Source organism: Ostrinia furnacalis, unplaced genomic scaffold (genome assembly GCF_004193835.3).
Source record: "Ostrinia furnacalis isolate ACB-3 unplaced genomic scaffold, ASM419383v2 OfSCF0639, whole genome shotgun sequence".
NCBI lineage: Eukaryota > Metazoa > Arthropoda > Insecta > Lepidoptera > Crambidae > Ostrinia > Ostrinia furnacalis.
The window spans coordinates 1,832-72,345 of NW_021130878.1; the positions used below are offsets into that span (position 1 = coordinate 1,832).

Below are 70,514 nucleotides of genomic sequence, written 5' to 3' on the forward strand. Positions count from 1 at the left end.
AGGGCGCTACTATCAATACTGGGTTATTAATTTTTGCCATTTAACGTTTCAGAATCGATCAACTATATCCTGATTTCAATATAGTGTTGTCAACGACAAAACTGTAATATCAATTTAATTTTTCGTATACATTTTCCAACACAATCGATATGAAATCCATTACACAGTCATTTATGATGAAGAACTTTTAGGTGTAATCAATGAAACAAAGTTGTATTTTTTCTACATTTATGTAAACATCTATTACCTATAATAACAAAGCACGTGTAGTTCATGCAACATTCGTCAATTGAACCGGATTAACAACGATACACTTAACACCAATATTTGATAGAAATTAGTTTGTTGCATATTTTAGACATAAAATTGACAGTAGAATTTGTAAGGACTGTCGAGTGTACAGTCAAAAGCACATCAACCTACCACAAGATTTTGGATTTATTAAATAAATTATATACTTATCTAAATAATAAGTTTGAAACAGTTAAAGAGAGATAGGTTGATACTTTTACACTCTGATTTGTAAAAGATATTATAAAAGTTAAACAATCACCATCATGTATACAACGTGTCCCAAAATTCAAGGATAAGCCGGCGCCGCAGGATGGACATAGTCATGACTACTTTAGGAAAAATAAGAAAAAAATCTATCTCAATTATTTTTTAAGTTACACAATAAATTATGAAATTCGTCGGAAATTGACACCCCTTATGATATTTTACATTACCACGACCACAATTTTTCAAATACTTCTGTTTTTTTGTATGTATCGGCAACTTAAGTAGTGCTGCTATCCTCTCCAATTCTTAAAACCATCAGAATCCTTGCAGTTTTTACACAAAAGTTAATCAAAATATGATATTTCCTTAAAATTTTGAACGATTTTTACTTTCACTCCACTTTGACTCGTCGTTTTGTAATAAAACAGTATAAACACTACTGCGGCAAGTTTTGTATAAAGTNTATGTCTGAAGATTCATGACGCATTTGAATTCCAATTATCATAATTTATTTACACAAATTATAGTTTAGTTGTGTTTAGGTACGATTTGTGCAATTTCTTATCTTAATTAGAATTCTAATGTCTTAAACAAATAAAATCAAGTGTTCTATTTTTTCTAAATACCTACTACATAGAACTTTTCTTTTATGGAATCTTTTAAGACTTTCTATTGCAGAATTAATCAACCAGTTATTATATTCGTGGTCTTGAAACAATTAAAAGACTTGATCAAGGCTCAAATTAATTTCTTAGTTTTCCTTATTTTACAATATGGAATTTAGCTACTTTCCTTTTCACTGGCAAATTCAACAAATCTTACTACTATTCTTCATCATAATGTAGACTAACTTCAGAATTTGTAAAGCATCAGGAACATAGACAAATTGCTAATTCATGTTTTTTAATTATTGCCCTCTTAGGCATTTTGTACCTTAAATAATTTAGCAAATTAACTACTGGATTGGATGGCAGATTGAAATATAACTAATATTTATTCATAAGCTAGTGTTACATAAGGACGTACTAGTAAGCCAAATTGTAATGATGATAAGCTCATTGGCACTTTGTTCTTTGATTGATGATATTCTGCCGTCACAATGCAAAAAGGTACAAAAAGCATTTTGTAAACTTCTAAAATATATTTTTTGATCTATAAAGTTCTTAAATATTCACTGAAGCACACAATAAAACTTGAGCAGATTGAGAGCCTTTTGTCAGATTCCCAAATTGTATAAACTTCATTTGAGAAAAAAATAGTTGTACCCTTTTTCATTGAGGCGGCCAGTATTTTGTAAAGCCTTGTAAAAACTGAAATTGACACAGTTCAAAAATCCATTTTATAGTTTATTGATTGGCAAACATCAAAAGCCCTTTAAAAATACATTGACGATGAAACTATAGTCATTTTCATGACTAAAATATCCGACAAAAACATTAAATTCATACACAGATATACATCCAGTTCCACAGAAACGATCTTTTAGACCCACAATTGACATTTATTATACATATACGAGGTAACATTATAGTATAATGCTTACTATATTTTCAAGTTTCCATAATTATTGTCATTATGTACTATAATTGAATAACATTCGTTAAAACAAGGACACGAACATGACATAATTATACAGTATACACCCTTAGAATACATCTGCATGAAATGATCGATTAATTAAATATTTCACGATTGACTATCACAATACAAGGACATCATTTAGTAATACTTAAAAAATAATAAATAAGGTCATGAATAACATATTATTTAAGTAAAAAAATCAATTCCATTGTTATAATAGGACTTACAATCGATTTTATATGAAAGCACTCACCCTTGGCAGTTGGTAGAATAAATGCAAACCAGGCTAGGAAGACATGCAATACACAGTAAATACACTTCATTATTATACATAATTTATGTGAACTAATAATAATAATAAATAAATAAATATCCTTGGACATTTTACACTACGCTTCTAGTCCCAAACTAAGCAAAGCTTGTACTATGGGTACTAGACAACGGATATAAACATACTTAAATACTTTTTTTTTGTAAATACATACATATTATACATGTAACACCCAGACCCGTCACAGAAATTAAAATTCATAATTTCAATTTCTGCCCGACCGAGAATCGAACTCGGGACCTCTCGGCATAGTAGTCCGTTACCGAACCACTACACCAAACGGCCGACTAATATCATGAGAAAGTAAATATATCGTATAGCTATGAAAATTCGAAAGCTATCTAAATTAATATACCTAGCTTCTTTATTTATACACAAATGGCAACAACAAAATTTTGCAACAAATATGGTTTACATAATAATAATATCACTTAAACTCTCACTTGAAAAATGACTAACAGAATATAAAAATAATTGAGCTATGCAATAGCGGACCATTTTATGGCATTGGAAATGTGAAATGTCTTAATTACAACTCATGTTTATTATCAATTATAAATGAACTAATAAAAAAATAATTGTCATTTTGTTATAAACAAATAAATCAAAATTCACCCCAATATGAAAATGGTCTAGCATCAAAAAAGGCATTCGTTTTCTGCGAAGTTTTGCTACGGCAAAGGTCGTGCTGGTTTTGAGTGGCTGCTCGTCACTTTTTATGTCGCGACACTCGCAGCAGTGTAGCACCGCCCTAATGCGACATGGTACTAAGGTCGCATCCTTACGTGGGCGTACCAAAAGGGGAAGGGGAGGACAGGAGTCTCGCTGGAAAAAAACCCCTACATATCAACTTTAACTTTCATTCTCAAGTGTCTAAGAGCGGTGGGAACTTCCATAAAAAACCTGATTAACCCCTTCCTTTGGATCAGACTGCCCCCTCCCTACCCCTCCCTTTTTACGCCCCCTCATAAATATAAATGAAACGATAATTTTGGGCAATCGCCAGAGCCTCGTCCGTTGGTCAGCAGAGTGCACCGCGCGCCGGTGAGGATGGCTCAGCCCTCCTGGCTGGCGTTGAGGACTTTTACACCCCTTTTTAAGCGGAACCTAATGGGAATATTGCAGTATTTGAAAGTTTTCGGGCCCTAAAAATGATATCGCAACGCGGTTTGTTACATTTGGAACTATTTGTCAATGTTACTTATGGTAACTTTTTGATATGAGTGAGAGAGATAGATGAATTTTAAAAATATGGGTAACGTCTTGAATGATGCCCCATTCAATATTCAATACGGAATGGTATGGTTGGGCCCGTACAATTTATACTATGTAGTGTGAATTATATGCTGTACTAACTGTACTATTTCATTCTGAGTACTAAAGCTTTACAATTTTTTTGTCTTTTCATATTTCGATAGGTCATATCATTGAACAAAACTTTAACTTAAACAATTAAATGTTTCTTCATTTATACGAGTATTTATACTGAACCAGATTTTTAACAGGGTTTTGATACATTTTGTAACTTATTAAAATCATATTGCCTTTTTGATGCCAGTATTTTAGTATTAGTAAATATATTATGTCACTGGCTGATCATTACTCCTTGCATGCCGCAAGGAATAAGATTATTATTTTTCACTGGTAACACTGATGAGCACAGCATGTTGTGAGTTAGCGTCGGTTAACACAGTTATCAAATAAAATTGCCTACTTAACAAATTATAAATTAGCTTCTAATCTGTTAAAATAAATTATTGTCACAAAGTAAAAGTAATGCACTTTAAAAAATAGACGTAGAAAACAATTAAAAATATCAGGTTTATTTGTTCTAAGTGGCCAGCACTTGACTGCAAGATGTCAAGAATGTATATCTGTATGTTTCTATTAAAATTTTATTTTACTGATAGTATAGTATACTATGTAGGTTTACATAAGCGCCGCAAATACACATTGTCATATGACGCGTTTTCAACAATACAGACAGACATTTTTCACATCACTTTAATATGAGCGTTACACACTTCATCGATCAAGCTCATTCTTTGGATATTTATTCGAGAATCTGATTAGTTAGTTAGCAAAATCAAACAAAGACAAAACAGTGATTTATGGAGCAAAAACTCAAGAATGTAGATACGAGTTTTCTGATAGCCAAATCGATGAAACATGTACAACGCGTTTAGAAGCGTGTTGATACTCGAGATATTGATATGAATTCGCACGTTGAAGGATTTTTTTAGAGATAACTTGATACTATGATAGTGTATGTAGCCTATTCCAGATAGGATACTGTGTGGTCAAATATGTAAGACAAGACATAATAATATGGGAGAATCGTTATGTTCAATACGTGAACAGACGTAGAAGTTTCCATAGTGGGGTGAGCGCAATTCAACCATTTGAATGTTTCCAACATTTGAAGCAAAAGTTTGAGAAGCTAAGATCCAGGTTTAACGAATAGCAATTATCGAACAAAACGTTTTTTCCTCGTGAATTGAAATTCAACAGTTTTTAAAAGTTACGTAGTATGTATTTCCATAAACTATGTAACTAACTGCTGATAAAATATTTTTAGATTGTAAATAACTATTGAAGCTATCAGTTTAAGCACTTCACACCCACGAAACTCGGGTCTGATTAACTGTAAGATAATGCGATCCCAAATCAGATTTCAAACTATTTCAAACTCATAATCGAATCGATTGGCATATCGATAACAATATCTCGAGATATCAAACACCCGTACCTGTTTATCGGATACCCAGCAACCTCTCGGCGATGCCGACGTAGTAAATGGCTTGAGCGATACCGAAGAGCGGCGCGATGACGATCATTCGGCAAGCGCCGCCTTTGAAGAACGCCGTCGGACCTTCGTGCTTCAGCATTTGTCTGTAGAAAAAACAAAAAAATTTAAAAACATTCCAGGGGACGTAGTGTGAGTTTACGTCAAACGCATTCGATATCGACTGCGTCAAAAAAATACATGAAAATTTTAGTTCTTGAAAGTTTCCGCTAGGGGCGCTGTACAATCCGTCATACATTTTATGTCACTATTTCAAACGCAGTCGATACCGAATGCATTTGGCGTAAACTGACACTACACCCTCAGAAAAATATTTTTTTCTTTTAAAAGAGAGCAGCAAGTTGCCAAGTATCCTGGCAAGAGACTAGCAAGCTATGAGATTAATTTCACGTTATAATCAAAGAAATGATTCTTCACAATACTATGACAAGTCGGTGTTAGTTAATGTTAGTGGACCGATGAAGAAGGATGAAGGGCCTTTTAAATTTACGTGTAATACTTTTATCTTGTACTGTGCCGCTATCGAAAATCAAGATTACAGATGAGATAATTTACGATATTTTTGACAATTGTATAAATAAGACTGGATTAAGTTGAGGCTGTCTTCTGATAGTACTTTATCGTGTTAGCTTCAATGCATAACTAAAATTACACAAAGTGATGTCATTTTTTTACAGAATCAAAATACGTAATTAAACTGTTTATGATTTGTAAACAACGATGATAAATCACCGAAATTAATACTTATTTCACGGTATCAGCTGGTGGTGACTTTAATTGATACTCGATGTAGACATAATACGTTATTTAGTGTCGATTTTGATAATAATAATCGCCAAAAAAGATAGTAGCGCGAGACTGTAGGTGGAATTTGAATCGCTCCAGCTGTTTATAAAAATTGATCAAACCGTTGGAAATATGTACTTCGTGACATTCAACAGCATACATATGAATCCAAAAAAGTTCAATAATACTTTACTGCTTTAAAAGTCAACCCAAAAAAGTGCGATAGTGCTACTTTTACGGATATAAAATGAACTCAAAATAAATGCTATTAGAGTCACTTTACTGCTTAAAGGTGAAGCCAAAAAAGTGCGAATGGAGTCACTATACATTGTCCCTTATTACAAAAAGTTCTATAGTTGAACTCTATAGAAATAGCATGGACATTTCATTTCAAACCAGTGACCATCCCGGGTTTAGCTTTTTGTAATAAGGGGCACAGACCATTGATTTTTAGTTGGCCGATAGTTTAGTCGGGCAGTTAATCAGTATGGGCATGTATGGAAATGCGCACATTACACCGATTTGGTATCGGCCATGTTTCATACTGTACGGTGCGTCACCGTACAATTGCAAACATCAGCAATATATTGCTATGCGCGGCTGACCCAATTTTATATTTTATGTTTTACATTATTTTAAGTTTAGTGTTCGATTTAGCAGCCTAACAAGTGGCCGCGACTCTCGTTAATCAATTATTGTACCTTTATACGTAATCAAGTAATAAATATCTACATTCAACAAGGAGTTTGAATCATTCTCTTCATAATCAACATAATCAAGAAAGGTGTATGGCTAGCAATAGACCATACAGCTTTATTCGAGCCGGATTTATCTACAATCAAGAAAACTCAGTGCTTTGTGAATCTCGCGTACGGAGCGAATCGGTCCATTTGGCCTCCCGGAAGAGGGTCTCACCAACTGGATTGAGAAGGCGCATAATCTGTACAGAGTTCGCAAAGACATTGGGGACTAGTACCTAAACAAGAAATCAAGAATCAAGCAAATACATCAAACAAGAAATCAAGAAACAAGTAAGCATTCATCAAACAAGCAAGCAATCAAGAAACAAGTAAGAAATCAAGAAACAAGTAAGCATTCATCAAACAAGTAAGAAATCAAGAAACAAGCAAGCATTCATCAAACACTCGAACACTCATCAAAAAAGCAAGTAAATCAGGTACAAATACAATTTATAGCAAGCAATTTCAAACAATTTCAAGCAATAATCAAGCATGTCTTCAATGGAAGATATTTTAGCAAACCAAGAGCAACTCATAGATGCAATTTACAAAAAGCGTCTTAAAACTTTCGAAACCCAGGACTGGCTTATGTGGAGCTGACGTGCGACAGCCCTCTGGCTGAGCCCTTCTTGCAATAGTGCAACGATTTGTGCTGCTTCTGAAGGTGTAGAATCCCAGGTAAAGTGTCAAAAGAAGCGGAGATGTGTATGGATCAACGTGTGAAAGCAAAAATCCGAAAACACTTGCTTTTATGGGGGGTAAATAGGCCGCAACTCGCGACGTATCAAACAGTTGATACATGTCTTTTTCCTTACTTCTTCACATTAGGCGGGATATCTTTTTAAATACTAGTGTGATTTAAATGAATTTGGTATCAATTTAAAGTTAAAAGTTGAATCTTTAAAATGGTGCTACTTTTTTTGTTACTAACAAATTGGTTAGTACACAAGATAGCATGGAAACAACTTCATGTAAGTGATTCCATACTTTTGCTCGCGAGTGTAGATGCGATTCCGCCGTTTCGTTTAGAAGTGCCTATGGCCACCTCCAGACTCCATCCAGCTCAATGATACCACAATATTGCAATGTCATCGTACTTAAATAAGTATACCAAATTTCAGCTCAATTGGTCGAGGAGAACTGGTTTTAAATTTAATTGCATGATTTATCCCATACTAACTAACAAGCGAAGTGCTTGCAAAAATGGTACGCATATCTTTTTTGCGACTAGTTTTCTTAGAGTATTATACCATTTTGGAATATTGGATAGTTGCGTCAACTTTATAAAAAACTTGCCGTAGTAGTGTTCATACTGTTTTTGTACAAAACGACGAGTCAAAGTGGAGTGAAAGTAAAAATCGTTCAAAATTTTNTCAAGGCCAGAATGTGCGAAGATTACCTACTGTTTGAGATAAAAGTACCTTTAGTCGGCAGAGATTCCTTCGAAATATTTCATCTCATTCCCGTACCAACTGCAACAAATCATAGCAAGATGATAGACACGATCCCAATATCAGAATTCTTGGCCATCAACTTAGCTAAAGATGCTTATATCACGATGATAAAAGAAGACATCTCCTCATGTCATCAGCAAGAGCAGACTTATTTATGTCAACTCAAGAAACCTGTATATCACCTCAAGCAAGAAGAAAGTCTTTGTGAATTAGACATCAATAAGAAACAATGCAAAACAGTTGTTCACCCCTGCATCAATAAGTGGGTCGAATTAAACACAATAAACAAGTACTTGTACTTTTGTTGTGAGAAGTGTCAGTTACGAGTGATATGCGCGGATCAGGTGACCGCGCCACAGCTGGAGCAAGCCGGCCTCGTCAGCATTTCACACGGGTGCATTGTCAAGTCCGACCTATTTACAGTGCACGCTCGTAACCTTGATCGCAACGTTATCAAAACAAACGCCGATATCCAGACACAAGACATCAGTCCGATCAACAATATCATCAACGCATCGATCCCGATAACATCTATCGTAGACGACACAATTAACGAACGTCAGAGACAACTTTCGGACATCGAGAAAGGTCTGAAAGATTTGAAAGAGCAAGCAGTATTGAACACAGATGTATCATACCACGATGTACATCAATACGCTCTAATATACATCATCATCGGCGCCGCAGTCATCACGGCAGCGTGGCTGGCGTGGCGGCGAGTGCGACGCGCGGCGACTGTCGCGCCCCCGGAGGAGCGCACTACCGTGCGCCTCTCATCCATTCGAAGCAACTCAAGTGAAGACGAAGACCACAAGAACAAGACTAACAAGATACATAGTGTTAATACGATACATAATGTTAATAAGTCTACGTCGCCCATAGCAACTAGTAGTGCATCCCTATTTTCATAAACTTTACTTTCATCCCGCCTCCATCTCTGGTGGCCCGGAACATGTACGGTGCGTCACCGTACAATTGCAAACATCAGCAATATATTGCTATGCGCGGCTGACCCAATTTTATATTTTATGTTTTACATTATTTTAAGTTTAGTGTTCGATTTAGCAGCCTAACAAGTGGCCGCGACTCTCGTTAATCAATTATTGTACCTTTATACGTAATCAAGTAATAAATATCTACATTCAACAAGGAGTTTGAATCATTCTCTTCATAATCAACATAATCAAGAAAGGTGTATGGCTAGCAATAGACCATACACATACAAAATAGAATCGGGCCCAACTATCGGCCAACTAAGCCTAGGCTTAGGGGGAGTCGCTCCTAGCAAACGTTTAAAGAAAAAAGAACTAAATAGTTTGACTCACGTGATACAATCCAAGATGGAGGTATACTGGCGCTCGCCGCTGCCCTTGGTCAGCGTCTGCATGCGAGTCTTGACTACGTCCATAGGGTTCACCATCAGGGCTGCCGTCGAGCCGGACGCGCAGCCAGACACGAATGACCACCTGGGGGCAGAAGGAAAATTGTTTTAGTTAATATTATTGTACGTTTTGGTTAATTTTCGACTTTAAGATAAGACGGTAAGGTTTGAATTAAGACGGCAGAGGTTTGGTGGACGTGCCACCTGAGCCACTGCCTAAAATGTGTCTCGGTTATGTCACGCTCCTCGTGGAGTTCCGAGCGTGACGAACAGCAGTATATCACGCTGAATGACACGTCCCGTCTTGATCGCCGTCACTTCCATAAACAGCCAGGAAATTATGTAAGAGATGTACTTATAAAGGAGCTTACCAGAAAGGTATAGTACCAGCAGGGTCTCTCGGACCCAGGTCGTTAAGCGTGGCGAACAGCGGGAAGTAAATCACGCTGAATGACACGTCACGCCCCGCGGTTGCCGTCACTCCCTTAGCCCTTAGTTACAGCTAGAAGACAAATGTAAGAGATGTATAAAGGAACTTACCAGAAAGGTATAATACCAGCAGGGTCTCTCGGACCCAGGTCGTTAAGCGTGGCAAACAGCGGGAAGTAGATCACGCTGAATGACACGTCACGCCTCGCGGTGCCCCCCGTCACTCTTTTATACAGCCAGGAGATAATGAAAAAGATGTACTTATAAAGGAACTTACCAGAAAGGTATAGTACCAGCAGGGTCTCTCGGACCCAGGTCGTTAAGCGTGGCGAACAGCGGGAAGTAGATCACGCTGAATGACACGTCACGCCCCGCGGTGGCCGTCACTTCCTTTATACAGCCAGGAGATAATGTAAGAGATGTACTTATAAAGGAGCTTACCAGAAAGGTATAGTGCCAGAAGGGTCTCTCGGGCCCAGGTCATTGAGCGTGGCAAACAGGGGGAAGTAGATCACGCTGAATGACACGTCACGTCCCGATCGCCGTCACTTCCTTAGCCCTTAGTTACAGCTCGAAGACAAATATAAGAGATGTATAAAGGAACTTACCAGAAAGGTATAGTACCAGCAGGGTCTCTCGGGCCCAGGTCGTTAAGCGTGGCGAACAGCGGGAAGTAGATCACGCTGAATGACACGTCACGCCCCGCGGTGGCCGTCACTCCCTTGTACAGCCCGAAGATTCCGCGCTCTCTGATCAGCTTCTTTGTAAGCTCCATCGCCGTGATGCGCTGGAATGTTTTGCCCTCTGAAACAAGGATATTATTTTTACGTGTTTGTATACGGAAATTAAGCCATACTGCGGCTGGCCGGAGTGCCGAAATGCTGTTTCTAGAGACAGAAAAATAAGAGCTTATTACGAAAGCAATAAGCCTGCTAAAAGTTTCAATCGCTGCCTTGATAGAATTCGGTAATTTTGGTAAGGTGGTAATTTTTCTTTCTTATCTGCATCTACCTTTACTTATTACATCAATAATAGTCACTATTACTTATCATTATCAACTTCAACATATCAGATATCTTGGACTTTTTTGACGGGTCGGTACAGTGTGAGAAAGCACATCCCCTAGGCTGTAAGACGAAGTGACTTAGAAATAATAAAAACTGAAAAGAAAAACACATCGCCTCTTTTGCGTCGCGCAGTCGAGTATAAATAAAAAGGTAGAACCAACTCGTTTAATGACAGTTGGAGCACAGTGGAAGCTGTAATAACATACCAGCTTTAGCCTGAGCGGCTACTCGGCCCGCGTCCTGCATCTGGATCTTGAGCAGCTCCATGGGAGTCGTGATGACGATTTGGCACGCGCCCGCCAGACCACCCGCCATCATTTGACGGGGAATTGGCAGCGAACTGGCGAAAAACGATTGAATATGGAGAAAATGTACAAAATAAACCTTCACGTAAGACAAGATACAGTTTAACTTGGTAATTCTGATGATGATGGCCTTAAACTTGACCTAGTTATTGGTTGGGTTTATAGTGGCAGGCAAGCTGCAGATTCTAGCTACTCACGAGTTGCAGTGGTGGGAACGAGGGATGGGAATACCTAACAGTGATTTAGTTTCTGATCGATTCAGGAGATACTGAGATTTGAGGTCGCTTCAAAGACGAGCGCACAATTATAGCTCTCACGTTTTCTAGAGCAGGACTAGGTAGTGTCTGCTTAATGATTTTATTTACGTTTTGATGAACTATTAAAGGCTAAAATAAATCTTAGCATATTTTTATTGGAATAGGAAGTAATTGAGGTTGTATGAATAAGAAATTGTACAACCTTAGCAACTTGTCAAGTACGTACGACTAAAATGAATTGCATTGACAAGTATAGTTGTTGCAATTCACGAAGGCGAGTGAGCTTTACATTTGTGGTGGCTCGCTATTGTTCGTTTTTCAAAAGTTTTGATAGACATTACTATATCGTTATGTGCAAATGCACAAAAAGTTTTGATAGACATTACTATATCGTTATGTGCAAATGCACGAAATCGTTATGTGCAAATGCACATAACGATTTCGTGAGTTGCAAGAACTATAACTCTTACCCGTCAGGCAGGGTGAGATAGTGTCGGAACATATCGTTGGCGGCCAGCTTGATCGCCTTCTCCGGCGTGATGAGGATGATGTTCACGGCGGACCCGCGGTACATGCCGAAGTAGCCCTCGGCTGCGTACGTCTTCTTGAAGCAGTCCAACCTGCATGGGATTAATCCTTACTTATACAGGGTGTGACAAAAATGTCATGAGGTTTCATAGAAGACTTATGCCCGTTTTCACCATCAAACCCTAATTTTAAGTGACTCTTTAGAATACAAAATTCCTGTTATGCGTTACCATAGGAACACTTAAAAAGTACGGATTGATGGTGAAAATGGGCATTAGATCCGTATTCGTGCGGCTCAAAACTCGTTTCAGTATATCTATAGATTACTTCATATGATTGGTCTAAATATTAAAATACTAATATGAATCAATTGAATGGCAATTGAAGCGAGTTTTGAACTTTGTTCTGTATTTTCTATTCTGTTACATTCTGTAGTTTTGTTTTGAGTTTTTTCTTCTATTCCGTTCTGTAGTTTCGCCTAATAGGTATTTCTTTTAATTATAGTATTGAAATACCGGTTCTTAATAGGCGAACCTACTTGAGTGAGTTGTTGTAGCTTATTAATTAAATAAACATATTGACACAAAACCGGATAGACTAGCTGGATCAGTTATCTAACGTAATATTAAGACTCAATAAACACTGGAATTCTGCAATATCATTCCACTCAGAATTCACAACAAGTTGTTTTTTGTTTTCGAGACAACAGGTAAACAAATCAAAACTACAAAACGTCATAAAACATACGATCGTCATTGGTCATACTATTCGTAGTTTTCGTTTCAGCCAAATGACGTCCACAGCTGGACAAAGGCATCCCCCAAGCATATTTTCCACAAAGACCGGTCCTGCGCCGCCCGCATCCAGCGACCTTCACCAGATCGTCGGTCCACCTAGTGGGGGGCCCATACTACGTCTTCTGGCCCGTGGTCGCCATTCGAGAACTATTTTGCCCCAGCGGCCATCAACTCTCCAGTTCGCTCGCTCCTCAGTTAGAAACATGTTAAAAACACGTGTAATGCAAATTGAACTCTATTACTTTACTTACATGTTCTTATATTGCTTCTCCCCATTTGGCCCAATGGTTTGGTTCTGCAGGCGGGTCTTCACAAGGTCAAGGGGAAACACCACGGAGACTCCCACAATGCCGGCAATGCCGCCGTTTATGATCTTGGGTAGCAATCTGCGAATAAATCGGTACAATACGACAATTGATATGGCATGCCGGTGAGTACAGATAGCATGTGAAGTTAAACATTGCAGCGTCTTATGTGAGTTGCAATAAGAGCTGTTTTCCAATAAAAATGTATAGCCTGTTGAGTATGTGCTACAATAACGCCTATCATTGTGAAAATTGCTCTGTAATCAATATGGCACACTCCATAATCATTTTAAGATTGATTACAATATTGTAGTGTACTGTAGTTCTATCGGTACCTATAGCATTTTAATTTATGTTAATAAAAATAAGTTAGGCTTATTATTGAAGCATGAGAATACTAATTGTAATCATATAGGAATTCGTACACGATTTTGAATAAAAAAAAAATATCGGTTTCCCTATCAATAAATTGATTGAAGGTTCAAATAATGTGACCCAATTTATGATCTATGTGACTGAAATAAGAAGTTTATGTTTTTAGACCTACTGTTAAATATTTCTCTCATGACAATTATAATAATTACAACATAAAACAATATGATTACTTACTTAGGATTTAACATTATATTGTGTTTATTCAGGCAATAAAGTTGACAATAATATATACAGTAAAAAGATTAACTGGTTTGCAAATAAGATAAATGAAAAAATAGTTTAAATAAACATTATTACAAATTCCTTTTATTAGAAAGAGTTTAATCTATTGTTAATGAAGTAAAGTTTTCATGAAGACTATTTATATTTTTTATTTAACCAAACCAAACTAACATTTCTACTAAAATAAAAAGACAGCATAAAAAGAGTCATTCTAGCTTTGCTTAAAAAAATTAACATAATGCAGTCAATGACAAATACTCCTCAAACAAATACACAGTAATGGTCCTAACAATACTCAATCTTCATACAAATAGGTTGAAATTATAATGAAACTGTGCAACATTGAGCCAAGGCCACTGAAAAAATGTGTAAAACTATGTGACACCAGTGTTTATGCCAACTGAAACTGACTCTACATAAATTGTTGTAATTGACCCTACAATATGATATTCATTTAGCAGCAATTGTGTATGTAGGGCATGGCATGTGCCAACAATAGTTTTAATGAAGCCACTAGCTAAAATTAAAATTTTAATACTGTAGGTACAATGGCTCTGAAAAGTAGAATATTTCTGTTCAAAGAAGAGTACTGTAATGTATAATCCCACCAAAAACATTCTGTAAAAAACTAGCCAAGTCTCGATGGAGCTGCTTGTTTATCTCTAAAAAGTAATGAAATCTAGACAAAGTCGTGCCAAGTCTATGGTTCCTTACTGCGATTTCTTTATTATTATAGTTAATGTTGTGTGACTTGGCCGTTGAAGGGTGACAAAACCAGGTGCTCCATGACACCATTGCACCAATCNAGTGCTAGCGCCATCTAGCGGTGAGCGATACAGGCGAATACCACGCTGCCGGAGTAGTATTGATTATGAATGTGGTTACTCCAGATCTTCGATTTTCCTAGTTTTTATAGTTTTCCCTTTATGTGGCCATTAAACCCTAACTCTGTACCAAATTTCAGCCCTCTGAGTTAATGGGAAGTACTAGTTCTATTTTGATGATCATCAGTGAGTGAGTGTCGTAAATGTGAAACTTTGCTTTCGCTTAACTTCGGAACTAAATGACCTACAGACTTGAAATTTTGGATTTAAAGTATGTGATTATAGCTTACTAGATGACGAAAATTTCTGCGTTCTGGTCTTATCCAGAGGTTCTCAAATAGGGGCCTAAAAATGCGGCGAAATGGTTCCAGTAAAGGATGGTACGGCAGTGTTTGCTTCGCGCTCGACTTGGCGGGGGCACTGCCGTGCCCCCAGAAACAAGAAGGGAAATGTTACCTAGTATAGTATTTTACTAATAATGATTCAAATTCTCTATAGGGGTTTTTACTAGTCAAAAGTTCTAAAATGTGATAGGTAGCATTAAATTCTTCAATCTAAGAAAAATTAGGTATAGTGATATAAAAAGCTCAAAAATTAAATTAAATACATACGAGAATTGTTGTGGTGGTGGCGGTGGTAGTTGTTTTGAACCCATGTTTGTTCTGTTTGGATCTGTGAAGAATAAAATTAGAATGAACTTTAAAATATACAGTAAAATTCAATGAAAAGATACACATAAATATTTAAAATAGTCTACTAGTTATGGAACGTTTTTTGTATCTTTAAAAAAATGTGAGACTTAGCTATTACTTGAACTCACTGTGATGAAATATTAAACAAAAATTATTAAATACATTTAAAATAAATATTCCACACAAAAATATAAAAAATTAAATAAAAATGTTTACATTGAATATTTTTCTACACTTTATGCAATAAATATTAATGAATATTTTATTTAAAATAAATTTTAATTTTATCAAAATGCGGCACGTTCTATCCCAATATTTTACGTAATCAAAATGGCATAAAACTAAAACTTACTTTGTGTTACACAGAAGCTTCTTAATTTTTGTGGCCAAATTAATGAAAACACATACTGGATTTAATTCTATAGAGGGGAAATGAAGTTGAAAACTATTGAAGAAAATTGAATCGATAAAATCCCGGAGATGACAGTTTGATTGATTTTTTGATGTTTGACACAACACCGCGTATCTGTTTGACGTTTGAAGACAGCTGATGGTCGATAAGGATGGAGCACACCAATGAAAAATACCGTTATCACTAAATAACGTTATTAATACCTTATCTTTCTTTTTTTTATCTTGTTTGCTGTTTTTGTGATGGATTGTGTAATCCAATATTCTAATGCTTAACGCTGTGTGATACACAGCGTGTTTTAAGCAAATAAATGTATTCTTATTCTTCTTAAAAAGCATCCAAAAGCTCACTTGTACGAATTTGTAACTATAATAAATAACGTAGTTACTATAATAAGTAGGGCTAGCTTAGAGAATTAAAAATCCTCTAAGAGGACTAGGATTCAGAATCCTATCATCTACTTATTATGACAAATTTATATAAGTCGGTATCCCACATGTTTACGCAACATAGAGTTAGATAGTTGTCCCTTAAAACTTCCTAATTGTTTTACGATGCAAGAAAGGTAGAAGAGATTGTTCGTCTAATCTCCTCGACGCGGCGACGCACAATGATAAGGTAGATATGGATAATATCATAGCAACAAGTTTCATAACTTTATTATTAAGCCCAAAACTTATAAAATCAAATAGTCGCAGTAAATGGCACACATGGCCACATTAATGCGCTAGAACTAGTTTATCAAAAACAATATCATCAAAATGGTGATCCTTAATTTAAAGACATAAAGCTCAGAACAGAAATACACTGTAAGTTACGAGTCACAACAATCGGATCATCGAGAATGAAAGTACAATTAAGTTTTATGTGGTACTTTGAACAGAACTGTATACCCGTTTTTTGCACTGGGAAATTATAGCCATTGCCTATCAGGGCAGTCCCTTTCAACATTATTTTCCGTGTCTAACCATATAAAAGATCCCATATTTCTCTATCGGAGCATCACATCATCAGTTGCTATCAAACAGTGAACAATACAAACGATCGACATGGCATCTAAGGTTTTGGTAAGAAATAAACACGAAGGTTGATTCTTTTTAACATTGTTAGGATTTGATCTTCAACTTAATTATGGGCAGGACTTTATGCCATGCCATTTGGTAGTGATCCTTCTGTCTCTGGAATACACAGGCTACAATGTTTGTCAACTTACAGGTCTCATTCCTGGCCGTCCTCGCAGTAGTCTTGGCATCCACTAAGCCAGACAAAAGAAGTGTGGGGTACGACACTGCCGGATGGAATTCATTGGCTGGATGGAACGTCCCTTTCCCGCCTGCATCTCATAGCATTGGAGCCTATTCTCATGCTCATGGTATGGGTAAAACTCTAACGATTCTGTTTTTCATACCAAAACAATGATGATAAGTGTCTTTTAGAGCAATTTGTAAGAAACCTGTGTTCGATATGTCGAAAAAAAAATTAGTTGATGAAATCTGAAGTCGTCAGACTCACCCTAATCATGCTGAACTCCATTGAAGTGATGGTTTTTCAGCGCCAGCTTCAGACACCAGTTCAGACGTAGCGGGAGCCGTAGCAGCAGCCAAAGACGCGGCCGCAGCAGTGATGGCTGCCCAGCACGAAGTAGCAGCTGCGAAGCACGCCGCCATCGAACAGCAGAGCATCGCTGGGGCGAAGGAAGTTGCTGCTGCTCACGCAGCACACAAAAGGTTAGTTAAGGAAGAGCTTATTGCAACTCTGAAGTCTGACAACAGAAACTGATTTTGGAAATTCCAATAATAACTTTGGTATTATGGGCAATATCGTACGTAATACTCGTATAAACAACTTTTTATGAGTGGTTCTTTAACCACAATGAGGAAACTCATGGCCTGAATCTTACCTGCTGGAAAGTGTTGTGGTTGAGGATTCCAGATGTAACTCGCTTTCACCTTCACCATGTTGAGTTTAGTTAGTTCACGAACTAATGTATGTTTTAGTGAAGAGGCAGCCAGACGAACACTTTTACCCTTTAGAAGCTGGCGCAGGCAGCGGCCCAGGCCCAGCTGGTAACTGCCAAGGCCGCAATAATACATATAATGGCGTCGAGATTTTAATAAGTAACCACTAACGCCATTCCTCTCCATGTAAATCTTATTCGTCTTTTAGTGAAGAGGCAGCTAGACACGCGCGTGCCCATGCTCTCGAAGCTGCGCAAGCGGCGGTCCAAGCCCAGGCGCAACTAGCAGCCGCCAAAGCCCGCGCTGCTGTCGCGCAGAAGATAGCTGCAGCGAGGGAAGCGGCTGCTGCAAGGGCGCTGCAGCGTGCTGCTCACACCCAAGCTGCTAGGCTGCATAACGCTGGTAAAATGTTTTGTATTGTGACGGCGTTGCACATGCGATTTTCTATTTTCACTACCCTGATGGGTAACTTCACTTGCTACTGCTTTAAACGAAATGTGGAATGTAATTTGCACAACTCTGAAACTGGCGAATTAAATTGTGTATAATATAAACTAAGGCAACTAGGAAGCGATCCGATTTAGAATAATTTCTGCATGAATAAAAACATTTTTTTTTGACGTGCGAACTGTGTGTAACCCGCATAACATCTGCTTAATTAATTAAGAGTAGGCGCACACCGTTGATTTTTGTTGGCCGATAGTTGTGCCCGATTTTAATTTGTATGAAGAATCGGCCAAATCGAATCGGTGTAGTGTGCACACTCCCATACATGCCCATACTGATCAACTGCCCGAGTAAACTATCGGCCGACGAAAAACAACGGTGTGCGCCTACTCTTAGATAAACGTTTTAATTTAATTATTGTGCTAACTTCAAATTCCTTCCAAACATCTTTAAAGCGACTTTCTTATTCCTAGACATCGAAGCCCTCAAGCTATCCGTGATCCAGAGCTCCGGAGCCGCTGGCGCTGCTGGTGCGGCCCAGCACGCTGCCACTGCCGCCGCCGCTGCTCTAAACACAGCTGGATGGAACCCCACTTGGCCTAAGCCTTGGGCCTCTAATGGCTGGGCCCAGTCCTCTAGCCCTTGGAACTGGTCTTAAGACTACGATTGAGAAATCTCGGAAGAAAATTGAATTTTGGAAATTGATTTTGACCTTAGTATAACTTTAATTAAGTTTGATTTCATATCGTGAGCGTTGGTTTTTCCGACAGGATGTTTTTGTTGATTTTAGTAAGTAAATACAAGCTACTATCGATTTTATACAACTGTTTATCTGATTTTGCTGATAATATAACTTTATATCTGCCTATGATGAAAATATTTTCGTAGTTTTAAATTAGGTTTAGTTGAAAATAATAATTTAGAATTAGTTTACTAGGTAATAAGTTTGTATTCTCGAATTGTTTTTAAAACCATGTTATAACATTACAATAAAGCATTGTTACCACAATATACTTCGTTTCGTTAAACTTTACGACAAAACTCCGAACTATTGCCCTAAAAACATCGGGATTGATTGGTATTTTACGCCTGCGCGGTTGCCTAGGCAACGGGAGAAAAGCTCCATCTACCGATCCCTCCCAGCATCCCTCATCTGTTCCTCACAAGAATATTTTTCACTAAAATGACGTAATAAAAACAGTGAGTGTTATGCAAAACAAATGAAGAACATAATATAAGGTAAGGCTGTTGGTGTAGTGTAGTAGTGCCCTTATATCTTCATAATTAAAGCACCATTTAGCTCTGAAGGTGTGGTCAAATATTCAAGAGCAATCTAAGTTAGTTTCATGCTTAAAGTACCTACTTACCTAGGTACGTCTTGCTTACGGGTTCACTAATCTTGTATGAGTGAAGGGATGATCTAAGAAACCTTTTACATAGGCTTAACATTATGTCAATGTTTATAGTGAGTTTAAATATAAAAATACGTATTATGAGACGATGTTTTCCCCAAAATACTGATAAAATGTTAAATCAATAAATAAATACTGTTACTACTCATAGTTAGATAGATTTAAAAAAATATCACATCACACAAAAACTGGTAAAACAAGAATATAATAGATTTTTTTTCTAAGCAAGAAAATACATAATTATCATTATGTATCTTAACACTAGGTCCTCCTAACAACCATGTCACTAAACGTGATACTGGTGGTGTTGTGCTGCGGCACACTGCTGGAAGCAGCCGACCCTGATCGCCGTCGGTACACCAACCCCACTTACTACAATGTGGGGGGAGTGCTGTCCAGTAACGAATCTATTGCTTTCTTCAAGGATACTATATCGGTGAGCATCAGCTGAAAGATCAATTTTTTTTATAGAGAAAATAATACCGTTCTTCTATAAAAATCCTCAAGTAGAAGATGTCATGTTTTTCTTAAATGGGATTATCGTTTGATGACGATACTCAACAATAATAAACAAACACTATTAAGTGTTTAAGTTCACTGAAAAAACATAGAAACTACACTGAACTATTTACTGTTACAGTAAAAGATCAAAAACTTAATTTCCAGAATCTGAACTTCAAAGACCAGTATGTGCCTCGAGGAGTAACTTACCACGATTACTCGATACTAATGGACCCAAATCCAATCAAAACAGCGCTGAATGTTTGCAAAGACCTCATTGGACATAGAGTAAGTAAACAGAAACATATCCTACGGATAAAAGACGGGTAATATCTTCAAGCTTGATACTATATTCGTGCGTTTTAGGTATATGCGGTGGTGGTATCTCATCCTCTAACTGGAGACTTGTCTCCTGCAGCGGTGTCGTACACAAGTGGCTTCTACCACATTCCAGTAATCGGCATATCCTCAAGAGATTCTGCGTTCTCCGACAAGAACATCCACGTGTCGTTTCTGAGGACCGTACCACCGTATTCACATCAAGCAGACGTGTGGGTGGATGTGTTGAAACACTTCAACTACATGAAGGTAATCGTGATCCACAGCTCAGATACTGATGGCCGAGCGATTCTTGGAAGGTTAGTGCATATTGTAGGTACACGATGTAGGTANGAATAACGTAACCTATCGATAGGTATTTTTTTCAAATAGAAATTGTGAAAAAAATCGCTATGTCCATAAATCTCAATTTCGCTCCATAGTGCGCCAGTTTTATTTTAGTCGCAAATACACCTTTAAAGAAATCACATGTTTTACTGTTCCAACCTTCTGACGTACGTTTTGTGGACTTAACAGTAATATACCTGAACATAACGTATATCAATATAATTACGTACATCGGGTATATAAAATTAACGTACACATATTGTCTTTCTTTCATTACTTCGTTTAAATAACAACTGATTTTAAGGAACTAAATAATTTTCAGATTCCAAACAACCTCGCAGAATGTCGACGATGACGTTGATCGGAAAGTGGTCGTTGAACAAGTGATTGAGTTTGAACCAGGTTTGGATTCCTTCAGCGATAAATTAATCGAGGTTAAGAGTGCACAAGCGAGGGTTTTCCTTATGTACGCCAGGTAAATGGAACGCCTAGAATATTATTAATTGCATATTCACCATGCAGAATAAGTCTACGAAGATTTCTTAGATCAAATCCATATAGGATTAGTTTCCTAACAAACTAAACTTCTCTCCTTTTACAGTAAGACTGATGCTGAAATAATCTTCCGTGACGCAACGTTCCTGAACATGACAACTACGGGTTACGTGTGGATGGTGACAGAGCAGGCGTTGGATGCTGCTAATGCACCTGAAGGACTCTTGGGGCTGAGACTTGTCAATGCTACTAATGAACATGCTCACATTCAGGACTCTATGTAAGTACCTTTATTGCCAAGATCTCAAGTGACTACTTACGTAATGAAAGACCAGTCCAGTTATAACTATAAACGAATTTCAGATACGTGCTCGCCTCAGCTATTCGCGACATGAACACTACAGAGGAGATCAATGCTCCACCATCAGACTGCGATAACTCTGGCTCAATCTGGACCACAGGGCATCATCTCTTCGACTACATAAGGAAGCAAAAACTGGAGAATGGGGCGACGGGATATGTAGCTTTTGACGACCACGGCGATAGGGTACACGCTGAATATGATATGGTCAATGTGAGGGCTCAAGGAGAACACGTGGCAGTTGGGAAGTACTTTTACTCCAAGGTATTCTATAATAATATGTGCTTGCCTTTCGCTTGACTAAATAGGTTGACGATTTTCACTCAACTATGAGCTTTATTTTTAGGAAACACAAAAAATGCGTCTGGAGTTGAAGGAAAATGAAATCATTTGGATGGGAAGAAGCCCATCCAAACCAGAGGGTTTTATGATACCAACACATCTCAAGGTATTGACTATTGAGGAGAAGCCTTTTGTCTACGCTCGACGGATCAATGATTACAGCGACTGCACACATGAAGAAATACCATGTCCTCATTACAATGCTAGTGATGAAACAGGTTCTTACTTCATAACAAAAACTAGTGACATACTGCAATTTCACAAAGTTATCAACATAACTTTAAAATATACTGCTCTTGACAGGTCAAATGTACTGCTGCAAAGGATTCTGTATGGACTTATTGAAGCACCTTTCTAAAGTGATAAATTTTACGTATTCACTGGCTCTATCTCCTGATGGCCAATTCGGCAACTACATCATAAAGAATTTCTCCATGCCCGGTGCGAAGAAAGAATGGACGGGACTCATAGGTAGGTACAATATTCTATACATTTACTTAAGTAGATCTTTAAATTCTCAAATATCTTCAAATCCCTATTCATTCTATTTTCAGGAGAATTAGTATATGAGCGAGCCGACATGATAGTAGCACCATTGACTATCAATCCTGAGAGGGCAGAATTTATTGAATTCAGCAAACCCTTCAAGTACCAAGGTATTACGATATTGGAGAAAAAGGTATGAGAGAACGTCATTTACTCTTGACTACCTATTTACTGAAAGGTACCATTTTGTAATTAAATCTTTTTTCAGCCATCTCGATCTTCGACCCTCGTATCTTTCTTGCAACCATTCTCAAACACCCTATGGATTCTTGTCATGGTATCCGTGCACGTGGTTGCTCTAGTTTTATATCTGTTGGATAGATTTTCTCCATTCGGAAGGTTTAAGCTAGCGAATATTGACGGCACTGAAGAAGATGCTTTGAATTTGTCAAGTGCCATTTGGTTTGCGTGGGGAGTGCTCTTGAACAGTGGTATTGGGGAAGGTAAGAAACCTGTAATATAAACTCCCTAATTTACACACGGAGTGACAATATCGTACAAGAAAATGTTCTTTTTGTTTTTTCAGGTACACCCCGCAGTTTTTCGGCAAGAGTCCTCGGCATGGTCTGGGCAGGCTTCGCTATGATCATTGTTGCTTCCTACACTGCCAACTTGGCCGCTTTCCTCGTGCTCGAAAGGCCGAAAACCAAACTTACCGGGATCAATGATGCTAGAGTAAAAACCCTATAATAATACCTAACCTATTAAGTAATATCCATCAGGTTGAGATCTAGACCTTTCACCAATTTAGTTCTTATGTTCCACAGTTGCGTAATACGATGGAAAATCTAACATGTGCAACGGTGAAAGGATCTGCCGTAGATATGTATTTTAGACGGCAGGTGGAATTGTCCAACATGTACAGAACAATGGAAGCAAACAACTACGATAACGCGGAACAAGCTATTCAAGATGTGAAGAATGGGTATGTAAATAGAAGATAACAACAGGAATTCGTGACTATTTCAGATAACATTTCTGTAAGCACTGAAAATGTTTTTTTAGGAAACTTATGGCGTTTATTTGGGATTCCTCCCGCCTGGAATTTGAGGCAGCCCAAGATTGTGAACTTGTGACGGCCGGAGAACTATTCGGCAGATCTGGGTATGGCGTGGGTTTGCAAAAAGGATCACCATGGGCCGATCTCGTTACATTAGCTATATTGGATTTTCATGAAAGTACGTAATAATGCAATTACCTACTTAATTAATGTCATATAGGTAGATAGGGGATGAAAGGAACAATACTAATAGCGTTATTTTTTTCTTAGGTGGGATAATGGAATCTCTAGACAACCAATGGATCTTACGAAACAATATGCTGAATTGCGAGGAGAATGAGAAAACACCGAACACTTTAGGGCTCAAAAACATGGCTGGAGTATTCATTCTGGTGTTAGCTGGCATTATTGGAGGAATAGTGCTGATAGTTATCGAGGTCGTGTACAAACGACACCAGATACGAAAACAGAAGAGGATGGAGATAGCCCGACACGCCGCAGACCGCTGGAGGGGAGCCGTAGAGGTAAACAAGGCTAAGGCAGAAACCATTATGGATCACTACAATGTCAAAAACCAGATAGAGAGCAAAATATAAACGACAGGCGTTCAAATATTGTCAACTACCAATACTTCAAGTATTTATTCGAATAAACACGTTTCACGTTCATTAGAATCTTAACTTTTATTGTACGACAAAGTTGTCCCCGCTGCTTATCTGAGGACCACCGAGTCGCTGGGTGTGATAGAATTGGTGTCGTAAGTAGATTTACATCTCTCACTGTAGTTTTATGACATGACCTAGGTGCATTTAGGATGGGAATGTACAACCTCCGTCACTCACAAACTAAATAGCTCTTACTATTCCAGCCAATACTTAGCCCATTTCAAGTTAACAGTAGAAAAATGTCCTATAACTTTTCATTACAGGACCATCCCACACTGCATTTTGATCTTCCAACTTATGCCTGTTTTGTTCTGTCCATAGGAATGCGATGATAGATTTTAGTAATAGAAGCAAAGGCATGCGGTACTACTTCCTCTATCCTGTATGCTGAGATGTTGACGCAATCTTCTGGAATGCTCTTTTACTTAGGTTCATTTTTTATGAGATTCTGAACGTGACATAATTTCAGAAACGCAAGTCGCTCCGAGCTGCGATTCTGCCTGCCCAACGGCGGATCAAGTCGAACGGAGTGAAGGAAGCTGGCAGCATCAGTTTGGCAGTGGACCGTGGAGCCCGGAGAAGGGACGAGCCGCGTGTGCCGAGATATTTACCAGCCTACACTCCTGACGTGTCTCACCTTGTCGTTTAAGTTAAAAAACAAGAACAACTAAGTGGTAAGAAGTACAGCTACTGATGTAGTCAGAATTAAACGACGTGGTCAAGATTTTGCATCTTAGTCGTCAATTAAACCTAACAAGAACATCTTGAGAACATAAATTGTAATTAGCCAGAAACAGTTGAAGATGGTAAAGAACAAAGAGTACGACCACATTAGTAGGCAAATAAATTCAGAAATAAGTAGAATCAATGTTGTTAGTTTATACATGCTGAATTTTTTTAAATTAATTGACTGCATTTTTATCTAGCTGTGACGAATAACTCTTGAGCAAAGGTTTCAAGTTCAACCAAGCCACCGTTGATAGTCTATTTTAGTTTCATAATGAAAAAGTTGGCCTACAAAAAATTGTTAGGTAAAATTACTACTATTTAAAAAGTCTAAAAAGTAATGTCATGGAATATGTATGTCTAGAAGGTAGGTTATAACTTTAAACTAATGGTATTATGAGAAAAATAACATAGACTCGAAGTCATTCTAAACTTCTAAAGGCTCGAAATTTTTTGATTGCGAGAGCAAAACGAGATCGGCATGATTTTAATCTTATTTCTAGTAAAAATATGGATAAATTAATTGGTAATTATATTAATATTCGTACATATAAATATTATGATTATAAAGTGTTCCTTCACGATTGGCTGTATTTACATACAGGCACAAACTTAGTTGAATAAATGTGTAGCTAAATTACATAACTTTTAGGATAGGGTACGTAAGAACACCATTAAACTATTATAAAATTAAATATGAATCGAAATTCTTATTAAATAATTTGTTTTATAGGTGTTGTGGATTTTATTTCAGAGTTTATAAATGTGAGTTGTAAAAGGAATTATTTTAAAATGTAATAAAGTCGTTTTAATCTACTATTGTGTATCATTGATCAAAGGCTTGAGGTTGTGAAATAAAACATCGTTCTTTAACACATCTATATATTTACATAAGAATTTTTAACAGTGCCATATGGGAATATACATTGTACCCTATGTATAAGAGCTATGGTGCTCCGTTAATATTTGCCAAAAGCAAGCCAAAATGTTACATTGCCAGGAGTGGTAGAACACAGATTAGGAATGTGTTGTGCGTTGCAAGGCCGCGGTTTCACACCACACTGCGCCCAGCCAAATCTTTACTTCGATTTGGGTGAAAACAGCATGGGATGCTGCTGTGAACCCTAGGCCTTACAACTTTCAAATATTCCCAACTATCCGGCGGGTAATAAGAAGCGACAAATCAACATTCAGTAACAACATCCATATAGAACTGGGTAAACATTGAATACAATTAACATTTTCACGTATATTAGTTATTATGTCGATCCACTGTCACACGTTGTGCTTTAGTAATACTGTATGTCGGAAGTGCGTTGACATTTTTGCCAGTAAACAGTAACGACTATCCAATATCTATTTTGAATTACCTAGTAAAATGGTAACATTGTCTTAATTAAATCGTTTCCAAAACCCTATAAACTACTCCTCTAAAATACATAGAACATGCTAAAGAATGAATTGTAACAATAAAATACTTTCTCAATAGAAGCTGGATCAGAAAGAGCAGGCGAAACTCCGTACAGTTAGAGCGAGTCGAGGCCAGAAATCAGTAAGTCACATGATCACACACATGTTTAACATTTTCTGACGACTTAGGGGGCCATTCAACAGTTACATCTAAACAGCGATAAAATTGTACGCATTATAATTAATTAGGCAAAGGAAAACACTTATTAATATATTATTATAGTTCTACTAATTACGATTTTCTTTTAAATATGTTGTTAGTAGTAACAAGTGTGTGGTGACCGTTTAGTCGGTGAATTTACGGTTGGGGTTGCGTCCGAAGAGCGCGGTACGGATCTCCGGCAGGAGCTGTTGGGCGATAAGCTCCAGGCGTGACTCCAGGGTGTTGCTGATCTGTAAGTCCATGGTACATTAGATAATACTTCTATAATTTAGCAAAAATTAAGAGTCCAAGGTACATTAGATAATACTTCTGTAATTTAGCAAAAATTAAGAGTCCAAGGTACATTAGATAATACTTCTGTAATTTAGCAAAAAATCCAAGAACTATGATGATGACACATGCATAGATTATTTAATCTATGGAAGCCTAGAGCTTGACGTGCATTATTTTATAAGGTATCGAAGACAAAACATCATGCAAGTTAAATCTGAATAGCTACACAATTTATTTTGTATTTATTTCATTGGCTATATTTTGGTCCTTCGAGCCGGATAGTGTAATTCCGCTCTACTCGAAGACTTAGTTACAATTAACACATGTAACAGACCTTCTCAAATAACTCTAATATTATTTACTTAATAGAGTGCACGATCACATAATGAGCAATACACCAACCAACCACCACCAAATAAATAGCATCATGCTGCTTTCAGACTCTATTACATAAAAGCTTGGTGATGTAGCACATAAATTATATTGACAGCCACTTACCTGATGTAACTTCTTGATATTACATTATTATAAGGTTAATGGTGGAAATAAGCTTTTAAAGACTAATCAAGTGAAAAAAACTGGTTAGACTGTGTAAAAACTTTATGGGAATTAGTAATATGAGGCTAACCCTTTTATTTTTATGGTTATTGGCACACATAACACAAAAAACGATTCATGAACAACACACAAGTAAACATGCTTTAAGTAAGCAGGCACGAAATGTTAGGCAACAAAATATTGGTGTTAAAAAGAAAAAGGTGAAAAAAAACACAAATAAGGCGTGAACAGTAAACTTCAAAAATATGGTTAGCACATCTAAGAGGCAAAAGCTTAAACACAAGACTTGAATTTATGCTAGCTATTCCAAGAAACTCTTGAGACTCACTCAAGAGTTGCTTGGAATAGCTGTACAATGCTATAATGTGACACTTGATTAAATAACTTTTCGTAAATGATACACAAGATCCATGAAAAACAAATGAATAAGTGAACAAATGGCCGATCAATCCCGTATATTTCAGAGCTATATCAAGACCATTCTCAAGTTAGTAAGAAAATAATTGCAGAGCTACTTTAACGCCCGTATTGACAAACTATGAGGACCCACAGTGCGCGTGGACGCACGGGGTGACACACGAACCAATCACAGAGCTCTATTCAACACTGTGCGTTCATTTGTTGCTTCACTTAAGCAAGTAATTTCTTCTGAAACTATTAAGAACGTCGTTCTGTCTCCTTCCTAAAGTTGCTGTGCCCTAACTGGGTCCACATTGTATAACTGCCTAAATTGTAAGACCTAATGTGAATGCTAATGTGGTTATGCAATAAACGATTGAGTATTGAGTATTAAGTATCGTTTGTGAATATGGGCGTAAGACACAGGTTAATAAAAAAGATCTTACCTTAATGCGTCCCTTGGCCGCAATTAGTTCTATGCCACCGCAGGTGTCAGCTGGGAGGAAGTTCTCACTGTCCACCTTGAGAGCGACGTCCTTCTTGATCTTGGCCTTGTAGTCCTGTTGGGCCTTGCCCAGGAGGGACTCCACGAGGCTCTTGTCGGCCTGTCTGACGCGGAGGGTCACTGTGGATTCCATCAGCTGAAACAAATTGGTACATTTTGTTTATTTTGTATTCCTGGGCAATTGCTATCATTCTGTCAGTTAGAGGTAGTCCATTGCTGGACTTAATAGTCTTCTCAACAGGATGAAATATTGGGCACTATAGGCAGTCAATCAGTAGTAAGAAGGAAAAAGAAGGGCCTAGTAGAAGATCAAACTAAGTCTTTCAAGGAGTTGTCCTATGCACTATGTTTTGGTGCTCATTTTTTTTTTTGTGATAATGATTTCTGCAATCAGTCGCCAGACTATAATCAGATATGTTGAGTGTCATTTTATTGTTAAAGAGCAGCTGGCCTATGCCTAAGCTGTCTTCTTAAATTACGTGGTTTTTTTAGCCTTTTAACCACGTTGTCATTCTCCAGTAATCCATAGGCGAGTGGATTGGGGTGATGAGTAAGACGTTCGATGTGCAGTTTCTTGTATCGCTCTATTTCTGTGGCCACGGTTTCAATGTTCAAGTACTCGTGTATTTCATCATTCCTCGTGAACCACGGGGCATTCGCAATATTCCTCAATATGTTGTTCTTGGTGCTCATTTGGCATAATATGTATTATGGACAGTTGATAATGATAGGAATAAAGTACAGGAATTCAGATGGGCCAGGGTCTATCCTATTAAATAATGGCCGATTGATGACATCACTATGGAATGCCTAGATTAATAAACAAAAAATTAAAGAAAGAAATATACAGACAATACCATTGTTAAATTTAGTGAACCTGATAGATACGCTTATTGCTTTCTTTTCCAACCTAATTACCCAAGGTCAGCTGGTAGAGAATGCCACATGGCATTAAGTTCGCCTTTTTGTACCACTTATTTTTTTGTGTGTGCAATAAATTTTTTAAATAAATAAATAAAGAATTCTGTAAACATTTACCTGGAAGAGGGCCTGTACGATAAGTGTGACCAACAGATCTGAGTACAGCTTGGCATCGGAGGGCACCTCAGCCAGGCGCTTGCGGGCCTCGTCGAGGACGTTGCGTACGTGGTCTTCACGCACTTTGAGCACCTTCAGACGAGCTTGGTTGAGCATGTTCGATGATTGGCTGTGGACAAAATTTTGATTAGTGTTAGGTTGTTTTGACCATAAGTTCATTGTTGGTCTAATTCAACTTCTCTTAATACATAATTAAAAGATCAGTATGCTCTAAAATCTCAGTTCAGAACAGCCTATGTAATAACTTTTCTGAAATAAGTAAAGATAATATCTACTAAACTAACATGGGTAGAACTCTCACTCAGTTATGTCAACATTTACTCAAACCAATACAATTATTTGCATTGATTTGGCATCAATATTATTTGCAAAACTAGTGTCTAGTTTTATAAAAATATCTTTATGTATGTAGTCAATCATGTAATCTCGTAAAATCGTAGTGTTTGGTACTGTAAGTCTATTTTTCCTATTAGATTCTAATAAGTTAACACGTATCTGAGTACTGTATTTGTTTGATATTTTCATAGGATTTGACATGTCAAACCAGTAGTTAATTTAGAGATAAAATATCCTCTAAAAACTGAACCATTTGATTTTTCACCTACTAAGATAACAGTAGCACCTGTTATCAGATCATACATAACTACTCATATAAAAGTTAGAATGAACATACTGATGTACATAACACCTAATGAATGCCATTGATTATAACCTAGTATAGACGCAATGATCAGAATGCAAGTCTGGTTCTTTTAGTTTATCATGTGACTAGGCAATAACTTACAAGTCTTACAACCACACATGGAAAGATAAAATAGTTGTAACTTAATTTTTATTCATATAAGTAACAATCACTGCTATTTTACAGCAGTATGTTCCTAATTGAATGCATAAATCATGTGATTTGACAGAATTGATACGCATTAGGAAAATTTCTGTCAAGTTGGCAAGAAATTATGAATTGAACTGATGCTTAAGTTGTTCCAATTACACTTTTTGGACACAGACGTATGATTATAGCCTTGAACTGCAGGTGATTGCAGAATGTGCCTGCAGTTAGAGAATGAACATGATATAATAGGGTCATACATCTTTTTCTGGAGTTCAACTTGTTTCTCCTTCTTCTCATAGTATTCCATGATCTTGAGTCGCTGCTGCTGCACGAGGCGACCCTTCTCGATGTTGAACTCCTCCTCGGCCTTTGCATCGATTTCCTCGGCCTTTTCATTGGCCTCTTGTTCGATGAAGGCCATCATATGCTTGATCTGTTAAAGAATACCCATACATTTTAACCATTACCACCCCAAACATAGCAAATTGAGCCTCAATATCCATTACATTTCATGAACTCAAAGTGGATCAATCATCTTGACAAACGCATATCGTGAGGCGTATACTGTACTGCTGTAATTCAAATACATACCTGCTTTTGAACATCTGCATCGCTGAGCGCCATGGCTGATGGATTTTATTGAAACACCACTAACACGTAAAACAACCGATATTGAGCCAGAAAACCAAAAACTGGCCCGAAGAAGAATGACGACGCCTATCAGACGTGCTCCTTCATTGAACAATCATATGATCCCGATGTTGCCATAAAAAAATATACAAAAATACTAAACCATAACTTAGTCTATGATTATGTAAAAATTTAACTAAATTATTTGTATTTATTTATTAAATAAACCAGTGAATTCTATAAAATATAAAATAACAAGCGAATACTTAATGTCCATATATTTTTGGTATACCTTATTTTGAATATTTAGGCGGGTAGTATTAAAATTTGCATGATTTATGTGTAAGTTATTTATTTATTCAATCGCAGTTTTAAAGTTGGTGTTACAGATTTATCGTCTGTCTAAGAACGTGTAAAACTGACAAACAAAGTGCATTATTGTAACTCTAATTTCTTCGAATGAGTTCGTTTGTTTAAATAATTATGCGAAAACGAACAACAAGCAGAAATAAAGAGATGTATTCTCTTCCTCCTCCTCTCACACCGCAACAGCGTTCGCAACCTCCACCTCCGATACTTCATCCTCGTGGTCCACCACCACCAGTCAGTATTTTTTTTATTATTAAATTAATTGAATCTAGATGTTTGTGAACTTTAGATTAGATGTTTGTGATAATTAAATTACCTCTACTATTTCTACTATTTACCTAAAACTTCTTTGATTATAGCAACTTTATTACATTACTGCGGTCGAGTCAAGAGTGCTACTTATAGATTTTGTTTAGTAAAACATTATACTATTTTGTAATTAGAATCATTCCATAATATATAAATAATAATAATTTAATTTGATAAATATTTTTATGTAGTTGAATGGGCAATTCGAACAAGCTATGTTATTAGAATCGAATATGATTTATGTTTTAACTTCCGCTTTTAACAATATGGCCGCCAGTTGTTTAGGGTAATGTGGCGTTCGACAAAACTGAGTGAAATTATTAAAATATTTATTAGTGACGTAAAGATGTATAAAGTTTTCAGCGTTTTATAGCAGTGTTTGATGACAGAGACGGTCATTTGAATGTTTTTAGTTCGTGTATGAAATTTTGAACGCATCTAGATCGTCTTCTAAATTGAACAGTCAACAAACTTTTGTTTATTTCATTAGAGTGGATTTATTTGTTTCTGCCGAGAATACTCGATTATGAACCATCCATACGTGTCTTGAAATAGTGGAACAAGGACTGACGTCGACACATTAGGTAAATATTCATGATTCTTGAAGAAGCAAGTGAAATCTAAAACATCAGGGTCGCCATTGTTTGACAGGGGACGAAATAACCATTGTAAAATAATGGTATAACTGTTTAAGCATCTATTATGTTATTGTAATTACTGTTATCTTGTTTATCTATAATATATACGCGTATAATATAGGGTGCATGCAGTTCGTGTCATTTCATGATCTTCAATGCAATGGAACTGCTGATCTTATTGAGGATTCTTTGCTAATCCAAGTTGCTATTTGTGGACTAATTCCATGCTAACTGTATGATGAAATGACTGACCTGCTAACACTTGCTTGAATGTTATGTTTTTCAAATGTTAGGTTAGTTCAAAATAGTTTGACATTTGTTTACATTAAACTTTAGTCATTTACTTCATTGACTGTATTATTTTAGCAATAAGCATTATCAAATTGTGAAGTACTTCCATAGTAGTGAACATATTTCTGGTTGTGTGCCCCAGAATGTGTAGTTTTCAAACATTTTTTGATCAATGTAAATATTCCATTATTAGGCATTCAGTCCTCGTTTTTCATTCAGTACAAGCAGATTAGAGTGTGCTGTAGTTGTGTGTTTTGTAACATAGCCATTGCTAAATGCACCCGATTAATCAGTTTATCATTCAGGGTGTGTACATGACTTCAAAAACCAATTCCGCAATATCCATGTCCAGCCAAGAGGTTAAGAAATTGTGTACTCATTGTGAAAATAGAAGATATTTAAGAAAGCATTTAATTGGCTGTATGAAATGTAGGTATTTAAAAGAATATTTTTCAAGGTACTAATTAATTTTACTCAGTAGTGTTGGTACATTCACTTTATATGAATTGAAATTTAAGATTAGCTACTGAAAGTACATTCTTTTAGTGTAAGTAGTTATTTTACACCAGAATATTATATCCATTCTTATTGCCTTACTTTTGCGTAGATAGTTGAAACAGCATTAATCATTGTAAATAGATAAAAGGCATTTGCAGATATGTAGATTGTACAAATAAAAACAAAGATAATATTAGTGATGGGCCAACTCGGGAAAAACAAAACTCGATTTAACCCGAGTTAAAATCCACGTAACTCGGGTTGAACTCGAGTTACGTAACTCGAGTTAACTGGATGGACAAGTCAGTTTTTTAATTATTTTTGCCAGTTTATTCCCTCAGATTCGTATTAACATTTAAAAACATATCATTTATAATGTATTGGGAGAATCATACTAACTAAAGTAAGAAAGAAAAAAATATTGTTTGAAATATAATAATTTATTCATGGATTTTTGGCTTGAATTTTAATTTAAAAAAATATTTATATTTATTATCACTTGGCATTTTTCAAAAACAGAACATAAAACACGAAAATCTACAACAATAACCGGCAGTTTAAAGTTAACTTCAAATGATCGGCAATCTCAACTCTCAAATGATCGGCAATCTTCGGTCCATGTCGGATCCATTCGGTTTACGATACAAACTCGAGTCAGAGAGAATTCAACTCGAGTGGGTTCGAGTTACGCCCAACTCGAGTTAACTCGAGTTACTTACTCGAGTTGACCATCACTAGATAATATATTTTTCGAAAGGCTTTTTATGTATAAATAAACACAGATTGGTAATTTAAACAGTTGTTTATTTGAATATTGGCCTACAAAATTACTGCTCGATTGCACTGGTAGCTAAGCAATGATGTAAACACATTAAAAACAAAAATTATCCCTGAATCTATATATATAAAAATGAAACCCGTTTCGCGTTGTCACGGCATCACGTGTGAACGGCTGAACCGATTTCGATAATTCTTTTTTTTAAATGTTTGTGGAAGTCCAAGGATGGTTCTTACGGAAAAAAATATTAAGAAAATCTCTACGCTAAGGCGGTACGAAGTTCGCCGGGTCAGCTAGTATTTTATAAAAATAAAATCTAAGAGGCATGTTAGTGTTGAAAGAGAAAATCATTGTAATAAGTATTACAAATATGGATTATATTGTAATGTACAAATGAACCAGTTTTCCAATTTCCTACAAACCTCAATTAAATTGGGTAAAATTACTTTAATGCATTTTAAGAAAGATTTAAATAATTTTATTAGCAAGGTAAATACAATTTTGTCAACATTTATACAGCTGTCAAGGTATACTAGTTGAAGTCAACACTAGTGAGGTTTTGCATAAATTAGTTATTAATATTTTTATTAAACAGAACTATAGTAAAATATTGTCTCTTTTTTGTAACAAAATAAGGGATGCTATGTCATGTAAATAGTTTTAAATAGCTGTAATAGAAAGTTGTAGTTGCATGAAAGTATATTTGTTTAGAATAATACACATGTGAGCTCACAATACAAGTAAAACTTTCACATTACTTATTATAATGTCCAGTGTTAATTTGAGTATGTAAAATTATATTTCGGTTGTCACTTTCTGTGATTTCTAACAAGGAAAATATGTAATTTTGTCTTCTCCCCTTGGTTTTTTCTGTAAATCTAATTAAAAATTGTTTTTGTAGTGACTCAAATTGAAAATTTGACTATGCTTGTATTATTGTGAATAATTTTTATGGAGGATACGATTAGGACCTTTGACTTTTAAATACCAATGCATATTCTGAATGTCCCAAAGATGACCTGAAACTCAAAATGAACATTGGAGTTTGATTTCTAGTTACGCAGTCATATCAACAAATGTCATGCAATGTTATTTGTAAACAAATAAAACTTATCTTTTATGTGACATTACTAAGTAACCTTTGCCTCCAGAAGTATTTTTTCTGAGATAACTGGTTATTTGTGTCCTATTTATGTGCGAAATTTACGCAAATGCATTAAAAGCTTAGGTATTTATTGTTATTGTATCTTGATTTTGGGCTGTGTTTGTTAAGTTGGTGAAACTTATAGCACAGACTGAGTATCACAAAAAGTTAAACTTTCTTTAGTGGTGTAGTACAGTATCTAACTTCAATAACTTTTGTCACAATATCTTAGTTTGTCACTAAACTATACTTAGTTCTAATTGCCAACATAATTACATACAGAAAAATAAGTAAATGTAGTTTTCATTGTAACATATTTTATTGTTAATTATTCTTTGAAATATGCAGTTCAATTAACTGAAGTAACTGGTTTTCCAATCTGTCTTAGGCCTTGTTCAGACACACACGATAACGCGGTTTTTGGGTGGTTCTCACCGGCGAGACACAGGTGGTTACATTTTGATGTATAATGTACGAGAACTGCCCAGCAACCGCGAGATTATCGTTGTCTGAACCAGGCCTTAGTGCTTTGCCAGACTGTAGGCGCGTGCGCCACTATAGACACTCGAATAAGATTTCATATGTTTGAGTAAAATTCGCTGCGCCCGCGTGTCTAGACCAAGCTCTTACACTCTTTATTGAACACTGTAGTAATGTCTTCGTACAATGTTTCAGGTTATGGCAAACTTGAATTTCCAGCAAGCCCCTAGAAGCCTAGCTAGTGGCGGCGTGGGCGGTGTGGGTGGCGTGGGAGGGCGCGGTCTGGTCTCAGGGGTGAGAAACTTTATAAAATATACAGTCTACAGCTACTACAGAGCAAGGTTCAACTGTGTACCTTTCTTTTTTCTTTCGAAGGAAGTCATTTACATTGACCACTTTGTGTCTTGTAAAGAGAGAGTTAAAACAGTTTTCAGTGTAGTTTGTAGCTAGATTATCTAGTAAGGATTGTTCACAATAAATTCAGATAACGTTCAAGTTTGTTTTGGCTACTACTCTATAGACACATCTTACAAAGAAGTAGATAAATTATCTAATTAGCGATATTTTTATATTATTTACTGCTGGCCGTTAGCCCCTATGGCGATGCTCCGCTGATCTTTTCCAATAGCATAAAAAATTTAACTTTTCAAGAATAGGTTTTAATTTTATTTATTTATGACAAGGACAACATTCGTGGAGTTCAAACTAGCGTCCTGTCACCCTCGGATATAAGAGTGCTAAAGTAAACGTATAGTATATATAGTAGAATACATAGGTTTCCGTCCGTGCCCCAGATGTCATTTTACGTAACGTCATCTTTCAATAAACACTATCACCCGTATTCACAAACGATGCTTTCTTCAGTGAAGCAGAAAATCGAACGCACAGCGTTGAATAGAGCTCTGTGATTGGTTCGTGGGTGACCCTGTGCGTCCACGCGCACTGAGACCTGAGACCTCATGGTAATGTTTGTTAATACGGGCGTATGTTCCCTCCGCGCGTAATTATATTGCTGTCGCGACTGTGCGACGGGCGCCCGCAGTGAGTGTGCGAGCGCGACAGCAACATAATTACGCGCGAGCGATAAGGATGGGTAGCTTGGGGTCATTGGACAAAATTCTACGTGCTCGCGGACCAGACTATAGTTATGTGACGTCAACGTTTAATAAACACTGTTCCCTCCAGGTGTCCGGTCATGTGACGCCGACGTTCGGCGGCGCGCTATCGCCGGGCCGCAATTCCACGGCGATGCCCGGCGGCGCCCCGCCGTCCATGGCGTCGCGCTCCACGCTCTTCGGCCAGCGGGCCTTCGCCGACCGCCGGGTGCCGATGCCGACGACGCTGTCGCAACCTAATTCCAATTCCATGGTGAGTTTGAGTAATAGATTGGGGTTATAAGTCCCAAAGGAGGAGCAAGTTACACGTTAACTACGTAAGAGAAGAACGTAGTCGCACTGGTCGCCCTAAGCAAACTTGACGGCGCACTGTAGCAGACGAGGCGAAAAAATTCGGCAAAACTTGGAGCGAGATCAAACGCGAAGCTCAAGACCCAACGCGATGAGTAGTGTTGTGGACGCCCTCTGCCCCATCTATGGGACACAGGACCTTAAGTCAAGTAAGTAATGTAATAGATACCGGCACTCCGCCGTCCATGGCGTCGCGCTCCACGCTCTTCGGCCAGCGGGCCTTCGCCGACCGCCGGGTGCCGATGCCGACGACGCTGTCGCAACCTAATTCCAATTCCATGGTGAGTTTGAGTAATAGATTGGGGTCATAAGTCCCAAAGGAGGAGGAAGTTACACGTTAACTATGTAAGAGAAGAACGTGGTCGCCCCAAGAAAACTTGGCGACGCATTGTAGCAGACGAGGCGAAGAAAATCGGCAAGATTTGGAGCGAGATCAAACGCGAAGCTCAAGACTCAACGCGATGAAGAGTGTTGTGGACGCCCTCTGCCCCATCTAGGGGACACGACCTTAAGTCAAGTAAGTCATGTAAAAGATACCGGCACTCCGCCGTCCATGGCGTCGCGCTCCACTCTCTTCGGCCAGCGGGCCTTCGCCGACCGCCGGGTGCCTATGCCGACGACGCTGTCGCAACCTAATTCCAATTCCATGGTGAGTTTGTAGTATATTGGAAAACTGCCAAAGCTGGAGGAAGTTACACGTTAAAGATATTAGTGTGGTGGCCCGCCGTCAATGGCGTCGCGCTCCACGCTGTTCGGCCAGCGGGCCTTCGCCGACCGCCGGGTGCCGATGCCGACGACGCTGTCGCAACCTAATTCCAATTCCATGGTGAGTTTGAGTAATAGATCGGGGAAAAAACGTCCCAAAGGCGGAGGAAGTTACACGTTAACTATCATCAGGTCATTTTGTCTTGAGCACGATCAGGAGCACGACCGTCTCTTTATTTATTAGAGACAAATGGAGGATTTGGCTTACACTCTATGCTGGCCAGCTAAGATGATTGGGGGCCTGATGATGTTTGTATATTTTTCACTAGAGGCAACTTTGCTTCTTACGATATCCAAAGGAAGTGTTAGAGCGGCCCTATTGTACCCTGCCTGACATGGCTCAGCTCGCTGGCAGCAGGCTGGTCTTCTCAGTTGACCATCATCATCAACAGCCCTTTACAGTCCACTTCTTGACTATGAGCCTCCTCCACTTTAGTGCAGGGTTTCGCCACGCTTGGCAGGCGGGTTGGAGATCGCAGTTTAAAAGATTAATGTTTATCAGAGAGCGCTGCTGTCCGTTCTCTGTTTTATGTGTAGTAGTCTTACGACACCCGCGGGAAGAGTAGGGGTTGGTGACAAATGTATTCTACTCTGCCGTCACCACACGGCCAGTTGACCATAACCTGTTTTATAACGAAGTACGAAATTTCAGAAACTTGTCCTTAATCATTCATATTTCTATCCCCAGTCGAGTATGGGCAACCTGTCTCGGTTCAACGCGGGCAACAACTACCACTCGGTGTTTGGCGAGGGCGGCGACACGTCCACGCCGCCGCTGCTGGACCTCAGCGAGTTCCCGTCGCTCACGGCGCGCGGCGCCGGCGACCAGGCGCCCACGGCCGCGCCGCCGCCGCCCGGCTCTAAACCCTACGGTAAGCATTTAAAGTTGAGAGTCCTCTGATATCACCTATTCTCTGGCGAAGCTGGATAGCATAGACGACCCAAAACAGTTGCCAAGTGCTCGCGCCGCCGCCGCCCAGCTCTAAACCCTACGGTGAGTGCATTTAAAGTCGAGAGTCCTCTATGTTCACCTACTCCCTGGCGAAGCTGGAAAAGTCATTCACGACTAAAGCCTGGTCCGTGAGTACGTAGAATCCCGTCCAATGACCCCAAGCTACCCATCCCTAATTATGTTGCTGTCGCGCTCGCACACTCATTGCGCACAGTCGCGACAGCAACATAATTACGCGCGAGCGATAGGGGTGGGTAGCTTGGGGTCATTGGACGGGATTCTACGTGCTCACGGACCAGGCTTTACCAACATAGTCCATCTGAAACAGTTGCCCATCGCTCGCGCCGCCGCCGCCAGGCTCACCCTACGGTTAGTGAAGCAAAGTGAGCCTTGTGATTGTGAGCCAGTTTGCTCAGGTCACGGTGAGTGTCTTCATACAAGTTAAGAGTTACTCTAAACCGTCTTGAGTACAGCAAAGTAGCCCTTACATCCAGGGCACGGCACAAACTCAGATATGGCGTCGTTCAGAGCACGCTTTAGTGATATGCGCCTGCGCAGGTCTCCAAATCTATTCACAGCGATAGAAAATTTTGGCATTTAGCTACTGAAAATGCGGTATAAAAACTGTTTTACAATAAATTATTATTATTATGTATTCGTTTTTGATTATTACAAACCTAAAGTCAATTCACTAACACCTCACCCTCTCATTCTAGTGGGTATGGTGAAGCAGCCGACATCCGAGCAGTCCGAGTTCACGATGTCTTCAGAGGACTTCCCCGCGCTGCCCGGCACGTCGACCGGCGCCGCGCCGGCGCCGCCGCCGGGCCCGCCGCCGCTCGCGCCGCATCCGCCGCCAGACTACGGCGACAAGCCGCGCAAGGGCATACAGACGTCGCCTGACGGTGAGTAACGGGGAGTGCTTTGTAGAGCGGTGACGGCTGCGGCTTGCAAGAACTATTAGAGCGGCTATAAGATAAATAAATGAATACTTAGATTGCAGCTACAAAATTTTCTATTTTTATAACAACAACCACTGTGTAAAAGCTGCGCACGTGACATTGGAGGAATAGTGTGCCCTCAGTGGCGAAAAAACGCAAGTTCATCGCCATAAACCAAAGAAGAAGAAGAAGAATATATGAATATAGATGACCCACGCTGAACTGTCCCACCAAACTCAATGACAGGGGGGCGCTACCATCGTTCAACTATATGGTTTCCAACATGGCAAAAATCGGAACTAGCGATCCGGGATTGACGGTGGCGCCCCACTGTCAATGTCATGCATAGGACAGTGGGTCTAGTCAAAACGCACTTTAAAATCGCAAACCCATCGCAAACCAGTCGCAAACAAACAAACAAATCGCAAAAGAGGTCGATAACAAAAAAGGCTTAGTCAAACGGCAAAAAATCGAATCGCAAAGCCCTACCTATCGATAATCGAAAGACTGGATTGAAATTTCCCATACAAAGGCTTAGCCAACATGCATTTAAGACTCAATCAAAATCGAATCGAATCGCAACACCCGCCATTTTCATTGCGATTACTTAAACCCCGGTGATAAGCTTCGATTATATCGAAAACCAATAGGGTGAGTTGCACCACCTAACTTTGACCGTAACTATGACGTTAACCGGTGTTTTTTGTATGGAGTTTGACAGATTTTAGACGTTTGTCAAAGTTAAACTAAGATGGTGCAACCCACCTTAAGGCTGTTTTGACAAATCCGTATCGCGATGTCGTTTTGACAGCTAATTTGACAGCGAAGCATAGACGTAAACAGAGAGCAGAAAGAAGGAAGAAACTAATTTAAAAAAAAAACGTTTAAAAACTGTGTCTAAATGCTGTTTGTGCAGGACCTCATTTTCGCTAGCTATTATTACGTCATCGAGATACACAAATAAAAAATCTAGACCTTGTAATACAACGCTATCCATAAATCGTTGAAATGTTTGACCTGCGTTACGTAACCCAAAGGTCATGCGCGTAAATTCAAACAGTCCAAAGGGTGTTATGATCGCTGTCTTCTCAATGTCGTCATCATTTACAGGAATAAAATGATATGCTCTATTTAAATCTAGGCGAGAAAAAATAGTTTTCTTACCTGCTAATACATATTTAAAATCTTGCAATCGGGGTATGGGGTAGCGGTCTGGCTTCGTCACGGCATTCAACCTACGGTAGTCACCGCAAGGACGTAAATCTCCGTTCTTTTTGGCTACTACATGAAGTGGACTTGCCCATGCGCTTTTGGACGGCCTACATATCCCTAATTCTACCATATGTTTAAATTCATCCTTGACCCGTTTGTACCTATCCGGAGGTAGAGGCCTAGCCTTCGTATAGACCGGGGGTCCGGATGTCTCTACATAGTGACATACTGAGTGTTTAGGCGTCTCTTTATACGATACAGGTTTGGTTAAATCTGAATAATTTAATAATAATTCATGCCATTTGTTAGTATTATCCACGGTCTTAATTAGGGCATGAATATCGGAATCTCGGAATCTCGTAATATCGGAATCTCGGAACACGAGATCCGATATTACAATTCCGATATTGAGCGACCCAATATCGTAATATCGGAATCAGATAAAGGTTTTAATTGATATTTTAAACAAAGCATTTAGCGCGCCACAACCTGCCACAAAGCCCAAAGTACATGATTGGCAAAGACCAATGACTTTCTCATGTCTCTCACCATCACTTTTTGTCCTACTGTAAATACTTATTTTATTATCTTTACTATTTATGGTTAATTTAACTTGTTCAAAATCAATTTTAGGACTTGCCGTAGTTGGTCTTAGCAATGAAAAACGACATGTCAACTCCCTTCCAAACATTAATTGGACTATGGTCCTATGTACTATGTACCCTGCCCATTGCCACTTCAGCTTACTAGTCCGTCGGGCTATATCAGCGACTTTAGTTCGTTTAGGGAGCTAGTCGTTTCTGATTCAATCTCGTAAAGAAACACCAAGCTCTCCTAAGCACGCTGTGCAACTTTGAGAGGCCACGTTTCCGAGCCGTATATCATCACTGGTAACACTCACTGATTGAAGACTTTCGTCTTTAAGCACTGAGGTATTTTGGACGAAAAGATGTTATGTAGTTTCCCGAACGCTGATTCGACGATTTACCGCTTTCTCGAAATTACATCTACCTATCTGAATATTTTGTTCGAGGTAGACATACTTGTCAACAATATCGAGAATCGAGCTCCCAACCGAAACTGGGTAAGGCGAAACATGGACATTCTACATAAGCTTCGTTTTGTCTATGTTCATACGAAGGCCTAGCCTACCTGTTGGGAGACTCGATTAAGGTCTTCGAGGATTGTGCCGAGGTGCCAGCGATTCTGCCATAGTACGCAAAGCTACCAACCGGGTAATATGGAAAGCATTGGGGGAGGCCTAAGTTCAGCAGTGGACGTCCTATGGCTGAGATGATGATGACGCAAAACTGACGGCCGATGGTGCAGCAAGGTTCTGGTGTGGAGGCCACGTACTGGAAAGCGCAGCGTAAGACTGCCATCCACAAAGTGGACCGACGACATCATCATGAAGGTAGCACGAAGGCGCTGGATGCAGGCCGCCACAAACCGGCCATTGTGGAAATCGTTGGGGGAGGTTTATGTTCAGCAGTGGACAGGACGTCCACATGGCTGAAATGATGATGATGATGACGATGGCTCGTGGTTTTGTGAGTTGTTCATCGTTAATCAAAAAGGAACAAATTACAAGCAAGTTTTTTACCACTCTCTACAATTTATGTAACATGTAACTTGAATGACACTACAAATCGTTCGGACAACCTATTGTTTGAAGGTTAATATCATGAAGGAGTTCATATTTGTTTGATACCTCTGATTTTATAAAAACACATATTCTTTGCTAGCCCTTAATCCTTATTGGCCCTTTATCAGTAACCAAATACATAACAAAAAATGGTTTTAAATACTTAATTTTTTTATTTTAAGAAGTGCTGTTTTGTACCAAATTAAAGTTTTTGATTAAAATCTTTATTTTACTTTATACAATCCAGAATTGTTACGAATATAACCAAATATTCAATTTATACCACATAAACTCAATTCCGATATTAATATCGGAATTCCGATATTGAGATATAATATCGGAATCCAATATCGGAATTGAAAACCTTCCGATATTACATGCCCTAGTCTTAATAGATGACTCATCGTTACTTTCCTGTGAAATAATCGAAGCGAGAACATTTAGATTAGTGACTTGGTCCCTTAATTTTCGCGCGTGTAAATCAACTAACAGATTGAAATGGCTTAAAAAGTCTGCCCCAATAATTGGCTGCTTTACGTCCGCTATAATAAAATTCCATCTAAATGCTCTCCTTAGATTTAAATTTAAAACAAGAGTACGCGTACCATATGTCTTAATTTCAGTACCATTTGCAGCGTATAACTTATAATTACAATCATCTGAAAGCGAACACACTTTTTAACNGCGATGGCATTTTGACTAGACCCACTGTTCAGTATTTTGGAACTATAGACATGTTGACACCACCAATCAACTGACGTACTTTTTAAAACTGTCAAAACGAAAATCTCCCATAGATTTTGTATGGCACTACAAGCAAGTGACGTCACTATTTTGTCAACTCAAATAAACTACTTTTTTCAATTACAATGCGACCAAAAATCGTCATTTACAGGTAATTTAAAATCAATTAAGTTTTTAAGACCAGAATAAAGCGTCTTTTTAGAAAAGTTGTGATTTTGAATTATTGGAGAATGGTGTCAAACTGTCCATTATGTAAATTAATACAAACACTATCAATCCGCTCCGTTTATTATAATTTTAAATTTACTAACCGGTGTACTCATGCTATAAAATAAATAAATAAATCATGTAAATACGAACACTACCAATCCGCTCCGTTTATAATAATTTTAAATTTACTAACCCAGTGTACTCAATTTAAATGAATGTATTTTCTGTTCTGAGACATGTCAAATTCTATTGGGATTCTGGGCCTCTTCAAGCCGAGAGTAAACAGGCATTTACAGGGCAGTCTAATTGCTTGCCTTGACCATGGTGTGTATAAAAGAAAGTTCATATACACATTTTCTTTTGCATTGTGCGAGGATCGAGATTCGAGACTGCGAACTCTAGCATATAGCATATTATACGCGAATTTCTAATACAAGCCGCCATCGAGAATAGTGTGATTGTTATAGCAGACTTTCATGAGATTCAGAGAGTTTCATGGAACTATTGACCCTTTGTGACTAAATTCATAATCTAGGGATGTTCTCTTTACGATCGAACAAAAAATGTGTTTACGTAAAAATGCAGTCAGGTGAAATGGTGTCTACTTGTGCGTAACGGATTACCTGTCCTTTTTTACGTTTCGCGACGTGACTTTATTGTAATGAAATAAGAAAGTTTTTACATTCATGTCAATAGGCAATATAGCCCATGCTAAAATAGTTCTTGCAAGAAGGCAGCTATAGACTAATTTTGATTAAAATAATTCATAGTTTTAACAATCACGCACTTAATTGTAACAAATGCCTAATATCATAATACATGATAACTTGAGCGTGATTGTCGACGTGTTTTGGTATGTATTGGACTAATTACTTATTTTGTGTAAACTACCTCGACGATCCATATGGGGTACTTTTACAAGAAATAAATAATTTGTAGGCAATAATATTAGTAACGCAAACCTTTCAATGTTGTCTCATTACCCGCTATTTCATTCAATAAGTATAATGTCTTGCAAAAAGCTGCTTTTATTTATGCATGCAATATTTATTGGTTCAAATTTCAAGTATTGATGTAGTAGCCTAGAATTGATGTCGAAATAACCTGTCTGACATTCGTTTTTTCTTCCCAAAGTTGTCAGTCAAGGAGCACATACGGAATTCTATGGTGTGTATTATTGCCTCGGGTGCAGATATGTTAAAGTGGCTTGTGTTGCCCTGATTTGTAGCGAACAAACAATTAGGGCTACAGCGTTCATAGCAAAAGCAGCTTTAATGTATTCACCATTCAAATCAAATTTAAAATTGTGTATGATTCGTGCTATTGTGATAGAGGAATGTGTTTTTTTAGGCAAAGTAACGAATATACCAGAGACAATGATACCGAATCAGTTTGGTATTGTGGGACTATTGACGTTTATTCGCGCAGCGGAGTCTGACCCCAGTCTAGTGTCACTGGCACTAGGTCAAGATCTCACGGCGCTCGGATTGAATCTAAACTCACCTGACAATCTTTATCTCACCTTCGCTGGACCCTGGGCGGATACGCCTTGTAGGTAAGATTTTAAAAGGATATACTAAGCTTGGTTTAACGTCTAACTTCATCCGAGTTGGGTGAGCGAAAGCGATAGCGCCGTCGTACGCGTTGTCATCATGATTCGACCACAGGACAGTGTTCAGTTCAGAAAAAATAGCAAATGTTTTTCTGGGTTGAACCTGTTTTTGTGGAGCCGTTTCTACGTATCGTGCATGTAGTTGTAGGTACAAGCGGCGGTTCTGAATCACCACTACGATCGCCCATTGCATGTTTTATATTTAGTTTCTGCGATTTATTTTGTTATTCCATTATTTTGAGCTCGCTAAGGGCGTGTTCATAACGAGAGATGTGTATTTCAGATGCTGTGATTGGTTGATATTTCACCAATCACAGTCGATGAAATGAATGTCAGAATAACATTGTGAAATTAACTTAGAACTACTGCTACCGCTTGCATGTTATTAACACGCCCTAAAACAACTTCCATTTGATCACATTTCTTCCATTAAATGTTAAAATAATTAATTTGTAAACAGTAGACGCTAAATTGTGTTTATTTTGCGTTGCAGACCACAAGATATGGACTACCACGTACCCCCCGAATACCTGATAAATGGCTCCATCAGAGAAAAACTGGCGCCGCTACGACTGAGTCGATATAAGGAAGATCTATTGTTTTACTTGTTCTACTGCTTCGTTGGCGACGTGTTACAAATCGCAGCTGCAGCTGAGCTGTAAGTTTACGAACTTGTACCACAGAATAATAATAAGTACTACGTACAGAAGTTTTACTTCGCGAAGGTATTTAAAAAAATGTATGCTCAATGTCATTAACAATATGGTGTAATTTAGCCTGTCTCAAGAGTCAAGCAAGTTTGTCAGAAGTTTTGTTGACAAACGTCAGTGATCGGCACTGCGCCGAAGCTATAGGGCTGACTTCGGTAAAATGATGTGACGTGAGGTGCCAATCTGCAGAAAATGGCGGAGGAAATACATGATTTAGCATGAATTATCATGAATAATATTAACTACTTATTTACCTCTCAGTGTCTTCAGGCAACTTAAAAAAGTACATTCTGTGTTTTTATTATTATTTAGGCAGTTAAATACTGCACAGTATTTAGTACACCATTTTCTTTATTTTTTTCCATCATACACAAGAATACGCGTGCGTGAGTCAATGTTCGCTCGTATGTGAGGCCTTGTCGAATAGTACTCTTGTAGGGGGCAATCGTGCGTGTTTTGTTTTCGATGTAAACTCGCGGAGATGAACAGGCCTGGTTGTACCTAAGATACACAGCGTGTATAGGACAAAGAAAAGAAAAGAAAGCATGTAGGAACTAGAGTGAAAATAAAAACCCAGTCTATCTTAGGCCACACGCAACGTAGGTACATAGGGCACTGTATAGTGTCATAAATATACAAGTTATACGTAAATATCTGGCGGTCATCAATTATTACGAAGTTGAGACCATCTAACAAAAATCACCAGTGAATTATGTGTTAAGTACATAGGTACTATCACACCTAGCTCGATACTTAGGCGGTTATCACACTGCGCCGCGCTCCGCCGCGGAGCGCGGGGTGACAGATTTAATCATTGTATGCAAGTACCTCAGTTTGTATAGAAAACACGCGCGGCACTTCACACTGACAACGCGTCCGCGCGCGTGATTTTTTATATGAAAATCACGCGCTCCGCGGCGGAGCGCGGCGCAGTGTGATAACCGCCTAAAGAGCTGATACTCTGTTGATTAGATACTAAATGAACAACATACCAACTGTTCATTCATTTTTGTCCCAATCTGCAACTGCAGCTGGCGTTATGGTCCGAAATTTAAGGCCTGGTTCAGACAGGGATAATCACACGGTTGCTGAGCAGTTCTCGCACATTTGCATCAAAACGTAACAGCACGGTTACTGCCTCAGTGCCTTACCAATGAGAATCACCCAAAAACCGCGCGATTATCGCTCGTCTGAACCAGCACAGGGCTACTACGAAACGCTGTTTACGTAGTTTCGGGTCTATCTGTCACCTTCCCTCGTACTAGCATCTCGCTTTGCGTGAGAGAGATGGCAACATTCGAAACTTCGGATGACGTTTTTCGGAGTAACGCGGCCTTAATCTAATTTTAGTACTGTTTTGTTTGGCTTATTCCACAATTCCCCGTTAACGCCAATTGGAGCTTATAATGGGGAATAATGAACTAAAAAGTTCATTAATCCCCGTTATATTAGGATTTTATTTTTAACGTAATGGGGATTAATGAACTAAAAAGTTCATTAATCCCCGTTATATTAGGATTTTATTTTTAACGTAATGGGGATTAATGAACTTTTTAGTTCATTATTCCCCATTATAAGTTCCAATTTAACGTTAACGGGGAATAGTGACGGGGATTGTCAACGGGGAATAGGTTGTTAATAGTGACGTAATGTCGCCAGGTACAACCGCGAGTGGCGGTATCACATGGAGGAGAAGGTGTGGATCTCGCAAGCGCCCGGCATGCCCATGGTCGAGAAGACCTCCACGTACGAGCGCGGCACCTACTACTTCTTCGATGCGCACAACTGGCGCAAGGTACGTACTAATATATAGACGGCCGTTTGGTGTAGTGGTTCAGAACGGACTACTAAGCCGAGAGGTCCCGGGTTCGATTCCCGGCCGGGCAGAAATTTAATTTCTGTGACGGGTCTGGGTGTGACTATGTATAATATGTATGTATTTAAAAAAAAAAAGTATAAAAGTAGTATATCCGTTAAGCTAGCACCCATAACACAAGCATTAAGTTGCTTACTTTGGGGCTAGCTGGCGCTGTGTGAAATTGTCCGAAGATTTATTTATTATTATTATTATTATACACCGTGTTACTTTGCATTCTTGCCATATTCACAGAGATAAAAGTAGGTAACAATACCTATTATTTAAGATAAACAAGAGACTCCCATAAAGAAAGTACACTAAGATTTTAGTAAATTTGGTTTTTCAGTACAAATTGGAATAAACCAATTTTGTCTCGCACGTTCTACAGGTGCAAGTGGAATAAACCTAGTGGGCGTGGCCTAGTTCTTAATAATCTGTTGTTTTATGGCTCTGGGTACCAGCCTTTTTATCCAGTCATACATAATAATTATTTTAAAATACTCTTCAGTTGATTTCAGATTTTCCTTTCTACTTTACGGGCTTAGGACCGTCAAAAATACGTAAAAATTAATAGGGTTTCAATTAATTTACGACATTGTACCCTATTTTTACAAATTAATAAATTAAGTATGAAATGAAATCACCTTATTCACAATTAATTATTTATTCATAAGTTCCTACTTACAAAGTTTACGTACTGCGAAGCAAGTGTTCAAAGTGTCCTCCGTTCTGATGAAGGCACTCTAGCACTCTAGCACGGCGAAGCGTAGGTTTTTCGCTTTAGTTTTCGCAACACATAAACGTTTTGTATCACAGTTTCACTAAAACAATCCTTTCATGTAACGCGTTTACACTGTTTATCTCTTCTGCGCATACCAGTCGTTTCATGCGTCGTTTCAGTCGTGGTGGCCAAGCTACTGGACCCCTCGTCCAATCCACTGTTCACCAAACGTATTATTCGCGCACTTGACGTCCTTATTGTGGGGGAGCACCATCCTGTTTTTCAGTACAAATTGGAATAAACCAATTTTGTCTCGTATGTTCTACAGGTGCAAGTGGAATAAACTAGTGGGCGTGGCCTAGTTCTTAATTTTATGGCTTTGGGTACCAGCCTTTTTATCCAGTCATAATAACTATTTTAAAATACTCTTCAGTTGATTTCCGATTTTCCTTTCTACTTTACGGGCTTAGGACCGTCAAAAATACGTATTATAATAATTAATAGGGTTTCAATTAATTTACAACATTGTACCCTATTTTTACAAATTAATAAATTAAGTATGAAATGAAATCACCTTATTCACAATTAATTATTTATTTATAAGTTCCTACTTACAAAGTTTACGTACTGGGAAGCAAGTGTTCAAAGTGTCCTCCGTTCTGATGAAGGCACAGTCTAGCACGGCGAAGCGTAGGTTTTTCGCTTTAGTTTTCGCAACACATAAACATTTTGTATCACAGTTTCACTAACGTAACGCGTTTACACTGTTTATCTCTTCTGCGCATACCAGTCGTTTCAAGTCACTCCAAAAATCCATTGGTGTCAGGTCCGAGGATCGTGGTGGCCAAGCTACTGGACCCCTCGTCCAATCCACTGTTCACCAAACGTATTATTCGCGCACTTGACGTCCTTATTGTGGGGGAGCACCATCCTGCTGGTAGTAGAGCATTTGGTGTAACGCTAAGGGTACGTCATCAAGCATTTCGTCTAAGACGTCTTGCAGACACTCCCAGCACCATTTTGATTAAATTATTCGTTGTTTGAATACACTTCAGTCATTTTTGTATTATTTATTACGTAATTTGTGTTTGATGGATTTCTCAGTTTTTTACAAGTGTCAAAAAGACATTTTAAAGACATTAGATTGCAATAGATATTTAAAAATACAATAAAAAGTAAAAAAGTCTCCATCGCCATCGCCAACAAGTGATGTGCATGCGTTACGATAATTAGTGGTGTGTTTAACAGATTGTCGATAAAATAAAATACTCAAGATTAAAAAAAAAATTTTTCGGGCATTATTTTTTTACGGATTTGTGTTCAGTATCAGTAATATAGTAACCTCTGTAAATATGGCAAGAATGCAAAGTAACACCCTGTATACAAGATACAAATCTTTGCTTGTATTGATCGCCCTAACTCTTGCTGCGCGACATAACAATGAAAATGCCAAGAAAAAAGANTGTATAGGCATAGGTACAAATTACTTGGTAAAAGACGCCTGTCTTTCCGCTAGATATAGATGTATGTAGGTAAAGTCCGGTCGCCGAGCAGATAGAATTTCGTACAATGACTCCAAGCTACCCATCCTTATCGCTCGCGCGTAATTATATTGCTGTCGCGCTCTTATGATTTGCAGTTTTAATTTTTATCATGTGTCTACGCTACGCGCATATTACTAAAGCCCGACTGTGGTGCTGTAAGAATTAATCAGCGTTGAAAATGGGGCGTCTTTCACGTAAGGGTGTGGCCCCATTTGTCCGTTGCACTGCGTCGCAGCGATATATTTTTAATGACTTATGCCATATTCATGCGATACGTTACCACAGCGCAACGGACCAATGGGGCCTTACCCTTAAATTGCAAATACAACAGTCCTCTTATGCTTCAGCGCTCACCAAAGGGCGCCACTAATTAGTGACAGCACCTTCCTTACTCAATAGTGTTGCCAACTGGTGAGCGCAAATACGATACTCTTCATTATATTGAACCACTATTACTTGTCGGCAGGTGGCGAAGGAATTCCACCTGGACTACAGCAAGCTGGAGGGCCGGCCGCAGCTGCCGCCGCACGTGCTCACGTAGCGCCCCCGCGCCGCGCGCCACACACCTAATGTAGTTTTGTTATATAAAAAGTACAAGTTTAAAAAATGAACGCTTTTATTTATTTCTAAACCTCCAGAGACCATCCGGTATATTACCAATCCGTAATCACTTACCATCAGGTGATCCGTCTGCTCGTTTGTCTCCTGTAACATAAAAAAAAACATTTCTGTGGATTGGGTGCCTGCAAATAGAGGCGTGAAGCGCTGCAGGAGCAAGACCACAGATATGGATTAGAGTAGATACAGCAAGTTGATCGTCAAAGCGTGCCATTCCGATATGTCCAAATGGACATACATGGTCGAGTGATGTTCATGTAATCCGATTACAACAATCGGTTACGATGATCTTACGAGGACAGTAGTACGAACACGGTAGAAAGAAGAAATTATTTACGGATTGAGAATTGTAATTAACAGCACAAGTAACAAATAATTAATTAGAATAAAGTAGCAGTAGAAGAAGTATAAAAAAGCATTGTTTTTAATACTTATCCTGCGATGTACTCTTAAGAGTTAAAACCATGGTCCCTGTATGTGGTGCACTCATACCGATCCCAAGGAACCGTACTTACTCATAACAATAAGACACACACTGATGCATGTATTCATGCACTTGACAAATTTATGTCTTGAAACGCTGGTAGGGTAAAAAAAATAACGAGATTTGACGATTTGTAAGAATTAATTTATTTTAAAAAGGTAAATAAAGATGTTTTTGGTTTTGTATTTAACAAATTATCAGTTTTATCGGAATTAATTAATTTTCAAATCGAGTCGCACGATATCATTCGATGACTTTGCAAATGCAGTACGATGATACGATTACTTTTACGTTGCTGCAATCACTAAAATTCGCTAAAATGACACTAATGACGTTTAAAAAGTGGCACGCTCGGCTTCATACAATTTTTGACACATGCTGCATCTATCCATATCTGTGAGCAAGACTGCTGCTGAATTCTGTGGGTCTAGTCAAAATGCCATCGCAAACCAATATGAAGTTTTCACTAATGTCAGTCGCCGCGTCACCAGTAATTCGATTCGATCGGAAAATGGCAGCCAAAATGCACATTGAACCACCAACGACGCGGCGATATAAAAGTTCATTCAAAATCGAATAAAAGTTAAAAAATGTCTATGACTTTGCGATTGTTTTTTACTTTTTTTAGCTTTTTTTTTTTAATTTGTTTCTTCCTTCTTTCTGCTCTTTGTTTACGTCTATGCTTCGCCGTCAAACTAACTGTCAAAACGACATCGCGATACGGATATGTCAAAACAGCCTTAGGGTGGGTTGCACCATCTTAGTTTAACTTTGACAAACGTCTAAAATCTGTCAAACTCCATACAAAAAACACCGGTTAACGTCATAGTTACGATCAAAGTTAGGTGGTGCAACTCACCCTATTGGTTTTCGATATAATCGAAGCTTATCACCGGTATTTTAGTAATCGCAATGAAAATGGCGGGTGTTGCGATTCGATTCGATTTTGATTGAGTCTTAAGTGCATGTTGGCTAAGCCTTTGTATGGGAAATTTCAATCCAGTCTTTCGATTATCGATAGGTAGGGCTTTGCGATTCGATTTTTTGCCGTTTGACTAAGCCTTTTTTGTTATCGACCTCTTTTGCGATTTGTTTGTTTGTTTGCGACTGGTTTGCGATGGGTTTGCGATTTTAAAGTGCGTTTTGACTAGACCCACTGTGCATGTTGGCTAAGCCTTTGTATGGGAAATTTCAATCCAGTCTTTCGATTATCGATAGGTAGGGCTTTGCGATTCGATTTTTTGCCGTTTGACTAAGCCTTTTTTGTTATCGACCTCTTTTGCGATTTGTTTGTTTGTTTGCGACTGGTTTGCGATGGGTTTGCGATTTTAAAGTGCGTTTTGACTAGTCCCACTGGTTGCAATATTATCTACAGGGATGGCGCTAGTCAAGCGATTTTGAAACGTCAAGTGGCAAAAATCTGAACTAATAACTCAGTATTGATGGATGGTAGCGCTGGGTTACGGCTGGGACACCAGTGTTCTTTAACTATAGTGGTAGTGGAGGAGGAGCATGTGACGTATAGAGTCCATCGCTGCCGGTCGTATAGTTCCAAAATACTGAACTGTCCTATGCATGACATTGACAGTGGGGCGCCACCGTCAATACCGGATCGCTGGTTCCGATTTTTGCCATGTTGAAAACCATATAGTTGAACGATGGTAGCGCCCCCCTGTCATTGAGTTTGGTGGAGTCCATCGCTGCCGGTCGTAGAAAGGCGCGAGCGCACGGGTGGTGACTTGTCACCGTGACAGTACGTAAGAGCTTTTCCCCTCTTAGAGGCAATACACGGACCGCTTGAAGCAGTCAGGGTCGACTGCAGAGTTGAAACTGATTCGGGCGGTCGACAGTACGGTGAATTTTCATCGTGCGGTCAAGCAGTCGCCAGCCATATAGTTTCAAAATACTGTGGGTCTAGTCAAAATGCCATCGCAAACCAATGGGAAGTTTTCACTAATGTCAGTCGCCGCGTCACCAGTGATTCGATTCGATCGGAAAATGGCAGCCAAAATGCACATTGAACCACCAACGACGCGGCGATATAAAAGTTCATTCAAAATCGAATAAAAGTTAAAAAATGTCTATGACTTTGCGATTGTTTTTACTTTTTCTAGCTTTTTTTTTTAAATTAGTTTCTTCCTTCTTTCTGCTCTCTGTTTACGTCTATGCTTCGCTGTCAAACTAGCTGTCAAAACGACATCGCGATACGGATTTGTCAAAACAGCCTTAGGGTGGGTTGCACCATCTTAGTTTAACTTTGACAAACGTCTAAAAATCTGTCAAACTCCATACAAAAAACACCGATTAACGTCATAGTTACTTTTAAAGTTAGGTGGTGCAACTCACCCTATTGGTTTTCGATCGAATCCAAGCTTATCACCGGGGTTTTAGTAATCGCAATGAAAATGGCGGGTGTTGCGATTCGATTCGATTTTGATTGAGTCTTAAATGCATGTTGGCTAAGCCTTTGTATGGGAAATTTCAATCCAGTCTTTCGATTATCGATAGGTAGGGCTTTGCGATTCGATTTTTTGCCGTTTGACTAAGCCTTTTTTGTTATCGACCTCTTTTGCGATTTGTTTATTTGTTTGCGACTGGTTTGCGATGGGTTTGCGATTTTAAAGTGCGTTTTGACTAGACCCACTGAAGTGTACTGTGGGGCTGGACTGTCCTGTCGATGACATTGACAGTGGGGCGCCACCGTCAATACCGGATCGTTGGTTCAGATTTTTGCCATGTTGGAAACCATATAGTTGAACGATGGTAGCGCCCCCCTGTCATTGAGTTAGGTGGGATAGTTCAGCGTGGGTCATCTATACACTGACTGCTCGAGCTGTCGACAGCTCTCGCGCAGTTACCTCCGCCCACTTTCTTCATTCCACGGCGCGCGCGCTTGTGATTTATTGAGCAGTTAATACCAACTGCTCGAGCAGTTATCACTGGCAGCTTCAAGCTGTTGACTCTTGACTGCAAGAGCGGTCCGTGTATGTTGATCTGCACTGACTAACTGCTCGAGCGGTTCGTGTATTGCCGGCCTATACTGTCACGATGACAAAATAACCCGTGCGAGCATTACAAAAGGGAAAAGATGCTACTTAGGTCTAAATAATTTTCATTTCAATGGTAACAACCCTTTGTCGTATTTAAAGATAGCATTTGGCTTTACAGTGGCTGCATGCAGCCTGCCGCGCGACAGGTTTATATTATTTGCCTAATTAGGCATCCGAATAAAGCTAAGCGTCCACATGTCGGTATCATCGGTATCGTACGCATCGGACGTGTATCGCACGCAACGGATCGTAGTATTATTTATATGGAAACTCATTTAATTTTAAGTGCGTCCACCTGTCCGCATCGCACATCCGATACGATGTTTCGTACGATGCGTCCGTTGCGTACGATACCGACATTACTTTTCTCTATCGACAAGTGGACGCTTATCTTAAATAAGTAGCGGGTGCCCGTGCCGTGGTTACTTTAAAATGAAACTTCGATTAGGCGATAAAATTTAATTTCACATGACAAGAGATGTTTCGCTTACTTATAATTTTATTTTGTATTTATTGTATTCGGTTGTATAAAATTAAAAAGCTCTGTGTATAAGTATGTAATAAAAAGCTTTGTATATCCAGTACTCTATGTAAGTAACCTATAACTTTTTAAATTATCGCTAACATCATTCGACTAACAACACAAATTAATACTTCACTAATCTTTGCTCAACCAGTATTCTACATCTATTTATTGCTATCCAATAGAATTTGATAGAATCAGGTTTGTTACAAAGGAATACACAAAATATAAAAATAAACTTAATTCTCAAATCCTTAATCTATGTGAACATATCTCTGCATCTGGGTATATCATGGGTGCCTATTGATGTTTGATAACTAAACAGTGTAATCTCGTTGTCCCCCTAAATTGTAGTGGACATCAGGAAAAAAAATTGTCCAACAATATAATTTTTCCCGATGTCCACCAGTGAAAAAGAAATGGTGGGGGACAATGGGAATACATGAACTAAACTATTAAATGCAGTAAATCAATCAGTCAACATCATCGACACTGGATTTGGAAGTTGCAGGAGTGTCTCCGGACGCTTCTGCATTCTCTCTCATGGTGGGTTCTTCGTCATCAGTTTTGCCTGGCACCCACAGGCCTGAGTCCACGCATCTCTTCATGTAGTAAATAGCTTCTTGTTCAGGCATTTTTGCAATGGTTGCTTGCAACATCGGAACGTCTTGGGAATCAAAGCATTTCTTCAGTTCCTGTAATGATGAAGTGACAGTTTGTATTATTTGGTTTTTTGACAGTTTGGTTATGAGAATATAACTTGATCCACATTAAGCAAACCATATCTCATGGTGAAAAAATCAATTGTTACTGTACTATCCAGAGGAGAAGATCAGTGGTAGCAATATTTAGAAATAATAACTACAGAAATGGCTGTAAGTTATAACAAAATTCCACTTACATCAGGCAGTTCTTCATACACCTCAACTGGGTCCAAGCCTCCAGGGCCGAGCCTGGCCTTCCGTTCCTCCTCTTCCTGCTCCCTCAGAGCCTCTTGGATCTTCTCGGCTGCTCTCTTCTTGATTCTCGCCTTGAACTGTTCCAACTCATCATCGAAGGAGTCTTTGTATGTTTTCTCTGCAACTTGGATTCTGAAAAACATTACTATGTTTACTATTTGTTATTTTGGGACGAACATTTTTTATTTTAATCTCTTAGGTTGCACCATCTTACGTTAACTTTAACAAATGTGTCAAACTACATAGAAAAAGCACCGGATAATGTTACAGTTAAAATAAGGTGGTGCAACTCAGCTTTAGATTACCCTACATGGCTTTAGTATTCCTTTTAATTAAGCAAAGAAAAAAACATTGTATTTCAGTATAACTGCAAAATGTTACCTAGTGAAGAATGAACCAATGCAGGCCCGAGGATCTACATCCAGCTGCTTAGAGAGCTCCAGGATATACTGCATGCAGATGGTCTGGTGAGCCACATGAGCCATCAATTCATGTTTCTGAAAATACAAATAACTTTAAAAATACAGATCAATAATTAAAAATAATTAAGTATGCACTGTCTTGACAAATAAAGAAAATTACTACATTTCTTATATTTGAATGAGGGCTATCGTTTTTATACTTAACAGTTGGCATCCCTGGCGATTGACAGGACCTTACTCTACAGTGGCACCATCTTGATGAGTGCAAATGCGATCGTCCTCCTACCACTTTCGTGCTCACCAGTTGGTGCCACTGTCTTCGCTACTAGCAAGTGATAGGACCTTACTCTACAGTGGCGCTAACTGGTGAGCACTAATACGATAGCCCTCATTTAACTATCTTTCGTGCAAAATGCATACAAAAGTATGATATTTCATGTTGCATTGTGGTTGGTTATAAGATAGAATTGGTATCCTTCCGTTTGGCCAAATTACTTTTCGCCAAATTTCACTTCGCAAACAACTTATCGCCAAAGTTTCATTTCCCAAATGAACTTTTAGCAACCGTACTTTTCGCAAGTAATTCATTTGGTCAAATTATCATTTGGGAAAATTTTACTTGGCAAATGTTTAAATAGCAAATGTTTTATTTTGCCAAATATTATATCCCAAATAATTTGTTTGGTCAATTTGACACTTTACATACTTACCCACCGTTACCCACAAATCAAAGCCTATTTGATCATGGTTTTCACAAGAATTGTATGTAAAACAAAGAGATAGCGAGAAAATAGTATGGTTACAGAAAGTAGGTATTGCAGAAAATAGTAGGTTAGGTTAGGTTAGAACAGTGACCCTTAACGGCCGCCGAGCGCTAGAATCACCTCTATTGTTAATTAATCATTTGGAAATCGATAAAAATAATGAAATATGAAAATTAATTTAGAACAAATTTTATATTAACTACCCACTAAACAAAATAATAACCACAAGCTAATTTGTATTCCAATCTATGCACCAATCAAATTAGTTTATCGTGAAATCTTTTTGCCAAATGAAACATTTGGCAAAACATACTTTGCCAAACAATAATTTGCTAAATAATAATATGCCAAAAACGATATTTGCGAATTAAAAGTTTGCAATAAGATATTTTGCCAAATGAGAATTTGCCAAATGAAAATTTGCGAAACGTTGTTTGCGATGTGATAATTTGGGAAACGTTTTTTGGCCAAACATTAGTAATCCGATAGAATTATATTGAAACTTACTCCTTCCATTTCCAGATTTATGCACCAAATAACCAGGTAGTTAGCCGTCTCCTCACAGACCAGTTGATTGTGGTCCTGCAAAAACTTTTTTGAGTCATCATACTTCCTCAGCATACCAAACTGTTTTAACAATTTCTCATTGTCATGGATAAACTTCTTCATTTTTTCCTCTTTCTCCTCCTCTGTCAAATTCTCATCCTTTTGACGTGGATTCTTGGTGTTTATAATAGTTTTGGTAAAACCAGGTTCACTAATAGTGTCGACATTCCATGGTGTGAGTTTTTCTTTTTTCTTCAATTCCTCGTCTTTCTTCTGAATTTGCTTCTCTTGTTTCTCTAACTCTTCTAGCTCCTTTTTCAGAGAATCCAGGTTAGGGCTGCTGGGCTCAGCCTCAGAGATCTTTCTCTTGGTTTCAGCTAACCGCCTAAGGTTTTCAATCTTTCTTTGTTCATGTTCCTCCCTTTCTCGTTTCCTCTCCTCCATTCGGTCGACACGGGCTTGGTGCCTCCATCGAAATAGCGACGGAGTATCAATGTTAGGGTGCGTCTCGTCCTCATCATCAGAAATCTGCAAATCATGACAATATCCATGTAGTTAACATAACCAAAGCAATAAGGGATAGTTCACTTTCTTTGTACCACGTTTACTGTAGATGGAATACTAAATTGAATGCTAATAGCAGTGGTATTATTTATTTGCATCATCGTATCCGATTAGTACGCTTTACAAATAAAATAGCTTTTGAGACAAACCTCAATATCTTTCCATTTGCTGTAGTCCACCATGATGAAAATAATAACAAGCCGTAAATATCACAAGGAAGGAAACTAAACACTTTACGTAAATAACGGGTAAAACAACTGTACGTATTTGGTTGTAATCTCCCAGATAAATCCGGAATATTCTCTTTTTTCTGCCGACCAAAACTGTCAGATACGAATTAAATGTCAAATATGTCAAACAAACTTGTGATCGGTCCGAAGCACAGATGAGATGGTCCGAACTCGATTATCGACGTATTGATCGAAGGTAAAAAATATAAAGGCACTGGGTCTCTATCAGAAGGAACTCTAGGGGTGGAATCTCCATAGGCGTGGGTTAACGGGCAAGGAGATAATATCTTGGATGGTTGACAATCACTTTTCCTACAATTTAACGTTCCACCAAACTCAACACGCTTTCAAAGATAACCTCGCAGCCGCCTGCTCACACTTGACATGACACAACTCATTGACAGTTATCTTTTTCTGCGCATCAGTCGGGTGTTACGTTTAGGAATCACAAACCTTCTGCTCTACAGATTTCTACAGATAACATAATATTAAGATTGGTACTATTAATCATCAATAATAATTTGCAGCATCTGTGTCCGGCGCCGACACGGCCAGCCTGACTATCGCACGGCCTCGTGCGCTTAGTCCAGGGTTTTTCCATCTGTAAACATTCAATTTCTCATTATCACAGCTCGTCCATTCCTGACTACAGAGCGTGCGAATATCAGATCGTAGAATCACAATAAATACAGCTGATCAGGGCGTGATGACCCTCGATCAGGAAACCAAACCATTACAGCTGGCCCGGGCGCGAAGCCCGACCAGGAAACCAAAACATTACAGCTGGCCCGGGCGTGAGGCCCCTTCGACCAGGAAACCGGGGTTTAGGTAACATGGCCCGACGCGCAAGGCTTAAGCCAAGGCTCCTTCAACCATTTACCTCAAACCGCACCACTACTACTGCTGATCCAGGCATGCAGCCATGCGACCAGGAAACCAGGGTTTAGGTAACATGGCCCGACGCGCAAGGCATAAGCCAAGGCTCCTTCAACCATTTACCTCAAACCCAACTACCACTATTACTGCTGATCCAGGCATGCAGCCGTGCGATCAGGAAACCAACATTACACCAGCGTGGCCCGGGCGTAAACAGCCCCTTCAACCACGGCAACAGGGTGGCCCGGGCGCCCTTGGCCCGGCCCCCTCAACTCACTCACTCACAAAGGCCCTTCCAGTTTACGTCAATCACAATAATTTCCGTCAACCTGCACCAACTCTCAATGTCTGAGCCAGCATCCTCCATGTAAAACTTGATGAGTTGCGTAGCGTAGGTGTGCATGCTGAAAGATTTATCTCCTTTGAATAGTGCCCTTCGAATCCCACTTCTGATAAAGGCACTGGGTCTCTATCAGAAGGAACTCTAGGGGTGGAATCTCCATAGGCGTGGGTTAACGGGCAAGGAGATAATATCTTGGATGGTTGACAATCACTTTTCCTACAATTTAACGTTCCACCAAACTCAACACGCTTTCAAAGATAACCTCGCAGCCGCCTGCTCACACTTGACTTGACACAACTCATTGACAGTTATCTTTTTCTGCGCATCAGTCGGGTGTTATAGATGACCCACGCTGAACTGTCCCGCTAAACTCAATGACAGGGGGGCGCTACCATCGTTCAACTATATGGTTTCCAACATGGCAAAAATCTGAACCAGCGATCCGGTATTGACGGTGGCGCCCCACTGTCAATGTCATCGACAGGACAGTCCAGTATTTTGGAACTATACGTTTAGGAATCACAAACCTTCTGCTCTACAGATTTCTACAGATAACATAATATTAAGATTGGTACAATGGTATCATCAATAATAATTTGCAGCATCTGTGTCCGGTGCCGACAAATATTTTTGAATGTCTTGTTTGAAACTTGGAAACATTTTAAATAAAACAAGGACTTGGGTGTTTATCCTTTTATTCACGATCCAATTCCGAACTATCGCGAAATAATTAAATTATAGTACTACGGCAAAGTTGTAATAAAAACTAGACATTTGTGTTTGTTCTATTTGCGACTATAAATTAAAATATTATGTAGGTACTACTTAGGTATATGAAGTATATAATAAAATAAACTGTAAATTAACGAATTCTAATGTTTCTTTTTCTTTTTAGCAATGGTAGTAAGTATGGTCGTCATTGCAGTAGTGGTGGTAGTCAGGGCTTCCGTGACGCTATCTGTGTAGTTCATTGCTTGCTCCTCTTCTTCTTCTTGGTACTGGGAATCATCAGGAATACTGATTTGGAACTGTAGAAGCACCACTAAATATGTTACCATTGTTGCCATAAGCTGAAAACATAAACAGAAATTAAAGCGATTCCACTAACTTTGGTCGCCTGGTCAGCACAGCCGATATTCTCAAAACTTACAGACTTGAATAGAGTCCTATTGACGTCAAAGAAACCCCCAAGGCTGATCTGTGCAGGATTCATTTCAGTGGCTCGCAGGAACATGTTAACTTCCGTTTGAGCGTCGGTATTCATCCAAGATAGCTCCACCATCAGTAGCTTTTTTTGGAAGTTTGTGCGCACCTGTTTGGAAAAATTAATGGATTATACATAGTTTGAGATTCACTAGCTACTAAGGTGGTTCCAGATGGAATTTTGACTCACGTTATGTGACGCATAGTGAGCTTCATCGCAAATGAAAAACAGCAGCAAAATGCTGCAGCAAGCAGTCAGAGCCAGGCCTATGTCCTTGATCCCGAAGCCTTCGGAGATCTGGCTGAGAAGTCCATAGATCGACAGCGTGATTATTAAGAAGAGGTAAATGCTGACAAATGTAAAAGTGTAGCAGTTGGCAATGCCAATGCTGCGAGCGATTTTGCTCATGCGAAGCCACAGGGCGCGGTAGTCCGAAACTTTCTTAGCTGGTCCAATATTACGCAGTGCCTAAAACATAATGATGTATGAATTAAATTACCTACCTATTTATCTACCTTACTGCCTAGAAGAGAAAGTAGACTTAACATATTGGTTTTGGGATCATAGTGAAAAAAAGGTAGGTACTGTTTTGTGCAACATGACCTAACCTTACCTGGTGAAAGTCTTCAGCTACTATATTGGCACAAACGCTGAGAGTCTCGCATAATAAGTACCAATACCCTCCAAGGATGTACGTTAAGATCTCCAGGAACACATAGGGGATGAGCTGCATCGGTTTGAAGTGGACCATGGTAATGTGAGTGATTATCACTGACGTCACCGACAGCACAGGGATGACTATCGCTATGGCCAAGGATTTCTTGTACAGGTTGATTGGAAGTGCCCGACCTGATAGTTGCTTGTATGCAGTCTGCAAAGAAAGATAACTTTTAGTTTTAAGTTTAATGTTAGTTGGGGTGGTGAGTTTAAAATGTGCTCTAAACGATATTTTTAGTTAGAGTGCTCCAGGAAGTACTCAGTTAATCTGCGCCAGGAATAATTTAGGTAAAGGGTTTATGAAGGGTTTCACAAAAGGTAGGCATTAACCACTTACCTCAAACTTTGCCCATTCGTTGAGAACTTCTGCTATTTTTCGGGTCTCATACCACAATATCGGCACCACAATCATCGGGAACAGATAAACCGTGAAGAGGTACTCAATTACAGCTTCTTCGAATTTGCCTTCAGCTGTACGCAGGATCTGTACTTTATGCAAGGAGAGGTAGAGAACATAAGCTACCATAGAGAAGTAGACAACCGCTGAATAGATCATAGAAGGAGATGCAATTTGGAACTCGCTGATTCCAGGAGAGGGCCGCGTGATGGGAAGTACTCCCATTAGTCTCAGTAGGGTGAAAACAGGTTTAATGTTTTCATACACAATGTCTTTAGTAAGTTTAGGATTGATAAGGTTGTTCCTCATTGGTGCCACGGCATTTGGAGATGGTGGCTTGATGTAAGGTGTACGAGCTGGAGTGACGTCGAGGAAAACGGGATTCGTTTTCGATTTATCTTGCATTTGCGCGGCAAACCCATTTGGGATCGGAATTGTGGTGGTCGGGAACAAACTGTTATTCGTGTGGTAGTAACTCATTTTCACGTCTTATTATTTCCAGTGAGTGGCTCTAACTGACTCGTGTTTTTGGGGGCTTAATGACGATGACTGTGTCAGGACGTCATATTTCAAAGGCTGACAAGTTGATTGCCGACACGTAAGCGTTTCGTCGCCCTTCGTTAATCTTTCAGGGCGCACTTCACCTTGAGCAAGACCTTCATTATACCATCTGCATCTCATGGTTTTTTTAATCACGAGCTCAATCGGTGATAAATTGATATTCACGGGAAGTTATGGTTACGTTGTGCTCAAGGTTGGTTCGCGCTATACTTACTTATGTAAACCCTAGTTTAAAAATAGATACTTAGTCGCACTAGTAGGAAGCAACTTTTCTGCTTTCAGCTGAAGACAAATTAGCTTCAAAATAATAATATTATACAAAATTTTCGCAATAATACCTACAATGAAGATCATTCAGATCTCTATTGCTATAGTAGCGTAGGTACGTAAGCTGTTGTAGCTGAATTAACGTCTATTTGCGAGTTTACCAATAATATTGAAACTTATAGGTAGGTATAGGTAGGACTACTTACTTTACTTACTTTTGTTTTTTATTCCTTTAAATATTACTAACTTTAAAAAGTGAGTCTGAATATGAGACGATGAAAAATATTCACTGTAAAAACTTTACTAACTAATCATTATCAAAAATCGAATTAAAATATTTCTACGGTCTCCTTAAACCCCGATAGCTAAATGCAAAACAGCCAATCTACTTAATAACCTAACCAAAACATCGAGGCGCCGTTAATAAGCCATCGCGGTACCCCGTTGATAGTCTATTTAGGGGGCAATCAAGAAGAAAGCTTAGCCTAGGGGTTTCTTAAGCCACCACAATTAAATTTAGCTGCACCGAGTAAGGGGTTGGGTAATTGTGCCGCAGAGGTGGTGAGACTCGGGTGACAGTCGCCCACTTTCTAACTTGATAATGAGGTTAGTGGGAAGTGGGAAAAAATCTTCTAATAGGGTTTTTTGTTTCTTTTTCTGAAACGTACCAGCAGGTTTATAAAAAAATTAGTTGTGCTAAACTTGAGCTTTACGGAAAGTAAAAAGGCTAACCGGCGTATTCACAAACATTAGGTACTAGGAGGTCCCACAGTGCGCGTGGACGCACAGGATGACTCATTAACCAATCACAGAGCTCTATTCAACGCTGTGCGTTCGATTTGCTGCTTCACTTAAGTAAGCATCGTTTGTGAATACGGGCGTAAGAAATCTTTGAAACTTTACATGGTAGTACTTATTACTGAAAATGTATGTAGATACGGACCACCAAAAATGCCACGGAAGCGAAGCTGCAGGCAAACACTATACTAACAGTTAAAAAAGTTATTTCGTTTAAAAACTTTCTAACAACGATGAGCTTACCAAGATCGCAATCTAATATTTATTCGCATGAAAAGTTAAGTAGCAAGGTAATTACGCTGACCAAAAGATTAATTTTAAAGCTTTGGTAAGCAGAAATAATAAACAAGGAGGCAGCCCAGCAACCATGAAATATTTTAGTAGAAAATTCATAATTTATGGTTGTGCTTTGTATTGTACCTAGGCTGGTACGTGACCATCGGGTTATAACTCATAATTATATCGGGATTACTATCACTGTCCATTTACAAACCTTTTTATCGCAATATTATTATGGCACAATTATTATACGACGACGAAATATTTAATTAGTTTGAAAGTTTAAGTAAAGTGCTAAAAAGACAATTTCTTAAAAACAAACAATGTAAATAGCTACAAGTACATAACTGTGTAGGTAGTCAACACGTACCTGTCCATTTCAATCCAATCGTACTCACGGGCATCATTTTGTCACAATTTAAGAGTGTTAAGTGGGCTTATTTAAGTATGTATCTTTGTTAGGATGTCAAGTTTGGTCTAGCACACGTAAAAGCACTTTAACTTCTTTGTTCATCAAAAAGCTTTCATGTAAAATGGAATCCGTGAAAATGCTTTTTACGGGATCATTTTTATACCAAGAAAAGGTGCTCCAGTTCTGCTTGTGATGTAAAATGTTGACGTTGATACTATTTGGATTACGTTTGGATTTTGCAGTGCAAATGTTAAGTACACTAACACTATGCACTGCACATTAGTCGCATTGCGTAGCGTATTGTCGAAACGCGTAGCCGTGTAGCGTTTGTCTGACATGATACCGCTCATCCAGCGTGCCGTAAATGTCACGGAATGAAGACCGTCGTAGACTTTCAATGAATCGTTTAAGCGATTCTTTTCAATTTACTTTGATTGTGACTTTACGGCCAAATTTATCATGTCCACTTCAGTAACACTCGCTATTTACTGCCCACCTTTATGAACCATAAACCGCCATTCCTCGTTCATTTGTTGGGCCATCTAATGTCCTAGTTTATGTATTGCAAACCAGGTGCCCTATAAAAACGTCATAATTTATTTTAGCGGGCAGCTATTATTTTTTTACTGAGCCTTCGTCTTTAGAGACTTTGGAGGGATAAAATACTTAATAAGTATTGTTATTAAATGTAACAGAAAAGTCAATAATGCATAGTAATCGACCTTATCAAACGTCACGAGCTCTATGTCATATTATTTATGTATATAATTTTGAAATTCTGAGTCAGTACCTATGTGACCATACTGACCATACTTAGATAACCTGAAATACTTACGTACATGCAAAATAATAACACAGTATATTTTAATCTGCAAAATCTTAAAAATATAAAACGACGGTAGAAAATCTCTTAAAAATGGATGAGTCGCTTACGGTATCATTTACGGTCCGGAAGGGCAGCGTGTAAATTTACACGTTCGACAGCTCTGGTGATACTAGGGATGTCTTTTTCTAATATTTAGTAACTTGAGAAGGTTATGAGTAACACAAACATTTATTTTGTAAGTTGTAACATACAGATTACGGACAGTCGATATCAAAAACTTTGATCCACGTTGGGCGCCAACTTTTTTTTCAAAAATATTTTGGAGTACAACAAAAGCAAGTACATAAGTTTATTAAATTCTAACACAAGTAAAAAACTGTATTTGGGATGTATATGACCAACTATTAATAAACTATTGATAATTAAGATTCGAATGTTGGTTCTACTTGATACAGCATTAGGCCAATTTACTTATTAGGATTGCACATCCGATTTCGAAATTGCTCTACAGAATTCCCACAGAACATTATGCATTGCTTCTATGAGCTAGTTCTGTAATTCGATTTACTATATCTTGTACTTGAAACAGCACTAGTTGGAAGGTAGATCGAGTCCCGAATTCTGCACTATCTATAGGACTTCTTTATTCGTGCCGGACTGACTCGTTCTTGCCATCAAATAAGATTCGATTAAGATTCTCGTCGACAGCACTACTCTAGAGGGTATATTGGATCCCCATCCGAGGGCCCTCACCTCGAGCGCTGTCACCCGCACCCGGCGCGGCACCGTACTCACAGGAACGCAATCACTACAAATTATTCACTGACGAAATAGTCGACATGACGTCTTGAATAGTTTGATATTATTTTGATTTACTGTTGTATCGAGTTTGTAAAGAAGATTTCGAACAATAGCGCGGCCTGTCTAAATTTTATGTAAAAGCTATTTAACATTTATAAGATTTCAAAAATAATAAGGGAGAGTCCGGTAATTTGGACCAGTTTTTTTCAATCCCATTTTACACATACCTAGTTAGTTTGTTTTGTTTTTGCTAATGTCCATGGTATATGTATAATAAAAGATAAATTATTCAACTTACTATTTCATAGGTATTAATCAACATGATTGTTGTATATTTAGCACAAATCAACAAAATACGAGTTCAGAGCTTCGGTCCAATTTAGCCAACCGGTTCGATAGTACCACAACCCTGTGGTACTATCGAACCGGTTGGCTAAATTGATTTTCAATAAATTTCAAGCCTATAAAAAAGCTATGGCAAAATATTATACGATACATTCTTAACAAATTAGGTAAAGAAAAGTTTCAAATAATTGTAATCCACACTAATTTACGCTTCTAATTAATAAATTAGAAACACTGCATGATTAAATTTAACAAAATTACAAACTAAACATGCAATCTCAAAACTTACTTGAAAACAATGAAAAAAATCTTTTCAAAATAAAACACACGTGTTAATTGTCAGGGCAAAAACCATACGGCTAATATTCAATGAATTTAGTTGTGTATCGCTGAGTGTTGCAAATACAGACATTCAATAAATACTTTACGAAATATGAGGGTGGTACAATTTACCCGGCGGTACATATACCGAACTCTCCCCTACTTACCTACCTACCTACCAACGAATGAATTTAAAAAATACATAAAAAAATTGCCTGAAACTGCGGTGTGGTCATTTTCAGCCCAGGTTTCAGCGACCATGGATGGAGTTTTGTATGTACGCAATTGAATTTATTTACAGCAGTAAGAGAATACTACGAGTATAATCTGTCTGACAAAATAATAAATCCCTAAAATGATGTATTTGAAATGCAAATTCAAAAGTTTTGTGAACAAATAATCCGTGATTAACGGTCTAATTGGGAATTAAAACAGTTGAAACTTCTTATCTACCTTTGAGTTACGTTTAAAATTAATAGATTACTATCAAAATCTGTCTTAGCGCGCCAGCTCCAATTCATTTAAGTGCCATCTACATCCATTTATAACTCAAGAGTCAAGACTCCGTGATATTTCAAATGTAAATTAAATTGGATTATCAACTTAAAAATGCGTCGCCATTATTTTAATTACGCCTTAATGCTTCCAACAAGAGCTAAGAGGGTTTAAAGGACCTGTTTTCAATGCAAATCTAAGGAAATCTGCGCCGTTGGTTTTAAGAGAGTTTTGTTCGGCAGTGGATTATGTTATTTCGTCGCATAATGTTTTAATCCACATTCTCTCCTTCGGACTATAGACTGTAAACATTTACACATGGCATTCTTTTTACGATGCGATGAATAAACAAACGTAAGAAAATGTTAATTTTATTTTTGAAAGAATGTTAATATTCTAATTAAGTGACGTTATTAAAGTAATTTAGTAGTAGTTAGTTATTTTTTGAGTTTTCCAATCAGTTGATTCAAATGGACGAACGAAACAATTAACTTTCTTAAAAACTTATTTCACTTTTAGGTTTCTCTACTTTCTTTGCTCTCTCATTTGTTTTGACGAACTTGACCTTAAGTATCCAAATAAACTAATAAATAAACATGATAAATGCAAAAAGTTGTAGAGATATTTTTTGTTGTGCCGCACATCATCAAAAATAAGTACCTAAGTACAAAACTTTCGTAATGGGTTTATAAGCGCGCGTTAACTACTTCCTACAAACAGCTTTTTCCGTTTAATCTAATCGAATTTAGCAAGCATCAAATTAAAGTTCTTACTAAATAAGAGGCAATGACCGTCAACGAAGTTAACCTTAGGTATTTAATTTATGCACTTTATCAATATCAAGGGTTGATTAATGATGCGCTGTCAAAGTTTGACGCTTAAACCACGAAGAAAGTTGAAGCAGTTGTTTATCGCAAGTTTCATTCTTGCGGTCTCCACGAGTCGAGATCAATACCTCTAGTAGGAAAAACTTTCGAGTTCGTTTCGTTGCGTATTCAAAGTGTCATCGAAAAATTTTGTATGAAAAATTAAACAGCGCCCCCTAGGGCGGCTATAATATAGGGGGCGCTGTTTAATTTTTCATACAAAATTTTTCGATGACACTTTGAATACGCAACGAAACGAACTCGAAAGTTTTTCGTACTAGAGGTACAAGTCACGAAGTGTACAACTCGCGACAAGCAAGTTAATATTAACTGGATCATGCATGCAAATTGCAGTGTCACTCAAGGAAAGTGGAGAGAAACTTTGCGTGCTTATGTTGTTTATTTCTATGTGCGAAACTGGGTGTGTGTATTTTTTTTAAAGATTCATTAATTGAAACACCTCCATACTCTTACCATTTGCATTTATGTTGTAGGTATGATATAAATAAATGACTAGGTACTCGCTAGGTAGGAAAATAGGTACCAAAATATGGAATCCATTGGGGGACCGTGTACAGCAGTGGACGTCCATTGGCTGATATGATGATGATGATGATAATGATGACATGACAGGCAAAGAATACGTATATCAATGATAGATATGTACCTACTTTACTTACTTTGTTACTTCATCACTTCGTGGGTAATGTCTCAGAATACTTAAGTAAATAAATAAATTGTTTCGTTTTATTTGCGACTCCAAGATTTACGATTGCGTCCATTTGCTTTTCTAGGGGCGGATGACATAACTTTAGTCTGAGACAGAAATTCCCAACATTTATGACGGCGAAACCAGAGAGAGTTTCTAAGACAGATATAGTTCCTCGTACTTGCAATGCGAGAGGTAGGCCACTTATTCCCAACACCAGGTAATTTATCCCGAACTGGAGGTCCTTCTATCATGGGTGTACCCATCCAAAGCTGGGTTTCTCTAATATCTAAGAGCGTTCGTTCTGGACCAAAGCAGGTAGTCTCACCTCTTAGATAAGTACTTAAGAACAGCACACCAGTAGGTATTTATTTATTTATTTTATAGAAACCAACAGCGATACATTGAAAATGTTAGTTATAAGATTTAGACTGATTGGTGAAATGAAAGGTTTCCCTTTTTATAAAAGTAGTTACATTGTTGTTGAGAAAAAATATGAATAAAGGATGTTAAAAAAAATAATAATTAAAAATAACAAAAACTCACAAAGATAAATAGGTATATTTTTAGAACTCAAATTAGTAATTAAATCCCATAATGAGTTGGCTGACTGGTTGCAAATTCCATTTATAAGAATAACTTAAAGGAGTAATTATTTTCGCAAGAGCGCGGCGAACATCCCAGTTTGGGAAACAGTGCTAGTATAATGTATAAGTCCTGTCTGTCTCAGATATTCAAGTCATTGTTTAAAATGACAGACTCGGATTTAATTTATTAGAGCAGTTTGAATGCAATAATATTATCTTGGAGTAGGTGATGTGGAAAATTAAATGGAAAATTGCAGTTAAGGAGTAAAGTCAAATAGAGGGTAAATGAAACCTTTGAATATACGAAACGTCGTATATCAGCTACATTATTTTGTCTTATTGTAAGGACTTATTTCACAAGAATGAAATAGGTATTACTTACTCGTACTCTGACAATGGGGAAAGGTAGAATAACTCAACCTAGCCTATTCAAATTTTACTTTATCTCGACTAAGCAGACTTACATAATGAGTTTATAGTATGCACGCTTGGTCCTTAGGGCTTAAGGAATTAGTAGATACGCTAGAATTTGTACCCGGGAACGGCACCAAATATAGCACCTATCTCTACATCCTAACAGAATTATAACTAACTCAGATGAAACATGTATAGTAAGACACTTCATAACTTTCTTTAGAGGTATGGTTTTGCTGCTTTAAGAGAAGAATAATTATCAGCACATCTACATATTATTTTGTTGAAAGATTGCTACGATTACGATAACACAGTGATTTCTTGGTGTTCTGTCGTTTGTACCCTTTTTTGGATGAGTCTCCGACATTTCAGGGCAGTTGCATGACCAAGATCACTGAGAAACTGAGTTAAGTATTTGTATGAATAAAGATCCATGTCATCCTTGGGTTCACAGGGCTTATTCCGCGTGGCCTGCTAAGAGTTGAGCAAGGGACTCCATACATCGATTTACAACTGGGACTCGTGGTAATTTTACCTGAAATGGAAGAACTCGCTTGGATTTTATTTAACACCATATAAGTACCTTTAGGTTTATTTTTTGGGAATAAAGTATTGAAAATTATAGAACCAAAAATATAGAGTAAGAGAGTTAATTAATTTCAGTTATCTAACAAAATCAATTTTCTTCTAGATTCCTCGTAAATAAAATATAAGATATTTCTCAAAATGTGTATTACTGCATTTAGTACATTACATAATTCCTAAGATTTCTGCCAAAATTGGTCACCCTAACAATGAATAAGGATTATTATCCAGGATGGGGTTAATATGGGGCCTGGTGCCCTGGGAGAAATTACCCTGGAGTCGGGAGCGTCACCGCAATATCACGTAATGGGTGTCGATGTTCGGGCGGGTAATTCCCGTAATTTACCATTGATTTAGGGAGCCCTTATCTGAAGTTACGGTTATGGCAAGCGATTACAAATCGCTGTATCGTGTAAGGTAAGACTTCAATTTAGATTGAATAGGAATAAGTAATCTAACTTAACTAGTATAGTGGTGCTAGTGGTACCATAATTGCATAAGAGGCTAGTTCCTATCCACAGACTTGACTAGTCCATAGCTTCACCTGCTTGTATTAGGTATTTCACTGAAAGTCTGCAATCTGTAGGTATTTCTAGATCAAACACTCTTTAATTCTTCCCAAAAGTAATTTAATTTTGAACACATTAATATTTTAAGTAGATTCAAAATTTAGCTACTTACGAGTATGTGTTTTGGTCTTGACTCTTATTATCATTTTGTTCTTTTTGAATAAACTTACACCATTTTGAATGACTTACTTGACT

General features: G+C 38.3%; 7 protein-coding genes across 11 annotated transcripts; 3 read left to right on the forward strand and 4 right to left on the reverse strand.

Annotated features, from left to right (window-relative positions):
- Nucleotides 1-3,776: 3,776 nt before the first annotated feature.
- LOC114366600 (mitochondrial glutamate carrier 1) lies at nucleotides 3,777-15,974 on the reverse strand. Its single transcript, XM_028323525.1, has 8 exons — nucleotides 15,794-15,974; nucleotides 15,361-15,421; nucleotides 13,215-13,349; nucleotides 12,109-12,258; nucleotides 11,283-11,416; nucleotides 10,618-10,813; nucleotides 9,525-9,665; nucleotides 3,777-5,305 (listed from the first exon to the last, which is right to left on the reverse strand). The coding sequence occupies exons 2-8, from the start codon at nucleotides 15,402-15,404 to the stop codon at nucleotides 5,167-5,169; spliced, it is 939 nt and encodes a 312-aa protein (XP_028179326.1). The 5' UTR covers nucleotides 15,405-15,421; nucleotides 15,794-15,974; the 3' UTR covers nucleotides 3,777-5,166.
- Nucleotides 15,975-16,607: 633 nt separating this feature from the next.
- LOC114366601 (uncharacterized) lies at nucleotides 16,608-19,302 on the forward strand. The gene is made up of 5 exons (XM_028323527.1): nucleotides 16,608-16,920; nucleotides 17,069-17,225; nucleotides 17,406-17,580; nucleotides 18,020-18,213; nucleotides 18,732-19,302. Exons 1-5 carry the CDS (start codon nucleotides 16,903-16,905, stop codon nucleotides 18,914-18,916), a joined length of 729 nt encoding a protein of 242 aa, XP_028179328.1. The 5' UTR covers nucleotides 16,608-16,902; the 3' UTR covers nucleotides 18,917-19,302.
- A 3-nt stretch (nucleotides 19,303-19,305) lies between these two features.
- On the forward strand, nucleotides 19,306-25,975 carry Nmdar1 (glutamate ionotropic receptor NMDA type subunit 1). The gene is made up of 16 exons (XM_028323529.1): nucleotides 19,306-19,497; nucleotides 19,936-20,106; nucleotides 20,337-20,459; nucleotides 20,538-20,809; nucleotides 21,160-21,312; nucleotides 21,439-21,612; nucleotides 21,696-21,957; nucleotides 22,040-22,253; nucleotides 22,339-22,506; nucleotides 22,590-22,714; nucleotides 22,790-23,024; nucleotides 23,108-23,256; nucleotides 23,349-23,506; nucleotides 23,587-23,759; nucleotides 23,852-24,105; nucleotides 24,716-25,975. The coding sequence occupies exons 2-16, from the start codon at nucleotides 19,951-19,953 to the stop codon at nucleotides 24,893-24,895; spliced, it is 2,796 nt and encodes a 931-aa protein (XP_028179330.1). The 5' UTR covers nucleotides 19,306-19,497; nucleotides 19,936-19,950; the 3' UTR covers nucleotides 24,896-25,975.
- Nucleotides 25,916-31,037, reverse strand: Vha26 (V-type proton ATPase subunit Vha26). Its single transcript, XM_028323528.1, has 5 exons — nucleotides 30,862-31,037; nucleotides 30,528-30,703; nucleotides 29,379-29,547; nucleotides 28,282-28,476; nucleotides 25,916-26,835 (listed from the first exon to the last, which is right to left on the reverse strand). The coding sequence occupies exons 1-5, from the start codon at nucleotides 30,892-30,894 to the stop codon at nucleotides 26,728-26,730; spliced, it is 681 nt and encodes a 226-aa protein (XP_028179329.1). The 5' UTR covers nucleotides 30,895-31,037; the 3' UTR covers nucleotides 25,916-26,727.
- Nucleotides 31,038-31,282: 245 nt separating this feature from the next.
- Nucleotides 31,283-50,398, forward strand: Rga (CCR4-NOT transcription complex subunit regena). Of its 4 annotated transcripts, none has more exons than XM_028323520.1 (10): nucleotides 31,283-31,503; nucleotides 35,603-35,701; nucleotides 36,593-36,775; nucleotides 38,327-38,510; nucleotides 39,307-39,495; nucleotides 44,477-44,509; nucleotides 44,693-44,897; nucleotides 45,448-45,612; nucleotides 47,324-47,459; nucleotides 50,254-50,398. In XM_028323520.1, exons 1-10 carry the CDS (start codon nucleotides 31,384-31,386, stop codon nucleotides 50,326-50,328), a joined length of 1,389 nt encoding a protein of 462 aa, XP_028179321.1. In that variant the 5' UTR covers nucleotides 31,283-31,383; the 3' UTR covers nucleotides 50,329-50,398. The 4 variants fall into 4 exon arrangements, with proteins under 4 accessions (XP_028179321.1, XP_028179322.1, XP_028179323.1 ...); XM_028323522.1 differs by lacking the exon at nucleotides 31,283-31,503 and adding an exon at nucleotides 31,819-32,162; XM_028323521.1 differs by lacking the exon at nucleotides 44,477-44,509 and having other exon boundaries at nucleotides 31,284-31,503.
- A 3,985-nt stretch (nucleotides 50,399-54,383) lies between these two features.
- Nucleotides 54,384-58,061, reverse strand: Cdc37 (cell division cycle protein 37). Its single transcript, XM_028323518.1, has 5 exons — nucleotides 57,867-58,061; nucleotides 57,115-57,681; nucleotides 55,803-55,918; nucleotides 55,364-55,553; nucleotides 54,384-55,157 (listed from the first exon to the last, which is right to left on the reverse strand). The coding sequence occupies exons 1-5, from the start codon at nucleotides 57,897-57,899 to the stop codon at nucleotides 54,936-54,938; spliced, it is 1,128 nt and encodes a 375-aa protein (XP_028179319.1). The 5' UTR covers nucleotides 57,900-58,061; the 3' UTR covers nucleotides 54,384-54,935.
- Nucleotides 58,062-60,016: 1,955 nt separating this feature from the next.
- Nucleotides 60,017-62,227, reverse strand: Gr63a (Gustatory receptor 63a). 2 transcript variants are annotated; one of them, XM_028323533.1, is made up of 5 exons: nucleotides 61,425-62,227; nucleotides 60,984-61,241; nucleotides 60,560-60,838; nucleotides 60,317-60,478; nucleotides 60,017-60,236 (listed from the first exon to the last, which is right to left on the reverse strand). In XM_028323533.1, exons 1-5 carry the CDS (start codon nucleotides 61,962-61,964, stop codon nucleotides 60,039-60,041), a joined length of 1,437 nt encoding a protein of 478 aa, XP_028179334.1. In that variant the 5' UTR covers nucleotides 61,965-62,227; the 3' UTR covers nucleotides 60,017-60,038. The 2 variants fall into 2 exon arrangements, with proteins under 2 accessions (XP_028179334.1, XP_028179335.1); XM_028323534.1 differs by lacking the exon at nucleotides 60,560-60,838.
- Between the last annotated feature and the right edge of the window lie 8,287 nt (nucleotides 62,228-70,514).

Coding starts and splice junctions, on each gene's coding strand:
- LOC114366601 (XM_028323527.1), top strand. Junction 17,226..17,405: donor AGCCTATTCTCATGCTCATG/GTATGGGTAAAA, acceptor ATGGTTTTTCAG/CGCCAGCTTCAGACACCAGT. Junction 18,214..18,731: donor TGCTAGGCTGCATAACGCTG/GTAAAATGTTTT, acceptor TCTTATTCCTAG/ACATCGAAGCCCTCAAGCTA.
- Rga (XM_028323520.1), top strand. CDS start 31,384: ATGCGAAAACGAACAACAAGCAGAAATAAAGAGATGTATTCTCTTCCT. Junction 36,776..38,326: donor AACCTAATTCCAATTCCATG/GTGAGTTTGAGT, acceptor TTCTATCCCCAG/TCGAGTATGGGCAACCTGTC. Junction 45,613..47,323: donor ATCGCAGCTGCAGCTGAGCT/GTAAGTTTACGA, acceptor TAATGTCGCCAG/GTACAACCGCGAGTGGCGGT.
- LOC114366600 (XM_028323525.1), bottom strand. CDS start 15,404: ATGGGTTCAAAACAACTACCACCGCCACCACCACAACAATTCTC. Junction 11,417..12,108: donor TATCTCACCCTGCCTGACGG/GTAAGAGTTATA, acceptor GTTTTTCGCCAG/TTCGCTGCCAATTCCCCGTC. Junction 10,814..11,282: donor AGCCGCTCAGGCTAAAGCTG/GTATGTTATTAC, acceptor TCCTTGTTTCAG/AGGGCAAAACATTCCAGCGC.
- Gr63a (XM_028323533.1), bottom strand. CDS start 61,964: ATGAGTTACTACCACACGAATAACAGTTTGTTCCCGACCACCACAATT. Junction 61,242..61,424: donor ACGAATGGGCAAAGTTTGAG/GTAAGTGGTTAA, acceptor CTTTCTTTGCAG/ACTGCATACAAGCAACTATC. Junction 60,479..60,559: donor CTCACTATGCGTCACATAAC/GTGAGTCAAAAT, acceptor TTTTCCAAACAG/GTGCGCACAAACTTCCAAAA.
- Nmdar1 (XM_028323529.1), top strand. CDS start 19,951: ATGTCACTAAACGTGATACTGGTGGTGTTGTGCTGCGGCACACTGCTG. Junction 20,810..21,159: donor GGCCGAGCGATTCTTGGAAG/GTTAGTGCATAT, acceptor AATAATTTTCAG/ATTCCAAACAACCTCGCAGA. Junction 23,507..23,586: donor ATTCAAGATGTGAAGAATGG/GTATGTAAATAG, acceptor ATGTTTTTTTAG/GAAACTTATGGCGTTTATTT.
- Vha26 (XM_028323528.1), bottom strand. CDS start 30,894: ATGGCGCTCAGCGATGCAGATGTTCAAAAGCAG. Junction 30,704..30,861: donor ATGCAGATGTTCAAAAGCAG/GTATGTATTTGA, acceptor ATTCTTTAACAG/ATCAAGCATATGATGGCCTT. Junction 28,477..29,378: donor TCGTACAGGCCCTCTTCCAG/GTAAATGTTTAC, acceptor AATTTGTTTCAG/CTGATGGAATCCACAGTGAC.
- Cdc37 (XM_028323518.1), bottom strand. CDS start 57,899: ATGGTGGACTACAGCAAATGGAAAGATATTGAG. Junction 55,919..57,114: donor TAAATCTGGAAATGGAAGGA/GTAAGTTTCAAT, acceptor TTGTATTTTCAG/AAACATGAATTGATGGCTCA. Junction 55,554..55,802: donor ATTGGTTCATTCTTCACTAG/GTAACATTTTGC, acceptor AATGTTTTTCAG/AATCCAAGTTGCAGAGAAAA.